Here is a 72,089-nt window from a genome sequence, read left to right on the forward strand (position 1 = left end):
CCACTGCACTGCCCTAAACCCTGAAACACCAGCCACAGCACGACCGCCAGCACTGCCCGAACACAACTGCACTGCCCTAAACGCTGAAACATCAGCCCCAGCATGACCCCCTACACTGCCCGAACACCACTGCTCTGCCCAAAACCCTGAAAAACCAGCTCCAGCACGACCCCTACACTGCCCGAACTCCACTGCACTGCCCTAAACCCTGAAAGACTACCCCAGCAAGACACCCTACACTGCCAGAACACCACTGCACTGCCCTAAACCCTTAAACACCACCCCCAGTAAGACCCCCTACACTGCCCGAACACCACTGCCCTAAACCCTGAAACACCACCCCCATCAAGACCCCCTACACTTCCCGAAAACCACTGCACTGCCCTAAACCCTGAAACACCAGCCCCAGCTCGACCCCATACACTGCCTGAACACCACTGCTCTGCCCAAAACCCTGAAACACCAGCCCCAGCACGACCCCCTACACTGCCCGAACACCACTGCACTGCCATAAACCGTGAAACACCAGCCCCACCATGAACCCCTACACTGCCTGAACACCACTGCTCTGCCCAAAACCCTGAAACACCAGCCCCAGCATGAACTCCTACACTGCCCAAACACCACTGCACTGCCCTAAACCCTAAAACACCAGCCCCAGTATGAGCCCCTTCACTGCCCGCACACCACTGCACTGCCCTAAACCCTGAAAGACTACCCAGGCAAGACCCCCTACACTGCGTGAACACCACTGCACTGCCCTAAACCCTGTAACACCACCCCCAACACGACACCCTACACTGCCTGAACACCACTGCACTGCCCTAAACCCTGAAACACCACTACCAGCACGACCCCCTATACTGCCCGAAAACCACTGCACTGCCCTAAACCCTGAAACACCACCCCCAGTAAGACCCCCTACACTGCCCAATCACCACTGCCCTAACCATGAAACACCACCCCCAGCAAGACCCCCTACACTGTCCGAACACTACTGCACTGCCCTAAACCCTGAAACACCAGACCCAGCATGTCCCCATACATTGCTCGAAGACCACTGCCCTAAAATCGGAAACACCACTCCCAGCGAGGCCCCCTACAGTGCCCGAACCCCACTGCACTGCCCTGCACCTTAAAACACCAGCCCCAGCACGACCCCCTACATTGCCCGAACACCACTACACTGCCCTAAACCCTGAAACACCAGCCTGGGCACGACCCCCTACACTGCCCGAACACCACTGCACTGCCCTAATCCCTGTAACACCACCCCCAGCATAACATCCTACACTGCCCGAACACCACTGCACTGCCCTAAACCCTGAAACACCACTCCCAGCACGACCCGCTATACTTCCCGACCACCACTGCACTGCCCTAAAGCCTGAAACACCACCCCAGCATGACCCCCTATACTGCTCGAACATCACTACACTGCCCTACACCCTGAAACACCACCCCCAGCACGACCCCTACACTGCCCGAACAGCACTGCACTGCCCTACACCCTGAAAGACTACCCCAGCAAGACACCCTACACTGCCAGAACACCACTGCACTGCCCTAAACCCTGAAACACCATCCGCAGCAAGATCCCCTACACTGCCTGAACACCACTGCCCTAAACCCAGAAACACCACCCCGAGCAAGACCCCCTACACTGCCCGAGCACCACTGCACTGCCCTAAACCCTGAAAGACTACCCCCAGTAAGACCCCCTACACTGCATGAACACCACTGCCCTAACCATGAAACACCACCCCCAGCAAGACCCCCTACACTGTCCGAACACTACTGCACTGCCCTAAACCCTGAAACACCAGCCCCAGCAAAACCCCCTACACTGCCCAAACACCACTGCACTGCACTGCACTAATTCCTGAAACACCACTCCCAGCACGACCCCCTACACTGCCCGAACACCAGTGCAGTGCCCTAAACCCTGAAACACCTCCCCCAGCACGACCCCTACACTGCCCGAACATAAGTGCACTGCCCTAAACACTGATACACCAGCCCCAGCACGACCCCCTACCCTGCCTGAACACCACTGCACTGCCCTAAACCCTGAATCACCAGACCCAGCATGACCCTCTACACTGCCCGACCACCACTGCACTGCCCTAAACCCTGAAACTCCACCCGCAGCACGACCCCTACACTGCCCGAACACCACTGCACTGCCCTAAACCCTGAAAGACTACCCCAGCAAGACACCCTACACTGCCAGAACACCACTGCACTGCCCTAAACCCTGAAACACCACCCGCAGCAAGACCCCTAAACTGCCCGAACACCACTGCCCTAAACCCTGAAACACCACCCCCAGCAAGACCCCCTACACTGCCTGAGCACCACTGCACTGCCCTAAACCCTTAAAGACTACCCCAGCAATACCCCCAACACTGCCCAAACACCACTACATTGCCCTAAACCCTGTAACACCACCCCCAGCACGACCCCCTACACTGCCTGAACACCACTACACTGCCCTAAACCCTGAACACCAGTCCCAGCATGACTCCCTACACTGCCCGAACACCACTGCACTGCCCTAAAACCTGAAACACCAGCCCCAGCAAGAACCCGTACAGTGCCCGAACACCCCTGCTCTGCCCAAAACCCTGAAACACCAGCCCCAGCATGACCCCCTACACTGCCTGAAAACCACTGCACTGCCGTAAACCCTGAAACACCAGCTCCAGCACGAAACCCTACACTGCCCAAACACCACTGCACTGCCCTAAACCCTTAAACACCAGCCCCAGCACAAACCCCAACACTGCCCGAACACCACTGCACTGCCCTAAACCCTGAAACATCAGCCCAAGCATGACCCCTACATTGCCCGAACACCACAACACTGCCCTAAACCCTGAAACACCAGCCCCAGCATGAAACCCTACACTACCCGAACAGCACTGCACTGCGCTAAACCCTGAAACACCAGCCCCAGCACGAAACCCTACACTGCCCGAACACTACTGCACTGCCCTATACCCTGAAACACTACCCCATCACAACCCCTACATTGCCCGAACACCACAACACTGCCCTAAACCCTGAAACACCACCCTCAGCATGTCCCCCTACACTGCCCAAACACAACTGTACTGCCCTAAACCCTGAAACACCACCAGAGCATGACCCCCTACACTGCCCAAATACCACTGCACTGCCCTAAACCCTGAAACACCACCCCCAGTATGACCCCCTACACTGCCTGAACACAACTACACTGCCCTAAACCCTGAAACACCAGCTCCAGCACGACCCCCTACACTACCCGAACACCACCGCACTGCCCTAAACCCTGAAAACTACCCCAGCAAGACCCCCTACACTGCCCGAACACCACTGCACTGCCCTAATCCCTGTAACACCACCCCCAGCATGACATCCTACACTGCCCAAACACCACTGCACTGCCCTAAACCCTGAAACACCACTCCCAGCACGACCCGCTATACTTCCCGACCACCACTGTACTGCCCTAAAGCCTGAAACACCACCCCCAGCACGACCCCCTATACTGCTCGAACATCACTACACTGCCCTACACCCTGAAACAACACCCCCAGCACGACCCCTACACTGCCCGAACAGCACTGCACTGCCCTACACCCTGAAAGACTACCCCAGCAAGACACCCTACACTGCCAGAACACCACTGCACTGCCCTAAACCCTGAAACACCATCCGCAGCAAGATCCCCTACACTGCCCGAACACCACTGCCCTAAACCCAGAAACACCACCCCCAGCAAGACCCCCTACACTGCCCGAGCACCACTGCACTGCCCTAAACCCTGAAAGACTACCCCAGCACGACCCCCAACACTGCCCGAACACCACTACACTGCCCTAAACCCTGTAACACCACCCCCAGCACGACCCCCTACACTGCCTGAACACCACTACACTGCCCTAAACCCAGAAACACCAGTCCCAGCACGACCCCCTACACTGCCCGAACACCACTGCACTGCCCTAAAACCTGAAACACCAGCCCCAGCAAGAACCCGTACAGTGCCCGAACACCACTGCTCTGGCCAAAACCCTGAAACACCAGCCCCAGCATGACCCCCTACACTGCCTGAAAACCACTGCACTGCCCTAAACACTGAAACACCACCCCCAGTACGACCCCCTACACTGCCCGAACACCACTACACTGTCCTAAACCCTGAAACACCAGCTCCAGCATGACCCCCTACACTACCCGAACACCACTGCACTGCCCTAAACCCTGAAAACTACCCCAGCAAGACCCCCTACACTGCCCGAACACCACTGCACTGCCCTAAACCCTGTAACACCACCCTCAGCACACCACCCTACACTGCCTGAACACGACTGCACTGCCCTAAACCCTGAAACCCCAGCAGAGCATGACCCCCTACACTGCCCAAATACCACTGCACTGCCCTAAACCCTGAAACACCACCCCCAGTACGACCCGCTACACTGCCCGAACACCACTACACTGCCCTAAAACCTGAAACACCAGCTCCAGCACGACCCCCTACACTACCCGAACACCACTGCACTGCCCTAAACCCTGAAAACTACCCCAGCAGGACCCCCTACACTGCCCGAACACCAATGCACTGCCCTAAACCCTGTAACACCACCCCCAGCACGACACCCTACACTGCCTGAGCACCACTGCACTGCCCTAAACCCTGAAACACCACTCCTAGCACGACCCGCTATACTGCCCGAACACCACTGCACTGCCCTAAACCCTGAAACACCACCCCCAGAAAGACCCCCTACACTGCCCGAACATCACTGCACTGCCCTAAACCCTGAAACACCAGACCCAGCATGACCCCCTACACTGCACGAAGACCACTGTCCTAAAATCAGAAACACCACTCCCAGCGAGACCCCCTACACTGCCCGAACCCCACTGCACTGCCCTGAACCTTGAAACACCAACCCCAGCACGACCCCCAACAGTGCCCAAACACCACTGCTCTGCCCAAAATCCTAAACACCAGCCCCAGCACGACCCCCTACACTGCCCGAACACCACTGCACTGCCCTAAACACTGAAAGACCAGCTCCAGAAGGACCCCATACACTGCCCGAACACGACTACACTGCTCTAAACCCTGAAACACCAGACCCAGCATGACCCCCTACACTGCCCGAACCCCACCGCACTGCCCTAAACCCTGAAAACTACCCCAGCAAGACCCCCTACACTGCCCGAACACCACTGCACTGCCCTAATCCCTCTAACACCACCCCCAGCATGACATCCTACACTGCCCAAACACCACTGCACTGCCCTAAACCCTGAAACACCACTCCCAGCACGACCCGCTATACTTCCCGACCACCACTGTACTGCCCTAAAGCCTGAAACACCACCCCCAGCACGACCCCCTATACTGCTCGAACATCACTACACTGCCCTACACCCTGAAACAACACCCCCAGAACGACCCCTACACTGCCCGAACAGCACTGCACTGCCCTACACCCTGAAAGACTACCCCAGCAAGACACCCTACACTGCCAGAACACCACTGCACTGCCCTAAACCCTGAAACACCATCCGCAGCAAGATCCCCTACACTGCCCGAACACCACTGCCCTAAACCCAGAAACACCACCCCCAGCAAGACCCCCTACACTGCCCGAGCACCACTGCACTGCCCTAAACCCTGAAAGACTACCCCAGCACGACCCCCAACACTGCCCGAACACCACTACACTGCCCTAAACCCTGTAACACCACCCCCAGCACGACCCCCTACACTGCCTGAACACCACTACACTGCCCTAAACCCAGAAACACTAGTCCCAGCACGACCCCCTACACTGCCCGAACACCACTGCACTGCCCTAAAACCTGAAACACCAGCCCCAGCAAGAACCCGTACAGTGCCCGAACACCACTGCTCTGGCCAAAACCCTGAAACACCAGCCCCAGCATGACCCCCTACACTGCCTGAAAACCACTGCACTGCCCTAAACACTGAAACACCACCCCCAGTACGACCCCCTACACTGCCCGAACACCACTACACTGTCCTAAACCCTGAAACACCAGCTCCAGCATGACCCCCTACACTACCCGAACACCACTGCACTGCCCTAAACCCTGAAAACTACCCCAGCAAGACCCCCTACACTGCCCGAACACCACTGCACTGCCCTAAACCCTGTAACACCACCCTCAGCACACCACCCTACACTGCCTGAACACGACTGCACTGCCCTAAACCCTAAAACCCCAGCAGAGCATGACCCCCTACACTGCCCAAATACCACTGCACTGCCCTAAACGCTGAAACACCACCCCCAGTACGACCCGCTACACTGCCCGAACACCACTACACTGCCCTAAAACCTGAAACACCAGCTCCAGCACGACCCCCTACACTACCCGAACACCACTGCACTGCCCTAAACCCTGAAAACTACCCCAGCAGGACCCCCTACACTGCCCGAACACCAATGCACTGCCCTAAACACTGAAACACCAGCTCCAGAAGGACCCCATACACTGCCCGAACACGACTACACTGCTCTAAACCCTGAAACACCAGACCCAGCATGACCCCCTACACTGCCCGAACCCCACTGCACTGCCCTGAACCTTGAAACACCAACCCCAGCACGACCCCCAACAGTGCCCAAACACCACTGCTCTGCCCAAAATCCTAAACACCAGCCCCAGCACGACCCCCTACACTGCCCGAACACCACTGCACTGCCCTAAACACTGAAACACCAGCTCCAGCAGGACCCCATACACTGCCCGAACACCACTGCACTGCCCTAAACCCTGAAAGACTACCCCAGCAAGACCCCCTACACTGCCCGAACATAAGTGCACTGCCCTAAACTCTGATACACCAGCCCCAGCATGACCCCCTACACTGCCCGAACACCACTGCACTGCCCTAAACCCTGAAACACCAGACCCAGCATGACCCCCTACACTACCCGACCACCACTGCACTGCCCTAAACCCTGAAACACCACCCCCAGCACGACCCCTACACTGCCCGAACACCACTGCACTGCCCTAAACCCTGAAAGACTACCCCAGCAAGACACCCTACACTGTCAGAACACCACTGCACTGCCCTAAACCCTGAAAAACCACCCGCAGAAAGACCCCCTAACCTGCCCGAACACCACTGCTCTAAACCCTGAAACACCACCCCCAGCAAAACCCTCTACAATGCCCGAGCACCACTGCACTGCCCTAAACCCTGAAAGACTACCCCAGCAAGACCCCCAACACTTCCCGAACACCACTACACTGCCCTAAACCCTGTAACACCACCCCCAGCATGACCCCCTACACTGCCTGAACACCACTACACTGCCCTAAACCCTGAAACACCAGTCCCAGCACGACCCCCTACACTGCCCGAACACCACTGCACTGCCCAAAACCCTGAAACACCAGCCCCAGCAAGAACCCGTACAGTGCCCGAACACCACTGCACTGCCCTAAACCCTGAAACACCAGCCCCAGCACGAAACCCTACACTGCCCGAACACCACTGCACTGCCCTAAACCCTAAAACACCAGCCCCAGTATGAACCCCTTCACTGCCTGAACACCACTGCACTGCCCTAAACCCTGAAACACCACTACCAGCACGACCCCCTATACTGCCCGAACACCACTGCACAGCCCTAAACCCTGAAACACCACCCCCAGTAAGACCCCCTACACTGCCCGAACACCACTGCCCTAACCATGAAACACCACCCCCAGCAAGACCCCCTACACTGACCGAACACTACTGCACTGCCCTAAACCCTGAAACACCAGACCCAGCATGTCCCCCTACAGTGCCCGAACCCCACTGCACTGCCCTGAACCTTAAAACACCAGCCCCAGCACGACCCCCTACATTGCCCGAACACCACTACACTGCCATAAACCCTGAAACACCAGACTGGGCACGACCCCCTACACTGCCCGAACACCACTGCACTGCCCTAAACCATGAAACACCACCCCCAGTAGGACCCGCTACACTGCCCGAACACCACTGCCCTAAACCCTGAAACACCACCCCCATCAAGACCCCCTACAATTCCCAAACACCAATGCACTGCCCTAAACCCTGAAACGCCAGCCTCAGTAAGACCCCCTACAATGCCCGAACACCACTGCCCTAAACCCTGAAACACCACCCCCATCAAGACCCCCTACACTTTCCGAACACCACTGCACTAACCTAAACCCTGAAACACCAGCCCCAGCACGACCCCCTACACTACCGGAACACCACTGCTCTTCCGAAAACCCTGAAACACCAGCCCCAGCATGACCCCCTACACTGCCCGAACACCACTGCACTGCCTGCCCTAAACCGTGAAACACCAGCCCCAGCAACACCCCCTACACTGCCCGAACACCACTGCACTACCCTAAACCCTGAAACACCGCCCCCAGTAAGACCCCCTACACTGCCCGAACACCACTGCCCTAAACCCTGAAACACCACCCCCAGCAAGACCCCCTACAATTCCCAAATACCACTGCACTGCCCTAAACCCTGAAACACCAGCCCAGCACGACCCCCTACACTGCCCGAACACCACTGATCTGCCCAACACCCTGAAACTCCAGCCCCAGCACGACCCCCTACACTGCCCGAACACCACTGCACTGCCCTAAACCATGAAAACCAGCCCCGGCATGAACCCCTACACTGCCCGAACACCACTGCTCTGCCCTAAACCCTGAAACACCAGCTCAAGCATGACCCGCTACACAGCCCGAACACCACTGCTCTGCCCTAAACCCTGAAACACCAGCCCCGGCACGACCCCCTACACTGCCCGAACACCACTGCACTGCTCTAAACCCTGAAACACCTGCCCCAGCAAGACCCCCTACACTGCCCGAACACCACTGCACTGCCCTAAACCCTGAAACACCAGCACCAGCACAACCCCCTACACTGCCCGAACACCACTGCACTGCCCTAAACCCTGAAACACCAGCCACAGCACGACCCCCAGCACTGCCCGAACACAACTGCACTGCCCTAAACGCTGAAACACCAGCCCCAGCATGACCCCCTACACTGCCCGAACACCACTGCTCTGCCCAAAACCCTGAAAAACCAGCTCCAGCACGACCCCTACACTGCCCGAACTCCACTGCACTGCTCTAAACCCTGAAAGACTACCCCAGCAAGACACCCTACACTGCCAGAACACCACTGCACTGCCCTAAACCCTTAAACACCACCCCCAGTAAGACCCCCTACACTGCCCGAACACCACTGCCCTAAACCCTGAAACACCACCCCCATCAAGACCCCCTACACTTCCTGAAAACCACTGCACTGCCCTAAACCCTGAAACACCAGCCCCAGCTCGACCCCATACACTGCCCGAACACCACTGCTCTGCCCAAAACCCTGAAACACCAGCCCCAGCACGACCCCCTACACTGCCCGAACACCACTGCACTGCCATAAACCGTGAAACACCAGCCCCACCATGAACCCCTACACTGCCTGAACACCACTGCTCTGCCCAAAACCCTGAAACACCAGCCCCAGCATGAACTCCTACACTGCCCAAACACCACTGCACTGCCCTAAACCCTAAAACACCAGCCCCAGAATGAGCCCCTTCACTGCCCGCACACCACTGCACTGCCCTAAACCCTGAAAGACTACCCAGGCAAGACCCCCTACACTGCGTGAACACCACTGCACTGCCCTAAACCCTGTAACACCACCCCCAACACGACACCCTACACTGCCTGAACACCACTGTACTGCCCTAAACCCTGAAACACCACTACCAGCACGACCCCCTATACTGCCCGAAAACCACTGCACTGCCCTAAACCCTGAAACACCACCCCCAGTAAGACCCCCTACACTGCCCAATCACCACTGCCCTAACCATGAAACACCACCCCCAGCAAGACCCCCTACACTGTCCGAACACTACTGCACTGCCCTAAACCCTGAAACACCAGACCCAGCATGTCCCCCTACATTGCTCGAAGACCACTGCCCTAAAATCGGAAACACCACTCCCAGCGAGGCCCCCTACAGTGCCCGAACCCCACTGCACTGCCCTGCACCTTAAAACACCAGCCACAGCACGACCCCCTACATTGCCCGAACACCACTACACTGCCCTAAACCCTGAAACACCAGCCTGGGCACGACCCCCTACACTGCCCGAACACCACTGCACTGCCCTAATCCCTGTAACACCACCCCCAGCATGACATCCTACACTGCCCGAACACCACTGCACTGCCCTAAACCCTGAAACACCACTCCCAGCACGACCCGCTATACTTCCCGACCACCACTGCACTGCCCTAAAGCCTGAAACACCACCCCAGCACGACCCCCTATACTGCTCGAACATCACTACACTGCCCTACACCCTGAAACACCACCCCCAGCACGACCCCTACACTGCCCGAACAGCACTGCACTGCCCTACACCCTGAAAGACTACCCCAGCAAGACACCCTACACTGCCAGAACACCACTGCACTGCCCTAAACCCTGAAACACCATCCGCAGCAAGATCCCCTACACTGCCTGAACACCACTGCCCTAAACCCAGAAACACCACTCCGAGCAAGACCCCCTACACTGCCCGAGCACCACTGCAGTGCCCTAAACCCTGAAAGACTACCCCCAGTAAGACCCCCTACACTGCATGAACACCACTGCCCTAACCATGAAACACCACCCCCAGCAAGACCCCCTACACTGTCCGAACACTACTGCACTGCCCTAAACCCTGAAACACCAGCCCCAGCAAAACCCCCTACACTGCCCAAACACCACTGCACTGCACTAATTCCTGAAATACCACTCCCAGCACGACCCCCTACACTGCCCGAACACCAGTGCAGTGCCCTAAACCCTGAAACACCACCCCCAGCACGACCCCCTACACTGCCCAAACATAAGTGCACTGCCCTAAACACTGATACACCAGCCCCAGCACGACCCCCTACACTGCCTGAACACCACTGCACTGCCCTAAACCCTGAATCACCAGACCCAGCATGACCCTCTACACTGCCCGACCACCACTGCACTGCCCTAAACCCTGAAACTCCACCCGCAGCACGACCCCTACACTGCCCGAACACCACTGCACTGCCCTAAACCCTGAAAGACTACCCCAGCAAGACACCCTACACTGCCAGAACACCACTGCACTGCCCTAAACCCTGAAACACCACCCGCAGCAAGACCCCTAAACTGCCCGAACACCACTGCCCTAAACCCTGAAACACCACCCCCAGCAAGACCCCCTACACTGCCTGAGCACCACTGCACTGCCCTAAACCCTTAAAGACTACCCCAGCAATACCCCCAACACTGCCCGAACACCACTACATTGCCCTAAACCCTGTAACACCACCCCCAGCACGACCCCCTACACTGCCTGAACACCACTACACTGCCCTAAACCCTGAACACCAGTCCCAGCATGACTCCCTACACTGCCCGAACACCACTGCACTGCCCTAAAACCTGAAACACCAGCCCCAGCAAGAACCCGTACAGTGCCCGAACACCCCTGCTCTGCCCAAAACCCTGAAACACCAGCCCCAGCATGACCCCCTACACTGCCTGAAAACCACTGCACTGCCGTAAACCCTGAAACACCAGCCCCAGCACGAAACCCTACACTGCCCAAACACCACTGCACTGCCCTAAACCCTTAAACACCAGCCCCAGCACAAACCCCAACACTGCCCGAACACCACTGCACTGCCCTAAACCCTGAAACATCAGCCCAAGCATGACCCCTACATTGCCCGAACACCACAACACTGCCCTAAACCCTGAAACACCAGCCCCAGCATGAAACCCTACACTACCCGAACAGCACTGCACTGCGCTAAACCCTGAAACACCAGCCCCAGCACGAAACCCTACACTGCCCGAACACTACTGCACTGCCCTATACCCTGAAACACTACCCCATCACAACCCCTACATTGCCCGAACACCACAACACTGCCCTAAACCCTGAAACACCACCCTCAGCATGTCCCCCTACACTGCCCAAACACAACTGTACTGCCCTAAACCCTGAAACACCACCAGAGCATGACCCCCTACACTGCCCAAATACCACTGCACTGCCCTAAACCCTGAAACACCACCCCCAGTATGACCCCCTACACTGCCCAAACACCACTGCACTGCCCTAAACCCTGAAACACCACTCCCAGCACGACCCGCTATACTTCCCGACCACCACTGTACTGCCCTAAAGCCTGAAACACCACCCCCAGCACGACCCCCTATACTGCTCGAACATCACTACACTGCCCTACACCCTGAAACAACACCCCCAGCATGACCCCTACACTGCCCGAACAGCACTGCACTGCCCTACACCTTGAAAGACTACCCCAGCAATACACCCTACACTGCCAGAACACCACTGCACTGCCCTAAACCCTGAAACACCATCCGCAGCAAGATCCCCTACACTGCCCGAACACCACTGCCCTAAACCCAGAAACACCACCCCCAGCAAGACCCCCTACACTGCCCGAGCACCACTGCACTGCCCTAAACCCTGAAAGACTACCCCAGCACGACCCCCAACACTGCCCGAACACCACTACACTGCCCTAAACCCTGTAATACCACCCCCAGCTTGACCCCCTACACTGCCTGAACACCACTACACTGCCCTAAACCCAGAAACACCAGTCCCAGCACGACCCCCTACACTGCCTGAAAACCACTGCACTGCCCTAAACACTGAAACACCACCCCCAGTACGACCCCCTACACTGCCCGAACACCACTACACTGTCCTAAACCCTGAAACACCAGCTCCAGCATGACCCCCTACACTACCCGAACACCACTGCACTGCCCTAAACCCTGAAAACTACCCCAGCAAGACCCCCTACACTGACCGAACACCACTGCACTGCCCTAAACCCTGTAACACCACCCTCAGCACACCACCCTACACTGCCTGAACACGACTGCACTGCCCTAAACCCTGAAACCCCAGCAGAGCATGACCCCCTACACTGCCCAAATACCACTGCACTGCCCTAAACCCTGAAACACCACCCCCAGTATGACCCGCTACACTGCCCGAACACCACTACACTGCCCTAAAACCTGAAACACCAGCTCCAGCACGACCCCCTACACTACCCGAACACCACTGCACTGCCCTAAACCCTGAAAACTACCCCAGCAGGACCCCCTACACTGCCCGAACACCAATGCACTGCCCTAAACCCTGTAACACCACCCCCAGCACGACACCCTACACTGCCTGAGCACCACTGCACTGCCCTAAACCCTGAAACACCACTCCTAGCACGACCCGCTATACTGCCCGAACACCGCTGCACTGCCCTAAACCCTGAAACACCACCCCCAGAAAGACCCCCTACACTGCCCGAACATCACTGCACTGCCCTAAACCCTGAAACACCAGACCCAGCATGACCCCCTACACTGCACGAAGACCACTGTCCTAAAATCAGAAACACCACTCCCAGCGAGACCCCCTACACTGCCCGAACCCCACTGCACTGCCCTGAACCTTGAAACACCAACCCCAGCACGACCCCCAACAGTGCCCAAACACCACTGCTCTGCCCAAAATCCTAAACACCAGCCCCAGCATGACCCCCTACACTGCCCGAACACCACTGCACTGCCCTAAACACTGAAACACCAGCTCCAGAAGGACCCCATACACTGCCCGAACACGACTACACTGCTCTAAACCCTGAAACACCAGACCCAGCATGACCCCCTACACTGCCCGAACCCCACTGCACTGCCCTGAACCTTGAAACACCAACCCCAGCACGACCCCCAACAGTGCCCAAACACCACTGCTCTGCCCAAAATCCTAAACACCAGCCCCAGCACGACCCCCTACACTGCCCGAACACCACTGCACTGCCCTAAACACTGAAACACCAGCTCCAGCAGGACCCCATACACTGCCCGAACACCACTGCACTGCCCTAAACCCTGAAAGACTACCCCAGCAAGACCCCCTACACTGCCCGAACATAAGTGCACTGCCCTAAACTCTGATACACCAGCCCCAGCACGACCCCCTACACTGCCCGAACACCACTGCACTGCCCTAAACCCTGAAACACCAGACCCAGCATGACCCCCTACACTACCCGACCACCACTGCACTGCCCTAAACCCTGAAACACCACCCCCAGCACGACCCCTACACTGCCCGAACACCACTGCACTGCCCTAAACCCTGAAAGACTACCCCAGCAAGACACCCTACACTGTCAGAACACCACTGCACTGCCCTAAACCCTGAAAAACCACCCGCAGAAAGACCCCCTAACCTGCCCGAACACCACTGCTCTAAACCCTGAAACACCACCCCCAGCAAAACCCCCTACAATGCCCGAGCACCACTGCACTGCCCTAAACCCTGAAAGACTACCCCAGCAAGACCCCCAACACTTCCCGAACACCACTACACTGCCCTAAACCCTGTAACACCACCCCCAGCACGACCCCCTACACTGCCTGAACACCACTACACTGCCCTAAACCCTGAAACACCAGTCCCAGCACGACCCCCTACACTGCCCGAACACCACTGCACTGCCCAAAACCCTGAAACACCAGCCCCAGCAAGAACCCGTACAGTGCCCGAACACCACTGCACTGCCCTAAACCCTGAAACACCAGCCCCAGCACGAAACCCTACACTGCCCGAACACCACTGCACTGCCCTAAACCCTAAAACACCAGCCCCAGTATGAACCCCTTCACTGCCTGAACACCAGTGCACTGCCCTAAACCCTGAAACACCACTACCAGCACGACCCCCTATACTGCCCGAACACCACTGCACAGCCCTAAACCCTGAAACACCACCCCCAGTAAGACCCCCTACACTGCCCGAACACCACTGCCCTAACCATGAAACACCACCCCCAGCAAGACCCCCTACACTGACCGAACACTACTGCACTGCCCTAAACCCTGAAACACCAGACCCAGCATGTCCCCCTACAGTGCCCGAACCCCACTGCACTGCCCTGAACCTTAAAACACCAGCCCCAGCACGACCCCCTACATTGCCCGAACACCACTACACTGCCATAAACCCTGAAACACCAGCCTGGGCACGACCCCCTACACTGCCCGAACACCACTGCACTGCCCTAAACCATGAAACACCACCCCCAGTAGGACCCGCTACACTGCCCGAACACCACTGCCCTAAACCCTGAAACACCACCCCCATCAAGACCCCCTACAATTCCCAAACACCAATGCACTGCCCTAAACCCTGAAACGCCAGCCTCAGTAAGACCCCCTACAATGCCCGAACACCACTGCCCTAAACCCTGAAACACCACCCCCATCAAGACCCCATACACTTTCCGAACACCACTGCACTAACCTAAACCCTGAAACACCAGCCCCAGCACGACCCCCTACACTACCGGAACACCACTGCTCTTCCGAAAACCCTGAAACACCAGCCCCAGCATGACCCCCTACACTGCCCGAACACCACTGCACTGCCTGCCCTAAACCGTGAAACACCAGCCCCAGCAACACCCCCTACACTGCCCGAACACCACTGCACTACCCTAAACCCTGAAACACCGCCCCCAGTAAGACCCCCTACACTGCCCGAACACCACTGCCCTAAACCCTGAAACACCACCCCCAGCAAGACCCCCTACAATTCCCAAATACCACTGCACTGCCCTAAACCCTGAAACACCAGCCCAGCACGACCCCCTACACTGCCCGAACACCACTGATCTGCCCAACACCCTGAAACTCCAGCCCCAGCACGACGCCCTACACTGCCCGAACACCACTGCACTGCCCTAAACCATGAAAACCAGCCCCGGCATGAACCCCTACACTGCCTGAACACCACTGCTCTGCCCAAAACCCTGAAACACCAGCCCCCGCATGAACCCCTATACTGCCCGAACACCACTGCACTGCCCTAAACCCTAAATCACCAGCCCCAGCACGAACCGCTTCACTGCCCGAACACCACTGTTCTGCCCTAAACCCTGAAATACCAGCCCAAGTACGACCCGCTACACTGCCCGAACACCACTGCACTACCCTAAACCCTGAAACACCAGCCCCAGCAAGACCCCTACTCTGCCCGAACACCACTGCACTGCCCTAAACCATGAAACACCACACCCAGTAGGACCCGCTACACTGCCCGAACACCACTGCCCTAAACCCTGAAACACCACCCCCATCAAGACCCCCTACAATTCCCAAACACCAATGCACTGCCCTAAACCCTGAAACGCCAGCCTCAGTAAGACCCCCTACAATGCCCGAACACCACTGCCCTAAACCCTGAAACACCACCCCCATCAAGACCCCCTACACTTTCCGAACACCACTGCACTAACCTAAACCCTGAAACACCAGCCCCAGCACGACCCCCTACACTACCGGAACACCACTGCTCTTCCGAAAACCCTGAAACACCAGCCCCAGCATGACCCCCTACACTGCCCGAACACCACTGCACTGCCTGCCCTAAACCGTGTAACACCAGCCCCAGCAACACCCCCTACACTGCCCGAACACCACTGCACTACCCTAAACCCTGAAACACCGCCCCCAGTAAGACCCCCTACACTGCCCGAACACCACTGCCCTAAACCCTGAAACACCACCCCCAGCAAGACCCCCTACAATTCCCAAATACCACTGCACTGCCCTAAACCCTGAAACACCAGCCCAGCACGACCCCCTACACTGCCCGAACACCACTGATCTGCCCAACACCCTGAAACTCCAGCCCCAGCACGACGCCCTACACTGCCCGAACACCACTGCACTGCCCTAAACCATGAAAACCAGCCCCGGCATGAACCCCTACACTGCCTGAACACCACTGCTCTGCCCAAAACCCTGAAACACCAGCCCCCGCATGAACCCCTATACTGCCCGAACACCACTGCACTGCCCTAAACCCTAAATCACCAGCCCCAGCACGAACCGCTTCACTGCCCGAACACCACTGTTCTGCCCTAAACCCTGAAATACCAGCCCAAGTACGACCCGCTACACTGCCCGAACACCACTGCACTACCCTAAACCCTGAAACACCAGCCCCAGCAAGACCCCCTACACTGCCCAAACACCACTGCACTGCCCTAAACCCTGAAACACCAGCCCCAGCAAGACCCCCTACACTTCCCGAACACCACTGCACTGCACTAAACCCTGAAACACCACCCCCAGCATGACCCCCTATACTGCTCGAACATCCCTACACTGCCCTAAACACTGAAACACCACCCGCAGCAAGACTCTCTACACTGCCCGAACAACACTGCCCTAAACCCTGAAAAACCACCCCCAGCAAGACCTCCTACACTGCCCGAGCACCACTGCACTGCCCTAAACCCTGAAAGACTACCCCAGCAAGAACCCCTACACTGCCCGAACACCACTACACTGCCCTAAACCCTGTAACACCACCCCCAGCACGACCCCCTACACTGCCTGAACACCACTGCACTGCCCTAAAGCCTGAAACACCAGTCCCAGCACAACCCCCTATGCTGCCGAAGACCACTGCACTGCCCTAAACCCTGAAACACCAGCCCCAGCAAGAACCCTTTCAGTGCCCGAACACCACTGTTCTGCCCAAAACCCTGAAACACCAGCCCCAGCACAACCCCCTACATTGCCTGAAAACCACTGCACTGCCCTAAACCCTGAAACACCAGCCCAGGCAGGAACACATTCACTGCCCGAACACCACTGCACTGCCCTAAACCTTGAAAAAAAAGCCCCAGCACGAAACCCTACACTGCCCGAACACCACTGCACTGTCCTAAACCCTGAAACACCAGCCCAGGCACGACCCCCTACACTGCCCGAACACCACTGCACTGCCCTAAACCCTGAAACACCACCCCCAGTAAGACCCCCTACACTGCCCGAACACCACTGCCCTAAACCCTGAAACACCACCCCCATCAAGACCCCCTACACTTCCCGAACACCACTGCACTGCCCTAAACCCTTAAACACCAGCCCCACTAAGACCCCCTACACTGCCCGAACACCACTGCCCTAAACCCTGAAACACCACCCCATCAAGACCCCCTACAATTCCCGAACACCACTGCACTACCCTAAACCCTGAAACACCAGCCCAGCACGACCCCCTACACTGCCCGAACACCACTGCTCTGCCCAACACCCTGAAACTCCAGCCCCAGCATGACCCCCTACACTGCCCGAACACCACTGCACTGCCCTAAACCATGAAACACCAGCCCCAGCATGAACCCCTACACTGCCTGAACACCACTGCTCTGCCCAAAACCCTGAAACACCAGCCCCAGCATGAACCCCTACACTGCCCAAACAACACTGCACTGCCCTAAACCCTAAATCACCAGCCCCAGCACGAACCCCTTCACTGCCCGAACACCACTGTTCTGCCCTAAACCTTGAAACACCAGCCCAAGTACGACCCGCTACACTGCCCGAACACCACTGCACTACCCTAAACCCTGAAACACCAGCCCCAGCACGACCCCTACACTGCCCGAACACCACTGCACTGCCCTAAACCACCAGCCCCAGCAAGACCCCCTACACTGCCCAAACACCACTGCACTGCCCTAAACCCTGAAACACCACTACCAGCACGACCCCCTATACTGCCCGGAAACCACTGCACTGCCCTAAACCCTGAAACACCACCCCCAGTAAGACCCCCTACACTGCCCGAACACCACTTCCCTAACCATGAAACACCACCCCCAGCAAGACCCCCTACACTGTCTGAACACTACTGCACTGCCCTAAACCCTGAAACACCAGACCCAGCATGTCCCCCTACACTGCTCGAAGACCACTGCCCTAAAATCAGAAACACCACTCCCAGCGAGGCCCCCTACAGTGCCCGAACCCCACTGCACTGCCCTGCACCTTAAAACACCAGCCCCAGCATGACCTCCTGCATTGCCCGAACACCACTACACTGCCCTAAACCCTGAAACACCAGCCTGGGCACGACCCCCTACACTGCCCGAACACCACTGCACTGCCCTAAACCCTGAAACACCACCCCCAGTAAGACCCGCTACACTGCCCAAACACCACTGCCCTAAACCCTGAAACACCACCCCCATCAAGACCCCCTACACTTCCCGAACACCAATGCACTGCCCTAAACCCTGAAACGCCAGCCTCAGTAAGACCCCCTACACTGCCCGAACACCACTGCCCTAAACCCTGAAACACCACCCCCATCCAGACCCCCTAAACTTCCCGAACACCACTGCACTGCCCTAAACCCTGAAACACCAGCCCCAGCATGACCCCCTACACTGCCCGAACACCACTGCTCTTCCCAAAACCCTGAATCACCAGCCCCAGCATGACCCCCTACACTGCCCAAACACCAATGCACTGCCAGCCCTAAACCGTGAAACACCAGCCCCAGCAACACACCCTACACTGCCCGAATACCACTGCACTACCCTAAACCCTGAAACACCACCCCCAGTAAGACCCCCTACACTGCCCGAACACCACTGTCCTAAACCCTGAAACACCACCCCCATCAAGACCCCCTACAATTCCCGAACACCACTGCACTGCCCTAAACCCTGAAACACCAGCCCAGGACGACCCCCTACACTGCCCGAACACCACTGCTCTGCCCAACACCCTGAAACTCCAGCCCCAGCACGACCCCCTACACTGCCCGAACACCACTGCACTGCCCTAAACCATGAAACACCAGACCCAGCATGAACCCCTAAACTGCCTGAACACCAATGCTCTACCAAAACCCTGAAACACCAGCCCCAGCATGAACCCCTACACTGCCCGAACACCACTGCACTGCCCTAAACCCTAAATCACCAGCCCCAGCATGACCCCCTACACTGCCCGAACACCACTGCTCTGCCCAAAACCCTGAAAAACCAGCTCCAGCACGACCCCTACACTGCCCGAACTCCACTGCACTGCCCTAAACCCTGAAAGACTACCCCAGCAAGACACCCTACACTGCCAGAACACCACTGCACTGCCCTAAACCCTTAAACACCACCCCCAGTAAGACCCCCTACACTGCCCGAACACCACTGCCCTAAACCCTGAAACACCACCCCCATCAAGACCCCCTACACTTCCCGAAAACCACTGCACTGCCCTAAACCCTGAAACACCAGCCCCAGCTCGACCCCATACACTGCCCGAACACCACTGCTCTGCCCAAAACCCTGAAACACCAGCCCCAGCACGACCCCCTACACAGCCCGAACACCACTGCACTGCCATAAACCGTGAAACACCAGCCCCACCATGAACCCCTACACTGCCTGAACACCACTGCTCTGCCCAAAACCCTGAAACACCAGCCCCAGCATGAACTCCTACACTGCCCAAACACCACTGCACTGCTCTAAACCCTAAAACACCAGCCCCAGTATGAGCCCCTTCACTGCCCGCACACCACTGCACTGCCCTAAACCCTGAAAGACTACCCAGGCAAGACCCCCTACACTGCGTGAACACCACTGCACTGCCCTAAACCCTGTAACACCACCCCCAACACGACACCCTACACTGCCTGAACACCACTGCACGGCCCTAAACCCTGAAACACCACTACCAGCACGACCCCCTATACTGCCCGAAAACCACTGCACTGCCCTAAACCCTGAAACACCACCCCCAGTAAGACCCCCTACACTGCCCAATCACCACTGCCCTAACCATGAAACACCACCCCCAGCAAGACCCCCTACACTGTCCGAACACTACTGCTCTGCCCTAAACCCTGAAACACCAGACCCAGCATGTCCCCCTACATTGCTCGAAGACCACTGCCCTAAAATCGGAAACACCACTCCCAGCGAGGCCCCCTACAGTGCCCGAACCCCACTGCACTGCCCTGCACCTTAAAACACCAGCCACAGCACGACCCCCTACATTGCCCGAACACCACTACACTGCCCTAAACCCTGAAACACCAGCCTGGGCACGACCCCCTACACTGCCTGAACACCACTGCACTGCCCTAATCCCTGTAACACCACCCCCAGCATGACATCCTACACTGCCCGAACACCACTGCACTGCCCTAAACCCTGAAACAGCACTCCCAGCACGACCCGCTATACTTCCCGACCACCACTGCACTGCCCTAAAGCCTGAACCACCACCCCAGCACGACCCCCTATACTGCTCGAACATCACTACACTGCCCTACACCCTGAAACACCACCCCCAGCACGACCCCTACACTGCCCGAACAGCACTGCACTGCCCTAGACCCTGAAAGACTACCCCAGCAAGACACCCTACACTGCCAGAACACCACTGCACTGCCCTAAACCCTGAAACACCATCCGCAGCAAGATCCCCTACACTGCCTGAACACCACTGCCCTAAACCCAGAAACACCACCCGAGCAAGACCCCATACACTGCCCGAGCACCACTGCACTGCCCTAAACCCTGAAAGACTACCCCCAGTAAGACCCCCTACACTGCATGAACACCACTGCCCTAACCATGAAACACCACCCCCAGCAAGACCCCCTACACTGTCCGAACACTACTGCACTGCCCTAAACCCTGAAACACCAGCCCCAGCAAAACCCCCTACACTGCCCAAACACCACTGCACTGCACTAATTCCTGAAACACCACTCCCAGCACGACCCCCTACACTGCCCGAACACCAGTGCAGTGCCCTAAACCCTGAAACACCACCCCCAGCACGACCCCCTACACTGCCCGAACATAAGTGCACTGCCCTAAACACTGATACACCAGCCCCAGCACGACCCCCTACACTGCCTGAACACCACTGCACTGCCCTAAACCCTGAATCACCAGACCCAGCATGACCCTCTACACTGCCCGACCACCACTGCACTGCCCTAAACCCTGAAACTCCACCCGCAGCACGACCCCTACACTGCCCGAACACCACTGCACTGCCCTAAACCCTGAAAGACTACCCCAGCAAGACACCCTACACTGCCAGAACACCACTGCACTGCCCTAAACCCTGAAACACCACCCGCAGCAAGACCCCTAAACTGCCCGAACACCACTGCCCTAAACCCTGAAACACCACCCCCAGCAAGACCCCCTACACTGCCTGAGCACCACTGCACTGCCCTAAACCCTTAAAGACTACCCCAGCAATACCCCCAACACTGCCCGAACACCACTACATTGCCCTAAACCCTGTAACACCACCCCCAGCACGACCCCCTACACAGCCTGAACACCACTACACTGCCCTAAACCCTGAACACCAGTCCCAACATGACTCCCTACACTGCCCGAACACCACTGCACTGCCCTAAAACCTGAAACACCAGCCCCAGCAAGAACCCGTACAGTGCCCGAACACCCCTGCTCTGCCCAAAACCCTGAAACACCAGCCCCAGCATGACCCCCTACAATGCCTGAAAACCACTGCACTGCCGTAAACCCTGAAACACCAGCCCCAGCACGAAACCCTACACTGCCCAAACACCACTGCACTGCCCTAAACCCTTAAACACCAGCCCCAGCACAAACCCCAACTCTGCCCGAACACCACTGCACTGCCCTAAACCCTGAAACATCAGCCCAAGCATGACCCCTACATTGCCCGAACACCACAACACTGCCCTAAACCCTGAAACACCAGCCCCAGCATGAAACCCTACACTACCCGAACAGCACTGCACTGCGCTAAACCCTGAAACACCAGCCCCAGCACGAAACCCTACACTGCCCGAACACTACTGCACTGCCCTATACCCTGAAACACTACCCCATCACAACCCCTACATTGCCCGAACACCACAACACTGCCCTAAACCCTGAAACACCACCCTCAGCATGTCCCCCTACACTGCCCAAACACAACTGTACTGCCCTAAACCCTGAAACACCACCAGAGCATGACCCCCTACACTGCCCAAATGCCACTGCACTGCCCTAAACCCTGAAACACCACCCCCAGTATGACCCCCTACACTGCCTGAACACAACTACACTGCCCTAAACCCTGAAACACCAGCTCCAGCACGACCCCCTACACTACCCGAACACCACCGCACTGCCCTAAACCCTGAAAACTACCCCAGCAAGACCCCCTACACTGCCCGAACACCACTGCACTGCCTTAATCCCTGTAACACCACCCCCAGCATGACATCCTACACTGCCCAAACACCACTGCACTGCCCTAAACCCTGAAACACCACTCCCAGCACGACCCGCTATACTTCCCGACCACCACTGTACTGCCCTAAAGCCTGAAACACCACCCCCAGCACGACCCCCTATACTGCTCGAACATCACTACACTGCCCTACACCCTGAAACAACACCCCCAGCACGACCCCTACACTGCCCGAACAGCACTGCACTGCCCTACACCCTGAAAGACTACCCCAGCAATACACCCTACACTGCCAGAACACCACTGCACTGCCCTAAACCCTGAAACACCATCCGCAGCAAGATCCCCTACACTGCCCGAACACCACTGCCCTAAACCCAGAAACACCACCCCCAGCAAGACCCCCTACACTGCCCGAGCACCACTGCACTGCCCTAAACCCTGAAAGACTACCCCAGCACGACCCCCAACACTGCCCGAACACCACTACACTGCCCTAAACCCTGTAACACCACCCCCAGCACGACCCCCTACACTGCCTGAACACCACTACACTGCCCTAAACCCAGAAACACCAGTCCCAGCATGACCCCCTACACTGCCCGAACACCACTGCACTGCCCTAAAACCTGAAACACCAGCCCCAGCAAGAACCCGTACAGTGCCCGAACACCACTGCTCTGGCCAAAACCCTGAAACACCAGCCCCAGCATGACCCCCTACACTGCCTGAAAACCACTGCACTGCCCTAAACACTGAAACACCACCCCAAGTACGACCCCCTACACTGCCCGAACACCACTACACTGTCCTAAACCCTGAAACACCAGCTCCAGCATGACCCCCTACACTACCCGAACACCACTGCACTGCCCTAAACCCTGAAAACTACCCCAGCAAGACCCCCTACACTGCCCGAACACCACTGCACTGCCCTAAACCCTATAACACCACCCTCAGCACACCACCCTACACTGCCTGAACACAACTGCACTGCCCTAAACCCTGAAACCCCAGCAGAGCATGACCCCCTACACTGCCCAAATACCACTGCACTGCCCTAAACCCTGAAACACCACCCCCAGTACGACCCGCTACACTGCCCGAACACCACTACACTGCCCTAAAACCTGAAACACCAGCTCCAGCACGACCCCCTACACTACCCGAACACCACTGCACTGCCCTAAACCCTGAAAACTACCCCAGCAGGACCCCCTACACTGCCCGAACACCAATGCACTGCCCTAAACCCTGTAACACCACCCCCAGCACGACACCCTACACTGCCTGAGCACCACTGCACTGCCCTAAACCCTGAAACACCACTCCTAGCACGACCCGCTATACTGCCCGAACACCACTGCACTGCCCTAAACCCTGAAAAACCACCCCCAGAAAGACCCCCTACACTGCCCGAACATCACTGCACTGCCCTAAACCCTGAAACACCAGACCCAGCATGACCCCCTACACTGCACGAAGACCACTGTCCTAAAATCAGAAACACCACTCCCAGCGAGACCCCCTACACTGCCCGAACCCCACTGCACTGCCCTGAACCTTGAAACACCAACCCCAGCACGACCCCCAACAGTGCCCAAACATCACTGCTCTGCCCAAAATCCTAAACACCAGCCCCAGCACGACCCCCTACACTGCCCGAACACCACTGCACTGCCCTAAACACTGAAACACCAGCTCCAGAAGGACCCCATACACTGCCCGAACACGACTACACTGCTCTAAACCCTGAAACACCAGACCCAGCATGACCCCCTACACTGCCCGAACCCCACTGCACTGCCCTGAACCTTGAAACACCAACCCCAGCACGACCCCCAACAGTGCCCAAACACCACTGCTCTGCCCAAAATCCTAAACACCAGCCCCAGCACGACCCCCTACACTGCCCGAACACCACTGCAATGCTCTAAACACTGAAACACCAGCTCCAGCAGGACCCCATACACTGCCCGAACACCACTGCACTGCCCTAAACCCTGAAAGACTACCCCAGCAAGACCCCCTACACTGCCCGAACATAAGTGCACTGCCCTAAACTCTGATACACCAGCCCCAGCACAACCCCCTACACTGCCCGAACACCACTGCACTGCCCTAAACCCTGAAACACCAGACCCAGCATGACCCCCTACACTACCCGACCACCACTGCACTGCCCTAAACCCTGAAACACCACCCCCAGCACGACCCCTACACTGCCCGAACACCACTGCACTGCCCTAAACCCTGAAAGACTACCCCAGCAAGACACCCTACACTGTCAGAACACCACTGCACTGCCCTAAACCCTGAAAAACCACCCGCAGAAAGACCCCCTAACCTGCCCGAACACCACTGCTCTAAACCCTGAAACACCACCCCCAGCAAAACCCCCTACAATGCCCGAGCACCACTGCACTGCCCTAAACCCTGAAAGACTACCCCAGCAAGACCCCCAACACTTCCCGAACACCACTACACTGCCCTAAACCCTGTAACACCACCCCCAGCACAACCCCCTACACTGCCTGAACACCACTACACTGCCCTAAACCCTGAAACACCAGTCCCAGCACGACCCCCTACACTGCCCGAACACCACTGCACTGCCCAAAACCCTGAAACACCAGCCCCAGCAAGAACCCGTACAGTGCCCGAACACCACTGCACTGCCCTAAACCCTGAAACACCAGCCCCAGCACGAAACCCTACACTGCCCGAACACCACTGCACTGCCCTAAACCCTAAAACACCAGCCCCAGTATGAACCCCTTCACTGCCTGAACACCACTGCACTGCCCTAAACCCTGAAACACCACTACCAGCACGACCCCCTATACTGCACGAACACCACTGCACAGCCCTAAACCCTGAAACACCACCCCCAGTAAGACCCCCTACACTGCCCGAACACCACTGCCCTAACCATGAAACACCACCCCCAGCAAGACCCCCTACACTGACCGAACACTACTGCACTGCCCTAAACCCTGAAACACCAGACCCAGCATGTCCCCCTACAGTGCCCGAACCCCACTGCACTGCCCTGAACCTTAAAACTCCAGCCCCAGCACGACCCCCTACATTCCCAAACACCACTACACTGCCATAAACCCTGAAACACCAGCCTGGGCACGACCCCCTACACTGCCCGAACACCACTGCACTGCCCTAAACCATGAAACACCACCCCCAGTAGGACCCGCTACACTGCCCGAACACCACTGCCCTAAACCCTGAAACACCACCCCCATCAAGACCCCCTACAATTCCCAAACACCAATGCACTGCCCTAAACCCTGAAACGCCAGCCTCAGTAAGACCCCCTACAATGCCCGAACACCACTGCCCTAAACCCTGAAACACCACCCCCATCAAGACCCCCTACACTTTCCGAACACCACTGCACTAACCTAAACCCTGAAACACCAGCCCCAGCACGACCCCCTACACTACCGGAACACCACTGCTCTTCCGAAAACCCTGAAACACCAGCCCCAGCATGACCCCCTACACTGCCCGAACACCACTGCACTGCCTGCCCTAAACCGTGAAACACCAGCCCCAGCAACAGCCCCTACACTGCCCGAACACCACTGCACTACCCTAAAACCTGAAACACCGCCCCCAGTAAGACCCCCTACACTGCCCGAACACCACTGCCCTAAACCCTGAAACACCACCCCCAGCAAGACCCCCTACAATTCCCAAATACCACTGCACTGCCCTAAACCCTGAAACACCAGCCCAGCACGACCCCCTACACTGCCCGAACACCACTGATCTGCCCAACACCCTGAAACTCCAGCCCCAGCACGACCCCCTACACTGCCCGAACACCACTGCACTGCCCTAAACCATGAAAACCAGCCCCGGCATGAACCCCTACACTGCCTGAACACCACTGCTCTGCCCAAAACCCTGAAACACCAGCCCCCGCATGAACCCCTATACTGCCCGAACACCACTGCACTGCCCTAAACCCTAAATCACCAGCCCCAGCACGAACCGCTTCACTGCCCGAACACCACTGTTCTGCCCTAAACCCTGAAATACCAGCCCAAGTACGACCCGCTACACTGCCCGAACACCACTGCACTACCCTAAACCCTGAAACACCAGCCCCAGCAAGACCCCCTACACTGCCCAAACACCACTGCACTGCCCTAAACCCTGAAACACCAGCCCCAGCAAGACCCCCTACACTTCCCGAACACCACTGCACTGCACTAAACCCTGAAACACCACCCCCAGCATGACCCCCTATACTGCTCGAACATCCCTACACTGCCCTAAACACTGAAACACCACCCGCAGCAAGACCCTCTACACTGCCCGAACACCACTGCCCTAAACCCTGAAACACCAGCCCCAGCAAGACCTCCTACACTGCCCGAGCACCACTGCACTGCCCTAAACCCTGAAAGACTACCCCAGCAAGAACCCCTACACTGCCCGAACACCACTACACTGCCCTAAACCCTGTAACACCACCCCCAGCACGACCCCCTACACTGCCTGAACACCACTGCACTGCCCTAAAGCCTGAAACACCAGTCCCAGCACAACCCCCTATGCTGCCGAAGACCACTGCACTGCCCTAAACCCTGAAACACCAGCCCCAGCAAGAACCCTTTCAGTGCCCGAACACCACTGTTCTGCCCAAAACCCTGAAACACCAGCCCCAGCACAACCCCCTACATTGCCTGAAAACCACTGCACTGCCCTAAACCCTGAAACACCAGCCCAGGCAGGCACACATTCACTGCCCGAACACCACTGCACTGCCCTAAACCTTGAAAAAAAAGCCCCAGCACGAAACCCTACACTGCCCGAACACCACTGCACTGTCCTAAACCCTGAAACACCAGCCCGGGCACGACCCCCTACACTGCCCGAACACCACTGCACTGCCCTAAACCCTGAAACACCACCCCCAGTAAGACCCCCTACACTGCCCGAACACCACTGCCCTAAACCCTGAAACACCACCCCCATCAAGACCCCCTACACTTCCCGAACACCACTGCACTGCCCTAAACCCTTAAACACCAGCCCCACTAAGACCCCCTACACTGCCCGAACACCACTGCCCTAAACCCTGAAACACCACCCCCATCAAGACCCCCTACAATTCCCGAACACCACTGCACTACCCTAAACCCTGAAACACCAGCCCAGCACGACCCCCTACACTGCCCGAACACCACTGCTCTGCCCAACACCCTGAAACTCAAGCCCCAGCATGACCCCCTACACTGCCCGAACACCACTGCACTGCCCTAAACCATGAAACACCAGCCCCAGCATGAACCCCTACACTGCCTGAACACCACTGCTCTGCCCAAAACCCTGAAACACCAGCCCCAGCATGAACCCCTACACTGCCCAAACAACACTGCACTGCCCTAAACCCTAAATCACCAGCCCCAGCACGAACCCCTTCACTGCCCGAACACCACTGTTCTGCCCTAAACCTTGAAACACCAGCCCAAGTACGACCCCTACACTGCCCGAACACCACTGCACTGCCCTAAACCACCAGCCCCAGCAAGACCCCCTACACTGCCCAAACACCACTGCACTGCCCTAAACCCTGAAACACCACTACCAGCACGACCCCCTATACTGCCCGGAAACCACTGCACTGCCCTAAACCCTGAAACACCACCCCCAGTAAGACCCCCTACACTGCCCGAACACCTCTTCCCTAACCATGAAACACCACCCCCAACAAGACCCCCTACACTGTCTGAACACTACTGCACTGCCCTAAACCCTGAAACACCAGACCCAGCATGTCCCCCTACACTGCTCGAAGACCACTGCCCTAAAATCAGAAACACCACTCCCAGCGAGGCCCCCTACAGTGCCCGAACCCCACTGCACTGCCCTGCACCTTAAAACACCAGCCCCAGCATGACCTCCTGCATTGCCCGAACACCACTACACTGCCCTAAACCCTGAAACACCAGCCTGGGCACGACCCCCTACACTGCCCGAACACCACTGCACTGCCCTAAACCCTGAAACACCACCCCCAGTAAGACCCGCTACACTGCCCAAACACCACTGCCCTAAACCCTGAAACACCACCCCCATCAAGACCCCCTACACTTCCCGAACACCAATGCACTGCCCTAAACCCTGAAACGCCAGCCTCAGTAAGACCCCCTACACTGCCCGAACACCACTGCCCTAAACCCTGAAACACCACCCCCATCCAGACCCCCTAAACTTCCCGAACACCACTGCACTGCCCTAAACCCTGAAACACCAGCCCCAGCACGACCCCCTACACTGCCCGAACACCACTGCTCTTCCCAAAACCCTGAATCACCAGCCCCAGCATGACCCCCTACACTGCCCAAACACCAATGCACTGCCAGCCCTAAACCGTGAAACACCAGCCCCAGCAACACACCCTACACTGCCCGAATACCACTGCACTACCCTAAACCCTGAAACACCACCCCCAGTAAGACCCCCTACACTGCCCGAACACCACTGTCCTAAACCCTGAAACACCACCCCCATCAAGACCCCCTACAATTCCCGAACACCACTGCACTGCCCTAAACCCTGAAACACCAGCCCAGGACGACCCCCTACACTGCCCGAACACCACTGCTCTGCCCAACACCCTGAAACTCCAGCCCCAGCACGACCCCCTACACTGCCCGAACACCACTGCACTGCCCTAAACCATGAAACACCAGCCCCAGCATGAACCCCTAAACTGCCTGAACACCAATGCTCTACCAAAACCCTGAAACACCAGACCCAGCATGAACCCCTACAGTGCCCGAACACCACTGCACTGCCCTAAACCCTAAATCACCAGCCCCAGCATGAACCCCTTCACTGCCCGAACACCACTGTTCTGCCCTAAACCTTGAAACACCAGCCCAAGTACGACCCGCTACACTGCCCGAACATCACTGCACTACCCTAAACCCTGAAACACCAGCCCCAGCATGACCCCTACACTGCCCAAACACCACTGCGCTGCCCTAAACCCTGAAACACCAGCCCCAGCAAGACCCCCTACACTGCCCGAACACCAGTGCAGTGCCCTAAACCCTGAAACACCACCCCAGCATGACCCCCTACACTGCCCGAACATCAGTGCACTGCCCTAAACTCTGATACACCACCCCCATCACAACCCCCTACACTGCCTGAACACAACTGCACTGCCCTAAACCCTGAAACACCACCCCCAGCACGACCCCCTATACTGCTTGAACATCCCTACAATGCCCTAAACCCTGAAACTCCACCCCCAGCACAACCCCCTACACTGCCCGAACACCACTGCACTGCCCTAAACCCTGAAAGACTACACCAGCAAGACCCCCTACACTGCCAGAACACCACTGCTCTGCCCTAAACCTTGAAATACCACATGCAGCAAGACCCTCTACACTGCCCGAACACCACTGCCCTAAACCCTGAAACACCACCCCCAGCAAGACCCCCTACACTACCCGAGCACCACTGCACTGCCCTACACCCTGAAAGACCACCCCAGCAAGACCCCCTACACTGCCCGAACACCACTACACTGCCCTAAACCCTGTAACACCACCCCCAGCATGACCCCCTACACTGCCTGAACACCACTGCACTGCCCTAAAGCCTAAAACACCAGTCCCAGCACAACCCCCTACACTGCCGAAGACCACTGCACTGCCCTAAACCGTGAAACACCAGCCCCAGCAAGAACCCTTTCAGTGCCCGAACACCACTGTTCTGCCCAAAACCCTGAAACACCAGCCCCAGCACAACCCCCTACACTGCCTGAAAACCACTGCACTGCCCTAAACCCTGAAACACCAGCCCCAGCAGGAACACATTCACTGCCCAAACACGACTGCACTGCCCTAAACCATGAAAAACCAGCCCCAGCAAGACCCCCTACACTGCCCAAACACCACTGCACTGCCCTAAACCCTGAAACACCAGCCCCAGCAAGACCCCCTACACTGCCCGAACACCACTGCCCTAAACCCTGAAACACCACCCTCATCAAGACCCCCTACAATTCCCGAACACCACTGCACTGCCCTAAACCCTGAAACACCAGCCCAGCACGACCCCATACACTGCCCGAACACCACTGCTCTGCCCAAAACCCTGAAACACCAGCCCCAGCACGACCCCCTACACTGCCCGAACACCACTGCACTGCCATAAACCGTGAAACACCAGCCCCACCATGAACCCCTACACTGCCTGAACACCACTGCTCTGCCCAAAACCCTGAAACACCAGCGCCAGCATGAATTCCTACACTGCCCAAACACCACTGCACTGCCCTAAACCCTAAAACACCAGCCCCAGTATGAACCCCTTCACTGCCCGCACATCACTGCACTGCCCTAAACCCTGAAAGACTACCCGGGCAAGACCCCCTACACTGCCTGAACACCACTGCACTGCCCTAAACCCTGTAACACCACCCCCAACACACACCCTACACTGCCTGAACACCACTGCACTGCCCTAAACCCTGAAACACCACTACCAGCACGACCCCCTATGCTGCCCGAACACCACTGCACAGCCCTAAACCCTGAAACACCACCCCCAGTAAGACCCCCTACACTGCCCGAACACCACTGCCCTAACCATGAAACACCACCCCCAGCAAGACCCCCTACACTGACCGAACACTACTGCACTGCCCTAAACCCTGAAACACCAGACCCAGCATGTCCCCCTACAGTGCCCGAAACCCACTGCACTGACCTGAACCTTAAAACACCAGCCCCAGCACGACCCCCTACATTGCCCGAACACCACTACACTGCCATAAACCCTGAAACACCAGCCTGGGCACAACCCCCTACACTGCCCGAACACCACTGCACTGCCCTAAACCATGAAACACCACCCCCAGTAAGACCCGCTACACTGCCCGAACACCACTGCCCTAAACCCTGAAACACCACCCCATCAAGACCCCCTACACTTCCCAAACACCAATGCACTGCCCTAAACCCTGAAACACCAGCCTCAGTAAGACCCCCTACACTGCCCGAACACCACTGCCCTAAACCCTGAAACACCACCCCCATCAAGACCCCCTACACTTTCCGAACACCACTGCACTAACCTAAACCCTGAAACACCAGCCCCAGCACGACCCCCTACACTACCCGAACTCCACTGCTCTTCCGAAAACCCTGAAACACCAGCCCCAGCATGACCCCCTACACTGCCCGAACACCACTGCACTGCCTGCCCTAAACCGTGAAACACCAGCCCCAGCAACACCCCCTACGCTGCCCGAACACCACAGCACTACCCTAAACCCTGAAACACCGCCCCAGTAAGACCCCCTACACTGCCCGAACACCACTGCCCCAAACCCTGAAACACCACCCCCATCAAGACCCCCTACAATTCCCAAACACCACTGCACTGCCCTAAACCCTGAAACACCAGCCCAGCACGATCCCCTACACTGCCCGAACACCACTGAACTGCCCAACACCCTGAAACTCCAGCCCCAGCACGACCCCCTGCACTTCCCGAGCACCACTGCACTGCCCTAAACCATGAAAACCAGCCCCAGCATGAACCCCTACACTGCCTGTACATCACTGCTCTGCCCAAAACCCTGAAACACCAGCCCCCGCATGAACCCCTACACTGCCCGAACACCACTGCACTGCCCTAAACCCTAAATCACCAGCCCCAGCACGAACCGCTTCACTGCCCGAACACCACTGTTCTGCCCTAAACCCTGAAACACCAGCCCAAGTACGACCCGCTACACTGCCCGAACACCACTGCACTACCCTAAACCCTGAAACACCAGCCCCAGCAAGACCCCCTACACTGCCCAAACACCACTGCACTGCCCTAACCGTGAAACACCAGCCCCAGCAAGACCCCCTACACTTCCCGAACACCACTGCACTGCACTAAACCCTGAAACACCACCCCCAGCACGACCCCCTACACTGCCCGAACATCAGTGCACTGCCCTTAACTCTGATACACCACCCCCATCACGACCCCCTACACTGCTCGAACACAACTGCACTGCCCTAAACCCTGAAACACCACCCCCAGCATGACCCCCTATACTGCTCGAACATCCCTACACTGCCCTAAACCCTGAAACACCACCCGCAGCAAGACCCTCTACACTGCTCGAATACCGCTGCCCTAAACCCTGAAACACCACCCCCAGCAAGACCTCCTACACTGCCCGAGCACCACTGCACTGCCCTAAACCCTGAAAGACTACCCCAGCAAGAACCCCTACACTGCCCGAACACCACTACACTGCCCTAAACCCTGTAACACCACCCCCTGCACGACCCCCTACACTGCCTGAACACCACTGCACTGCCCTAAAGCCTGAAACACCAGTCCCAGCACAACCCCCTATGCTGCCGAAGACCACTGCACTGCCCTAAACCCTGAAACACCAGCCCCAGCAAGAACCCTTTCAGTGCCCGAACACCACTTTTCTGCCCAAAACCCTGAAACACCAGCCCCAGCACAACCCCCTACATTGCCTGAAAACCACTGCACTGCCCTAAACCCTGAAACACCAGCCCAGGCAGGAGCACATTCACTGCCCGAACACCACTGCACTGCCCCAAACCTTGAAAAACCAGCCCCAGCACGAAACCCTACACTGCCCGAACACCACTGCACTGTCCTAAACCCTGAAACACCAGCCCGGGCACGACCCCCTACACTGCCCGAACACCACTGCACTGCCCTAAACCCTGAAACACCAGCCCCAGTAAGACCCCCTACACTGCCCGAACACCACTGCCCTAAACCCTGAAACACCACCCCCATCAAGACCCCCTACAATTCCCGAACACCACTGCACTGCCCTAAACCCTGAAACACCAGCCCAGCATGACCCCCTACACTGCCCGAACACCACTGCTCTGCCCAACACCCTGAAACTCCAGCCCCAGCATGACCCCCTACACTACCCGAACACCACTGCACTGGCCTAAACCATGAAACACCAGCCCCAGCATGAACCCCTACACTACCTGAACACCACTGCTCTGCCCTAAATCCTGAAACACCAGCCCCAGCATGAACCCCTACACTGCCCGAACACCACTGCACTGCCCTAAACCCTAAATCACCAGTCCCAGCACGAACCCCTTCACTGCCCGAACACCACTCTTCTGCCCTAAAACTTGAAACACCAGCCCAAGTACGACCCGCTACACTGCCCGAACACCACTGCACTACCCTAAACCCTGAAACACCAGCCCCAGCACGACCCCTACACTGCCCGAACACCACTGCACTGCCCTAAACCACCAGCCCCAGCACGAACCCCTACACTGCCCAAACACCACTGCACTGCCCTAAACCCTGAAACACCAGCCCCAGCAAGACCCCCTACACTGCCCGAACACCACTGCACTGCACTAAACCCTGAAACACCACCCCCAGCATGACCCTCTACACTGCCCGAACACCAGTGCAGTGCCCTAAACCCTGAAACACCACCCCCAGCACGACCCCCTACACTGACCGAACATCAGTGCACTGCCCTAAACTCTGATACACCACCCCATCACGACCCCCTGCACTGCCCGAACACAACTGCACTGCCCTAAACACTGAAACACCACCCCCAGCACGACCCCCTATACTGCTCGAACATCCCTACACTGCCCTAAACTCTGAAACTCCACCCCCAGCACGACCCCCTACACTGCCCGAACACCACTGCACTGCCCTAAACCCTGAAAGACTACCCCAGCAAGACCCCCTACACTGCCAGAACACCACTGCTCTGCCCTAAACCCTGAAATACCACCGCAGCAAGACCTTCTACACTGCCCGAACACCACTGCCCTAAACCCTGAAACACCACCCCCAGCAAGACCCCCTACACTGCCCGAGCACCACTGCACTGCCCTAAACCCTGAAAGACCACCCCAGCAAGACCCCCTACACTGCCCGAACACCACTACACTGCCCTAAACCCTGTAACACCACCCCCAGCACGACCCCCTACACTGCCTGAACACCACTGCACTGCCCTAAAGCCTGAAACACCAGTCCCAGCACAACCCCCTACACTGCCGAAGACCACTGCACTGCCCTAAACCCTGAAACACCAGCCCCAGCAAGAACCCTTTCAGTGCCCGTACACCACTGTTCTGCCCAAAACCCTGAAACACCAGCCCCAGCAGGAACACATTCACTGCCCGAACACCACTGCACTGCCCTAAACCATGAAAAACCTGCCCCAGCACGAAACCCTACACTACCCGAACACCACTGCACTGCCCTAAACCGTGAAACACCAGCCCCAGCAACACCCCCTACACTGCCCGAACACCACTGCACTACCCTAAACCCTGAAACACCACCCCCATCAAGACCCCCTACAATTCCCGAACACCACTGCACTGCCCTAAACCCTGAAACACCAGCCCAGCACGACCCCATACACTGCCCGAACACCACTGTTCTGCCCAAAACCCTGAAACACCAGCCCCAGCACAACCCCCTACACTGCCTGAAAACCACTGCACTGCCCTAAACCCTGAAACACCAGCCCCAGCAGGAACACATTCACTGCCCGAACACCACTGCACTGCCCTAAACCATGAAAAACCAGCCCCAGCAAGACCCCCTACACTGCCCAAACACCACTGCACTGCCCTAAACCCTGAAACACCAGCCCCAGCAAGACCCCCTACACTGCCCGAACACCACTGCCCTAAACCCTGAAACACCACCCCCATCAAGACCCCCTACAATTCCCGAACACCACTGCACTGCCCTAAACCCTGAAACACCAGCCCAGCACGACCCCATACACTGCCCGAACACCACTGCTCTGCCCAAAACCCTGAAACACCAGCCCCAGCACGACCCCCTACACTGCCCGAACACCACTGCACTGCCATAAACCGTGAAACACCAGCCCCACCATGAACCCCTACACTGCCTGAACACCACTGCTCTGCCCTAAACCCTGAAACACCAGCCCCAGCATGAATTCCTACACTGCCCAAACACCACTGCACTGCCCTAAACCCTAAAACACCAGCCCCAGTATGAACCCCTACACTGCCTGAACACCACTGCACTGCCCTAAACCCTGTAACACCACCCCCAACACACACCCTACACTGCCTGAACACCACTGCACTGCCCTAAACCCTGAAACACCACTACCAGCACGACCCCCTATACTTCCCGAACCCCACTGCACTGCCCTGAACCTTAAAACACCAGCCCCAGCACGACCCCCTACATTGCCCGAACACCACTACACTGCCATAAACCCTGAAACACCAGCCTGGGCACGACCCCCTACACTGCCCGAACACCACTGCACTGCCCTAAACCATGAAACACCACCCCTAGTAAGACCCGCTACACTGCCCGAACACCACTGCCCTAAACCATGAAACACCACCCCCATCAAGACCCCCTACACTTCCCAAACACCAATGCACTGCCCTAAACCCTGAAACGCCAGCCTCAGTAAGACCCCCTATACTGCCCGAACACCACTGCCCTAAACCCTGAAACACCACCCCCATCAAGACCCCCTACACTTTCCGAACACCACTACACTAACCTAAACCCTGAAACACCAGCCCCAGCACGACCCCCTACACTACCCAAACACCACTGCTCTTCCGAAAACCCTGAAACACCAGCCCCAGCATGACCCCCTACACTGCCCGAACACCACTGCACTGCCTGCCCTAAACCGTGAAACACCACCCCCAGCAACACCCCCTACACTGCCCGAACACCACTGCACTACCCTAAACCCTGAAACACCGCCCCCAGTAAGACCCCCTACACTGCCCGAACACCACTGCCCTAAACCCTGAAACACCACCCCCATCAAGACCCCCTACAATTCCCAAACACCACTGCACTGCCCTAAACCCTGAAACACCAGCCCAGCACGACCCCCTACACTGCCCGAACACCACTGATCTGCCCAACACCCTGAAACTCCAGCCCCAGCACGACCCCCTACACTGCCCGAACACCACTGCACTGCCCAAAACCATGAAACACCAGCCCCCGCATGAACCCCTACACTGCCTGAACACCACTGCACTGCCCTAAACCCTAAATCACCAGCCCCAGCACGAACCGCTTCACTGCCCGAACACCACTGTTCTGCCCTAAACCCTGAAACACCAGCCCAAGTACGACCCGCTACACTGCCCGAACACCACTGCACTACCCTAAACCCTGAAACACCAGCCCCAGCAAGACCCCCTACACTGCCCAAACACCACTGCACTGCCCTAAACCCTGAAACACCACCCCCAGCAAGACCCCCTAAACTGCCCGAACATCAGTGCACTGCCCTTAACTCTGATACACCGCCCCCATCACAACCCCCTACACTGCTCGAACACAACTGCACTGCCCTAAACCCTGAAACACCACCCCCAGCATGACCCCCTATACTGCTCGAACATCCCTACACTGCCCTAAACCCTGAAACACCACCCGCAGCAAGACCCTCTACACTGCTCGAACACCACTGCCCTAAACCCTGAAACACCTCCCCCTGCAAGACCCCCTACACTGCCTGAACACCACTGCTCTGCCCAAAACCCTGAAACACCAGCCCCAGCATGAACTCCTACACTGCCCAAACACCACTGCACTGACCTAAACCCTAAAACACCAGCCCCAGTACGAACCCCTTCACTGCCTGCACACCACTGCACTGCCCTAAACCCTGAAAGACTACCCGGGCAAGACCCCCTACACTGCCTGAACACCACTGCACTGCCCTAAACCCTGTAACACCACCCCCAACACGACACCCTACACTGCCTGAACACCACTGCACTGCCCTAAACCCTGAAACACCACTACCAGCACGACCCCCTATACTGCTCGAACACCACTGCACAGCCCTAAACCCTGAAACACCACCCCCAGTAAGACCCCCTACACTGCCCGAACACCACTGCCCTAACCATGAAACACCACCCCAGCAAGACACCCTACACTGTCCGAACACTACTGCACTGCCCTAAACCCTGAAACACCAGACTCAGCATGTCCCCCTACAGTGCCCGAACCCCACTGCAATGCCCTGAACCTTAAAACACCAGCCCCAGCATGACCCCCTACATTGCCCGAACACCACTACACTGCCCTAAACCCTGAAACACCAGCTTGGGCACGACCCCCTACACTGCCCGAACACCACTGCACTGCCCTAAACCATGAAACACCACCCCCAGTAAGACCGCCTACACTGCCCGAACACCACTGCCCTAAACCCTGAAACACCACCCCATCAAGATCCCCTACACTTCCCGAACACCAATGCACTGCCCTAAACCCTGAAACGCCAGCCTCAGTAAGAACCCCCTACACTGCCCGAACACCACTGCCCTAAACCCTGAAACACCACCCCCATCAAGACCCCCTACACTTCCCGAACACCACTGCACTGCCCTAAACCCTGAAACACCAGCCCCAGCACGACCCCCTACACTACCCGAACACCACTGCTCTTCCCAAAACCCTGAAACACCAGCCCCAGCACGACCCCCTACACTGCCCGAACATCACTGCACTGCCTGCCCTAAACCGTGAAACACCAGCCCCAGCAACACCCCCTACACTGCCCGAACACCACTGCACTGCCCTAAACCCTGAAACACCAGACCAGCACGACCCCCTACACTGCCCGAACAACACTGCTCTGCCCAACACCCTGAAACTCCAGCCCCAGCACGACCCCCTACACTGCCCAAACACCACTGCACTGCCCTAAACCATGAAACACCAGCACCAGCATGAACCCCTACACTGCCTGATCACCACTGCTCTGCCCAAAACCCTTAAACACCAGCCCCAGCATGAACCCCTACACTGCCCGAACACCACTGCACTGCCCTAAACCCTAAATCACCAGCCCCAGCACGAACCGCTTCACTGCCCGAACACCACTGTTCTGCCCTAAACCCTGAAACACCATCCCAAGTACGACCCGCTACACTGCCCAAACACCACTGCACTGCCCTAAACCCTGAAACACCAGCCCCAGCAAGACCCCCTACACTTCCCGAACACCACTGCACTGCACTAAACCCTGAAACACCACCCCCAGCACGACCCCCTACTCTACCCGAACAGCAGTGCAGTGCCCTAAACCCTGAAACACCACCCCCAGCACGACCTCCTATACTGCTCGAACATCCCTACACTGCCCTAAACCCTGAAATTCCACCCCAGCACGACCCCCTACACTGCCCGAACACCACTGCACTGCCCTAAACCCTGAAAGACTACCCCAGCAAGACAACTACACTGCCAGAACACCACTGCACTGTCCTAAACCCTGAAACACCAGCCTGCGCACGACCCCCTACACTGCCTGAACACCACTGCACTGCCCTAAACCCTGAAACACCACCCCCAGTAAGACCCCCTACACTGCCTGAACACCACTGCCCTAAACCCTGAAACACCACCCCCATCAAGACCCCCTACACTTCCCGAACACCACTGCACTGCCCTAAACCCTGAAACACCAGCCCCAGTAAGACCCCCTACACTGCCCGAACACCACTGCCCTAAACCCTGAAACACCACCAGAGCATGACCCCCTACACTGCCCAAATACCAATGCACTGCCCTAAACCCTGAAACACCACCCCCAGTACGACCCCCTATACTGCCCGAACACCACTACACTGCCCTAAACCCTGAAACTCCAGCTCCAGCACGACCCCTACACTACCCGAACACCACTGCACTGCCCTAAACCCTGAAAACTACCCCAGCAAGACCCCCTACACTGCCCGAACACCACTGCACTGTCCTAAACCCTGTAACACCACCCCCAGCACGACACCCTACACTGCCTGAACACCACTGCACTGCCCTAAACCCTGAAACACCACTCCCAGCACGACCCGCTATACTGCCCGAACACCACTGGGCTGCCCTAAACCCTGAAACACCACCCCCAGCAAGACTCCCTACACTGCCCGAACACCACTGCACTGCCCTAAACCCTGAAACACCAGACCAAGCATGACCCCCTACACTGCCCGAAGACCACTGCCCTAAAATCAGAAACACAGCTCCCAGCGAGACCCCCTACACTGCCCGAACCCCACTGCACTGCCCTGAACCTTGAAATACCACTCCAAGCACGACCCGCTATACTGCCCGAACACCACTGGACTGCCCTAAACCCTGAAACACCACCAATGCAAGACCCCCTACACTGCCCAAACACCACTGCTCTGCCCAAAATCCTGAAACACCAGCCCCAGCACGACCTCCTACACTGCCTGAACACCACTGCACTGCCCTAAACCCTGAAACCCCAGCTCCAGCAGGACCCCATCCACTGCCCGAACACCACTGCACTGCCCTAAATCCTGAAACACCAGACCCAGCATGAACCCCTACACAGCACGAACACCACTGCACTGCCCTAAACCCTGAAACACCAGCCCCAGCACGAACCCCTACACTGCCCGAACACCACTTCACTGCTCTAAACCCTGAAACACCAGCCTAAACACGACCACCTACACTTCCCGAACACCACTGCACTGCCGTAAACCCTTAAACACCAGCCCAAGCACACACCCCTACACTGCCCGAACACAACTGCACTGCCCTAAACCCTGAAACACCACCCCAGCATGACCCCCCACACTGCCCGGATACTACTAAACTGCCTGAAACACCACCCCCAGCATGACCCCCTACACTGCCCGAACACCACTACACTGCCCTAAACCCTGAAACATTAGCCCGGGCACGACCCCCTATTTTGCCGGAACACCACTTCCTTGCCCTCAATCCTGAAACACCACCCACTGTAAGACCCCCTACACTGCCCAAACACCACTGTCTTAAACCCTGAAACACCACCCCCATCAAGACCCCCTACACTTCCCGAACAGCACTGCACTGTCCTAAACCCGGAAACACCAGCCCCAGTAGGACCCCCTACACTGCCCGAACACCACTGCCCTAAACCCTGAAACACCACCCCCATCAAGACCCCCTACACTTCCCGAACACCACTGCACTGCCCTAAACCCTGAAACACCAGCCCCAGCACGACCCCCTACACTGCCTGAACACCACTGCTCTTCTCAAAACCATGGAACACCAGCCCCAGCACGACCCCCTACACTGCCCGAACACCACTGCACTGCCCTAAACCGTGAAACACCAGCCCCAGCAACACCACCTACACTTCCCGAACACCACTGCACTACCCTAAACCCTTAAACACCACCCCCAGTAAGACCCCCAACACTGCCCGAACACCACTGCCCTAAACCCTGAAACACCACCCCCATCAAGACCCCCTACACTTCCCAAAAACCACTGCACTGCCCTAAACCCTGAAACACCAGCCCCAGCACGACCCAATACACTGCCCGAACACCACTGCTCTGCCCAAAACCCTGAAACACCAGCCCCAGCACGAACCCCTACACTGCCTGAACACCACTGCTCTGCCCAAAACCCTGAAACACCAGACCCAGCATGAACTCCTACACTGCCCAAACACCACTGCAATGCCCTAAACCCTGTAACACCACCCCCAACACGACCCCCTATACTGCCCGAACACCACTGCACTGCCTTAAACCCTGAAACACCACCCCCATTAAGACCCCCTACACTGCCCGAACACCACTGCCCTAACCATGAAACACCACCCCCAGCAAGACCCCCTACACTGTCCGAACACTGCTACACTGCCCTAAACCCTGAAACACCAGACCCAGCATGTCCCCCTACACTGCTCGAAGACCACTGCCCTAAAATCAGAAACACCACTCCCAGCGAGGCCCCCTACAGTGCCCGAACCCCACTGCACTGCCCTAAACCTTAAAACACCATCCCCAGCACGACCCCCTACATTGCCCGAACACCACTACACTGCCTTAAGCCTGAAACACCAGCCCAGGCACGAACCCCTTCACTGCCCATACACCACTGCGCTGCCCTAAAGCCTGAAACACCACCCCTAGTAAGACCCCCTATACTTCCTGAACACCAATGCACTGCCCTAAACCCTGAAACGCCAGCCTCAGTAAGACCCCCTACACTGCCCGAACACCACTGCCCTAAACCCTGAAACACCACCCCTATCAAGACCCCTTACACTTCCCGAACACCACTGCACTGCCCTAAACCCTGAAACACCAGCCCCAGCACGACCCCCTACACTGCCCGAACACCACTGCTCTTCCCAAAACCCTGAAACACCAGCCCCAGTATGACCCCCTACACTGCCCGAACACCAATGCACTGCCTGCCCTAAACCGTGAAACACCAGCCCCAGCAACACCCCCTACACTGCCCGAACACCACTGCACTACCCTAAACCCTAAAACACCACCCCCAGTAAGACCCCGTACACTGCCCGAACACCACTGCCCTAAACCCTGAAACACAACCCCCATCAGGACCCCCTACAATTCCCGAACACCACTGCACTGCCCTAAACCCTGAAACACCAGCCCAGCACGACCACCTACACTGTCCGAACACCACTGCTCTGCACAACACCCTGAAACTCCAGCCCCAGCACGACCCACTACACTGTCCGAACACCACTGCACTGCCCAAAACACTGAAACACCAGCCCCAGCATGAACCCCTACACTGCCCGAACACCACTGCACTGCCCTAAACCCTAAATCACCAGCTCCAGCACGAACCCCTTCACTGCCCGAACACCACTGTTCTGCCCTAAACCTTGAAACACCAGCCCAAGTACGACCTGGTACACTGCCCGAACACCACTGCACTACCTTAAAACCTGAAACACCAGCCCCAGCACGACCCCTACACTGCCCGAACACCACTGCACTGACCTAAACCCTGAAACACCAGCACCAGCAAGACCCCCTACACTGCCCGAACACCACTGCACTGCACTAAACCCTGAAACACCACCCCCAGCACGACCCCCTACACTGCCCGAACACCAGTGCAGTCCCCTAAACCCTGAAACACCACCCCCAGCACGACCCCCTACACTGCCCGAGCATAACTGCACTGCCCTAAACCCTGAAACACCATCCCCAGCACGACCCCCTATACTGCTCGAACACCACTGCTCTTCCCAAAACCCTGAAACACCAGCCCCAGTATGACCCCCTACACTGCCCGAACACCAATGCACTGCCTGCCCTAAACCGTGAAACACCAGCCCCAGCAACACCCCCTACACTTCCCGAACACCACTGCACTGCCCTAAACCCTGAAACACCAGCCCCAGCACGACCCCCTACACTGCCCGAACACCTCTGCTCTTCCCAAAACCCTGAAACACCAGCCCCAGTATGGCCCCCTACACTGCCCGAACACCAATGCACTGCCTGCCCTAAACCGTGAAACACCAGCCCCAGCAACACCCCCTACACTGCCCGAACACCACTGCACTACCCTAAACCCTAAAACACCACCCCCAGTAAGACCCCGTACACTGCCCGAACACCACTGCCCTAAACCCTGAAACACAACCCCCATCAGGACCCCCTACAATTCCCGAACACCACTGCACTGCCCTAAACCCTGAAACACCAGCCCAGCACGACCACCTACACTGTCCGAACACCACTGCTCTGCACAACACCCTGAAACTCCAGCCCCAGCACGACCCACTACACTGTCCGAACACCACTGCACTGCCCAAAACCCTGAAACACCAGCCCCAGCATGAACCCCTACACTGCCCGAACACCACTGCACTGCCCTAAACCCTAAATCACCAGCTCCAGCACGAACCCCTTCACTGCCCGAACACCACTGTTCTGCCCTAAACCTTGAAACACCAGCCCAAGTACGACCTGGTACACTGCCCGAACACCACTGCACTACCTTAAAACCTGAAACACCAGCCCCAGCACGACCCCTACACTGCCCGAACACCACTGCACTGATCTAAACCCTGAAACACCAGCACCAGCAAGACCCCCTACACTGCCCGAACACCACTGCACTGCACTAAACCCTGAAACACCACCCCCAGCACGACCCCCTACACTGCCCGAACACCAGTGCAGTCCCCTAAACCCTGAAACACCACCCCCAGCACGACCCCCTACACTGCCCGAGCATAACTGCACTGCCCTAAACCCTGAAACACCACCCCCAGCACGACCCCCTATACTGCTCGAACATCCCTACACTGCCCTAAACCCTGAAACTCCACCCCCAGCACAACCCCCTACACTGCCCGAACACCACTGCACTGCCCTAAACCCTGAAAGACTATCCCAGCAAGACCCCCTACACTGCCAGAACACCACTGCTCTGCCCTAAACCCTGAAACACCACCCGCAGCAAGACCCTCTACACTGCCCGAACACGACTGCCCTAAACCCTGAAAGACTACCCCAGCAAGACCCCCTACACTGCCCGAACACCACTACACTGCCCTAAACCCTGTAACACCACCCCCAGCACGACCCCCTACACTGCCTGAACACCACTGCACTGCCCTAAAGCCTGAAACACCAGTCCCAGCCCAACCCCCTACACTGCCGAAGACCACTGCACTGCCCTAAACCCTGAAACACCAGCCCCAGCAAGAACCCTTTCAGTGCCCGAACACCACGTTTCTGCCCAAAACCCTGAAACCCCAACCCCAGCACAACCCCCTACACTGCCTGAAAACCACTGCACTGCCCTAAACCCTGAAACACCAGCCCCAGCAGGAACACATTCACTGCCCGAACACCACTGCACTGCCCTAAACTCTGAAACACCAGCCCCAGCACGGAACCCTACACTGCCCAAACACCACTGCACTGTCCTAAACCCTGAAACACCAGCCCAGGCACGACCCCCTACACTGCCCGAACACCACTGCACTGCCCTAAACCCTGAAACACCACCCCCAGTAAGACCCCCTACACTGCCCGAACACCACTGCCCTAAACCCTGAAACTCCACCCCATCAAGACCCCCTACACTTCCCGAACACCACTACACTGCCCTAAACCCTGAAACACCAGCCCCAGTAATACCCCCTATACTGTCCGAACACCACTGCCCTAAACCCTGAAACACCACCAGAGCATGACCCCCTACACTGCCCAAATACCACTGCTCTGCCCTAAACCCTGAAACCCCACCCCCAATACGAGCCCCTACACTGCCCGAACACCACTTCACTGCTCTAAACCCTGAAACACCAGCCCAAACATGACCACCTACACTTCCCGAACACCACTGCACTGCCGTAAACCCTTAAACACCGGCCCAAGCACAAACCCCTACACTGCCCGAACACAACTGCACTGCCCTAAACCCTGAAACACCACCCCAGCACGACCCCCCACACTGCCCGGACACAACTAAACTGCCCTAAACCCTGAAACACCACCCCGAGCATGACCCCCTACACTGCCCAAACACCACTGCCTTGCCCTCAATCCTGAAACACCACCCCCAGTAAGACCACCTACACTGCCCGAACACCACTGCCTTAAACCCTGAAACACCACCCCCATCAAGACCCCCTACACTTCCCGAACACCACTGCACTGTCCTAAACCTGGAAACACCAGCCCCAGTAAGATCCCCTACACTGCCCGAACACCAGTGCCCTAAACCCTGAAACACCACCCCCATCAAGACCCCCTACACTTCCCAAACACCACTGCTCTTCCCAAAACCCTGAAACACCAGCCCCTGCACGACCCCCTACACTGCCCGAACACCACTGCACTGCCCTAAACCGTGAAACACCAGCCCCAGAAACCCCCCCTACACTGCCCGAACACCACTGCCCTAAACCCTGAAACACCAGCCCGAGCACGACCCCATACACTGCCCGAACACCACTGCTCTGCCCAAAACCCTGAAAAACCAGCCCCAGGACGACCCCCTACACTGCCCGAACACCACTGCACTGCCATAAACCGTGAAACACCAGCCCCACCATGAACCCCTACACTGCCTGAACACCACTGCTCTGCCCAAAACCCCGAAACACCAGCCCCAGCATGAACTCCTACACAGCCCAAACACCACTGCACTGCCCTAAACCCTAAAACACCAGCCCCAGTACGAACCACTTTACTGCTCACACACCACTGCACTACCCTAAACCCTGAAATACTACCCGGGCAAGTCCCTCTACACTGCCTGAACACCACTGCACTGCCCTAAACCCTGTAACACCACCCCCAACACGACACCCTACACTGCCTGAACACCACTGCACTGCCCTAAACCCTGAAACACCACTACCAGCACGACCCCCTATACTGCCCGAACACCACTGCACTGCCCTAAACCCTGAAACACCACCCCCAGTAAGACCCCCTACACTGCCCGAACACCACTGCCCTAACCATGAAACACCACCCCCAGCAAGACCCCCTACACTGTCGAACACTACTGCACTGCCCTAAACCCTGAAACACCAGACCCAGCATGTCCCCCAACACTGCTCGAAGACCACTGCCCTAAAATCAGAAACACCACTCCCAGCGAGGCCCCCTACAGTGCCCAAACCCCACTGCACTGCCCTGAACCTTAAAACACCAGCCCCAGCACGACACCCTACATTGCCCGAACACCACTACACTGCCCTAAACCCTGAAACACCAGCCTGGGCACAACCCCCTACACTGCCCGAACACCACTGCACTGCCCTAAACCCTGAAACACCACCCCCAGTAAGACCCCCTACACTGCCCGAACACCACTGCCCTAAACCCTGAATCACCACCCCATCAAGACCCCCTACACTTCCCGAACACCAATGCACTGCCCTAAACCCTGAAACGCCAGCCTCAGTAAGACCCCCTACACTGCCCGAACACCACTGCCCTAAACCCTGAAACACCACCCCCATCAATACCCCCTACACTTCCCGAACACCACTGCACTGCCCTAAACCCTGAAAACCCAGCCCCAGCACGACCCCCTACACTGCCCGAACACCACTGCTCTTCCCAAAACCCTGAAACACCAGCCCCAGCATGACCCCCTACACTGCCCGAACACCAATGCACTGCCTGCCCTAAACCGTGAAGCACCAGCCCCAGCAACACCCCCTACACTGCCCGAACACCACTGCACTACCCTAAACCCTGAAAAACCGCCCCCAGTAAGACCCCCTACACTGCCCGAACACCACTGCCCTAAACCCTGACACACCACCCCCATCAAGACCCCCTACAATTCCCGAAAACAAATTGCACTGCCCTAAACACTGAAACACCAGCTCAGCACGACCCCCTACACTGCCCGAACACCACTGCTCTACCCAACACCCTGAAACTCCTGCCCCAGCACAACCCCCTACACTGCCCGAACACCTCTGCACTGCCCTAAACCATGAAACACCAGCCCCAGCATGAACCCCTACACTGCCTGAACACCACTGCTCTGCCCAAAAGCCTGAAACACCAGCCCCAGCATGAACCCCTACCCTGCCCGAACACCACTGCACTGCCCTAAACCCTAAATCACCAGCCCAAGTACGACCCGCTACACTGCCCGAACACCACTGCACTACCCTAAACCCTGAAACACCAGCCCCAGCAAGACCCCCTACACTGCCCGAGCACCACTGCACTGCACTAAACCCTGAAACACCACCCCCAGCATGACCCCCTACACTGCCGAACACCAGTGCAATGCCCTAAACCCTGAAACACCACCCCCAACACGACCCCCTACACTGCCCGAACATCAGCGCTCTGCCCTAAACTCTAATACACCACCCCAGCACGATTCCCTACACTGCCCAAACACCACTGCACTGCCCTAAACACTGAAAGACTACCCCAGCAGGACCCCCTACACAGCCAGAACACCACTGCTCTGCCCTAAACCCTGAAACACCACCCGCAGCAAGACCCTCTACACTGCCCGAACACCGCTGCCCTAAACCCTGAAACACTACCTCCAGCAAAACCCCCTACACTGCCCGAGCACCACTGCACTGCCCTAAACCCTGAAAGACTACCCTAGCAAGACCCTCTACACTGCCCGAACACCACTACACTGCCCTAAACCCTGTAACACCACCCCCAGCACGACCCCCTACACTGCCGAACACCAGTGCAATGCCCTAAACCCTGAAACACCACCCCCAACACGACCCCCTACACTGCCCGAACATCAGCGCTCTGCCCTAAACTCTGATACACCACCCCAGCACGATTCCCTACACTGCCCAAACACCACTGCACTGCCCTAAACACTGAAAGACTACCCCAGCAAGACCCCCTACACAGCCAGAACACCACTGCTCTGCCCTAAACCCTGAAACACCACCCGCAGCAAGACCCTCTACACTGCCCGAACACCGCTGCCCTAAACCCTGAAACACTACCCCCAGCAAGACCCCCTACACTGCCCGAGCACCACTACACTGCCCTAAACCCTGAAAGACTACCCTAGCAAGACCCTCTACACTGCCCGAACACCACTACACTGCCCTAAACCCTGTAACACCACCCCCAGCACGACCCCCTACACTGCCTGAACACCACTGCACTGCCCTAAAGCCTGAAACACCAGTCCCAGCACAACCCCCTACACTGCCGAAGACCACTACACTGCCCTAAACCCAGAAACACCAGCCCCAGCAAGAACCCTTTCAGTGCCCGAACACCACTGTTCTGCCCAAAACCCTGAAACACCAGCCCCAGCACAACCCTCTACACTGCCTGAAAACCACTGCACTGCCCTAAACCCTGAAACACCAGCCCCAGCAGGAACACATTCACTGCCCGAACACCACTGCACTGCCCTAAACCCTGAAAAACCAGCCCCAGCACGAAACCCTACACTGCCCGAACACCACTGCACTGCCCTAAACTGTGAAACACCAGCCCCAGCAACACCCCCTTTACTGCCCGAACACCACTGCACTACCCTAAACCCTTAAACACCACCCCCAGTAAGACCCCCTACACTGCCCGAACACCACTGCCCTAAACCCTGAAACACCACCCCATCAAGACCCCCTACACTTCCCGAAAACCACTGCACTGCCCTAAACCCTGAAACACCAGCCCCAGCACGACCCCATACACTGCCCGAACACCACTGCTCTGCCCAAAACCCTGAAACACCAGCCCCAGCACGACCCCCTACACTGCCCGAACACCACTGCACTGCCATAAACCGTGAAACACCAGCCCCACCATGAACCCCTACACTGCCTGAACACCACTGCTCTGCCCAAAACCCTGAAACACCAGCCCCACCATGATATCCTACACTGCCCAAACACCACTGCACTGCCCTAAACCCTAAAACACCAGCCCCAGTACGAACCCCTTCACTGCCCGCACACCACTGCACTGCCATAAACCCTGAAAGACTACCTGGGCAAGACCCCCTACACTGCCTGAACACCACTGCACTGCCCTAAACCCTGTAACACCAACCCCAACACGACACCCTACACTGCCTGAACACCACTGCTCTGCCCTAAACCCTGAAACACCACTACCAGCATGACCCCCTCAACTGCCCGAACACAACTGCACTGCCCTAAACCCTGAAACACCACCCCCAGTAAGACCCCCTACACTGCCCGAACACCACTGCCCTAACCATGAAACACCATCCCCAGCAAGACCCCCTACACTGTCCGAACACTACTGCCCTGCCCTAAACCCTGAAACACCAGACCCAGCATGTCCCCCTACACTGCTCGAAGACCACTGCCCTAAAATCAGAAACACCACTCCCAGCGAGGCCCCCTACAGTGCCCGAACCCCACTGCACTGCCCTGAACCTTAAAACACCAGCCCCAGCACGACCCCCTACACTGCCCGAACACACCTGCACTGCCCTAAACCCTGAAACACCACCCCCAGCAAGACCCCCTACACTGCCCGAGCACCACTGCACTGCCCTAAACCCTGAAAGACTACCCCAGCAAGACCCCCTACACTGCCCAAACACCACTACACTGCCCTAAACCCTGTCACACCACCCCAGCACGACCTCCTACACTGCCTGAACACCACTGCACTGCCCTAAAGCCTGAAACACCAGTCCCAGCACAACCCCCTACACTGCCGAAGATCACTGCACTGCCCTAAACCCTGAAACACCAGCCCCAGCAAGAACCCTTTCAGTGCCCAAACACCACTGTTCTGCCCAAAACCCTGAAACACAAGCCCCAGCACAACCCTCTACACTGCCTGAAAACCACTGCACTGCCCTAAACCCTGAAACACCAGCCCCAGCAGGAACACATTCACTGCCCGAACACCACTGCACTGCCCTAAACCCTGCAAAACCATCCCAGCACGAAACCCTACACTGTCCGAACACCACTACACTGCCCTAAACTGTGAAACACCAGCCCCAGCAACACCCCCTTCACTGCCCGAACACCACTGCACTACCCTAAACCCTGAAACACCAGCCCCAGCACGACCCCCTACACTGCCCGAACACCACTGCACTGCCATAAACCGTGAAACACCAGCCCCACCATGAACCCCTACACTGCCTGAACATCACTGCTCTGCCCAAAACCCTGAAACACCAGCCTCACCATGATATCCTACACTGCCCAAACACCACTGCACTGCCCTAAACCCTAATTCACCAGCCCCAGTACGAACCCCTACACTGCCTGAACACCACTGCACTGCCCTACACCCTGAAACACCACTACCAGCACGACCCCCTATACTGCGCGAACACCACTGCACTGCCCTAAACCCTGAAACACCACCCCCAGTAAGACCCCCTACACTGCCCAAACACCACTGCACTGCCCTAAACCCTAAAACACCAGCCCCAGTACGAACCCCTTCACTGCCCGCACACCACTGCACTGCCATAAACCCTGAAAGACTACCTGGGCAAGACCCCCTACACTGCCTGAACACCACTGCACTGCCCTACACCCTGAAACACCACTACCAGCACGACCCCCTATACTGCGCGAACACCAGTGCACTGCCCAAAACCCTGAAACACCAGCCCCACCATGATATCCTACACTGCCCAAACACCACTGCACTGCCCTAAACCCTAAAACACCAGCCCCAGTACGAACCCCTTCACTGCCCGCACACCACTGCACTGCCATAAACCCTGAAAGACTACCTGGGCAAGACCCCCTACACTGCCTGAACACCACTGCACTGCCCTAAACCCTGTAACACCAACCCCAACACGACACCCTACACTGCCTGAACACCACTGCTCTGCCCTAAACCCTGAAACACCACTACCAGCACGACCCCCTCAACTGCCCGAACACAACTGCACTGCCCTAAACCCTGAAACACCACCCCCAGTAAGACCCCCTACACTGCCCGAACACCACTGCCCTAACCATGAAACACCATCCCCAGCAAGACCCCCTACACTGTCCGAACACTACTGCCCTGCCCTAAACCCTGAAACACCAGACCCAGCATGTCCCCCTACACTGCTCGAAGACCACTGCCCTAAAATCAGAAACACCACTCCCAGCGAGGCCCCCTACAGTGCCCGAACCCCACTGCACTGCCCTGAACCTTAAAACACCAGCCCCAGCACGACCCCCTACACTGCCCGAACACCACTGCACTGCCCTAAACCCTGAAACACCACCCCCAGCAAGACCCCCTACACTGCCCGAGCACCACTGCACTGCTCTAAACCCTGAAAGACTACCCCAGCAAGACCCCCTACACTGCCCAAACACCACTACACTGCCCTAAACCCTGTCACACCACCCCAGCACGACCTCCTACACTGCCTGAACACCACTGCACTGCCCTAAAGCCTGAAACACCAGTCCCAGCACAACCCCCTACACTGCCGAAGATCACTGCACTGCCCTAAACCCTGAAACACCAGCCCCAGCAAGAACCCTTTCAGTGCCCAAACACCACTGTTCTGCCCAAAACCCTGAAACACCAGCCCCAGCACAACCCTCTACACTGCCTGAAAACCACTGCACTGCCCTAAACCCTGAAACACCAGCCCCAGCAGGAACACATTCACTGCCCGAACACCACTGCACTGCCCTAAACCCTGCAAAACCATCCCAGCACGAAACCCTACACTGTCCGAACACCACTGCACTGCCCTAAACTGTGAAACACCAGCCCCAGCAACACCCCCTTCACTGCCCGAACACCACTGCACTACCCTAAACCCTGAAACACCAGCCCCAGCACGACCCCCTACACTGCCCGAACACCACTGCACTGCCATAAACCGTGAAACACCAGCCCCACCATGAACCCCTACACTGCCTGAACATCACTGCTCTGCCCAAAACCCTGAAACACCAGCCTCACCATGATATCCTACACTGCCCAAACACCACTGCACTGCCCTAAACCCTAATTCACCAGCCCCAGTACGAACCCCTACACTGCCTGAACACCACTGCACTGCCCTACACCCTGAAACACCACTACCAGCACGACCCCCTATACTGCGCGAACACCACTGCACTGCCCTAAACCCTGAAACACCACCCCCAGTAAGACCCCCTACACTGCCCGAACACCACTGCCCTAACCATGAAACACCACCCCCAGCAAGACCCCCTAGACTGTCCGAACACTACTGCATTGCCCTAAACCCTGAAACACCAGACCCAGCATGTCCCCCTACACTGCTCGAAGACCACTGCCCTAAAATCAGAAACTCCACTCCCAGCGAGGCCCCCTACAGTGCCCGAACCCCACTGCACTGCCCTGAACCTTAAAACACCAGCCCCAGTACGACCCCCTACATTGCCCGAACACCACTGCACTGCTCTAAACCCTGAAACACCAGCCTGGGCATGACCCCCTACACTGCCCGAACACCACTGCACTGCCCTAAACCCTGAAACACCACCCTCAGTAAGACCCCCTACACTGCCCGAACACCACTGCCCTAAACCCTGAAACACCACCCCCATCAAGACCCCCTACACTTACCAAACACCAATGCACTGCCCTAAACCCTGAAACGCCAGCCTCAGTAAGACCCCCTACACTGTCCGAACACCACTGCCCTAACCCTGAAACACCACCCCCATCAAGACCCCCTACACTTCCCGAACACCACTGCACTGCCCTAAACCCTGAAACACCAGCCCCAGCACGACCCCCTACACTGCCCGAACACCACTGCACTGCCCTAAATCCTAATTCACCAAACCCAGCACGAACCCCTTCACTGCCCGAACACCACTGTTCTGCCCTAAACCTTAAAACACCAGCTCAAGTACGACCCGCTACACTGCCCAAACACCACTGCACTACCCTAAACCCTGAAACACCAGCCCCAGCAAGACCCCCTACACTGCCCGAACACAACTGCACTGCACTAAATCCTGAAACACCACCCCCAGCACGACCCCCTTCACTGCCCGAACACCAGTGCAGTGCCCTAAACCCTGAAACACCACCCCCAGCACGACCCCCTACACTGCCCGAACATCAGTGCACTGCCCTAAACTCTGATATACCACCCTCATCACGACCCCCTACACTGCCCGAACATCAGCGCTCTGCTCTAAACTCTGATACACCACCCCAGCACGATTCCCTACACTGCCCAAACACCACTGCACTGCCCTAAACACTGAAAGACTACCCCAGCAGGACCCCCTACACAGCCAGAACACCACTGCTCTGCCCTAAACCCTGAAACACCACCCGCAGCAAGACCCTCTACACTGCCCGAACACCGCTGCCCTAAACCCTGAAACACTACCCCCAGCAAAACCCCCTACACTGCCCGAGCACCACTGCACTGCCCTAAACCCTGAAAGACTACCCTAGCAAGACCCTCTACACTGCCCGAACACCACTACACTGCCCTAAACCCTGTAACACCACCCCCAGCACGACCCCCTACGCTGCCGAACACCAGTGCAATGCCCTAAACCCTGAAACACCACCCCCAACACGACCCCCTACACTGCCCGAACATCAGCGCTCTGCCCTAAACTCTGATACACCACCCCAGCACGATTCCCTACACTGCCCAAACACCACTGCACTGCCCTAAACACTGAAAGACTACCCCAGCAAGACCCCCTACACAGCCAGAACACCACTGCTCTGCCCTAAACCCTGAAACACCACCGGCAGCAAGACCCTCTACACTGCCCGAACACCGCTGCCCTAAACCCTGAAACACTACCCCCAGCAAGACCCCCTACACTGCCCGAGCACCACTGCACTGCCCTAAACCCTGAAAGACTACCCTAGCAAGACCCTCTACACTGCCCGAACACCACTACACTGCCCTAAACCCTGTAACACCACCCCCAGCACGACCCCCTACACTGCCTGAACACCACTGCACTGCCCTAAAGCCTGAAACACCAGTCCCAGCACAACCCCCTACACTGCCGAAGACCACTACACTGCCCTAAACCCAGAAACACCAGCCCCAGCAAGAACCCTTTCAGTGCCCGAACACCACTGTTCTGCCCAAAACCCTGAAACACCAGCCCCAGCACAACCCTCTACACTGCCTGAAAACCACTGCACTGCCCTAAACCCTGAAACACCAGCCCCAGCAGGAACACATTCACTGCCCGAACACCACTGCACTGCCCTAAACCCTGAAAAACCAGCCCCAGCACGAAACCCTACACTGCCCGAACACCACTGCACTGCCCTAAACTGTGAAACACCAGCCCCAGCAACACCCCCTTCACTGCCCGAACACCACTGCACTACCCTAAACCCTTAAACACCACCCCCAGTAAGACCCCCTACACTGCCCGAACACCACTGCCCTAAACCCTGAAACACCACCCCATCAAGACCCCCTACACTTCCCGAAAACCACTGCACTGCCCTAAACCCTGAAACACCAGCCCCAGCACGACCCCATACACTGCCCGAACACCACTGCTCTGCCCAAAACCCTGAAACACCAGCCCCAGCACGACCCCCTACACTGCCCGAACACCACTGCACTGCCATAAACCGTGAAACACCAGCCCTACCATGAACCCCTACACTGCCTGAACACCACTGCTCTGCCCAAAACCCTGAAACACCAGCCCCACCATGATATCCTACACTGCCCAAACACCACTGCACTGCCCTAAACCCTAAAACACCAGCCCCAGTACGAACCCCTTCACTGCTCGCACACCACTGCACTGCCATAAACCCTGAAAGACTACCTGGGCAAGACCCCCTACACTGCCTGAACACCACTGCACTGCCCTAAACCCTGTAACACCAGCCCCAACACGACACCCTACACTGCCTGAACACCACTGCTCTGCCCTAAACCCTGAAACACCACTACCAGCACGACCCCCTCAACTGCCCGAACACAACTGCACTGCCCTAAACCCTGAAACACCACCCCCAGTAAGACCCCCTACACTGCCCGAACACCACTGCCCTAACCATGAAACACCACCCCCAGCAAGACCCCCTACACTGTCCGAACACTACTGCCCTGCCCTAAACCCTGAAACACCAGACCCAGCATGTCCCCCTACACTGCTCGAAGACCACTGCCCTAAAATCAGAAACACCACTCCCAGCGAGGCCCCCTACAGTGCCCGAACCCCACTGCACTGCCCTGAACCTTAAAACACCAGCCCCAGCACGACCCCCTACACTGCCCGAACACCACTGAACTGCCCTAAACCCTGAAACACCACCCCCAGCAAGACCCCCTACACTGCCCGAGCACCACTGCACTGCCCTAAACCCTGAAAGACTACCCCAGCAAGACCCCCTACACTGCCCAAACACCACTACACTGCCCTAAACCCTGTCACACCACCCCAGCACGACCTCCTACACTGCCTGAACACCACTGCACTGCCCTAAAGCCTGAAACACCAGTCCCAGCACAACCCCCTACACTGCCGAAGATCACTGCACTGCCCTAAACCCTGAAACACCAGCCCCAGCAAGAACCCTTTCAGTGCCCAAACACCACTGTTCTGCCCAAAACCCTGAAACACCAGCCCCAGCACAACCCTCTACACTGCCTGAAAACCACTGCACTGCCCTAAACCCTGAAACACCAGCCCCAGCAGGAACACATTCACTGCCCGAACACCACTGCACTGCCCTAAACCCTGCAAAACCATCCCCAGCACGAAACCCTACACTGTCCGAACACCACTGCACTGCCCTAAACTGTGAAACACCAGCCCCAGCAACACCCCCTTCACTGCCCGAACACCACTGCACTACCCTAAACCCTGAAACACCAGCCCCAGCACGACCCCCTACACTGCCCGAACACCACTGCATTGCCATAAACCGTGAAACACCAGCCCCACCATGAACCCCTACACTGCCTGAACATCACTGCTCTGCCCAAAACCCTGAAACACCAGCCTCACCATGATATCCTACACTGCCCAAACACCACTGCACTGCCCTAAACCCTAATTCACCAGCCCCAGTACGAACCCCTACACTGCCTGAACACCACTGCACTGCCCTACACCCTGAAACACCACTACCAGCACGACCCCCTATACTGCGCGAACACCACTGCACTGCCCTAAACCCTGAAACACCACCCCCAGTAAGACCCCCTACACTGCCCGAACACTACTGCCCTAACCATGAAACATCACCCCCAGCAAGACCCCCTAGACTGTCCGAACACTACTGCATTGCCCTAAACCCTGAAACACCAGACCCAGCATGTCCCCCTACACTGCTCGAAGACCACTGCCCTAAAATCAGAAACTCCACTCCCAGCGAGGCCCTCTACAGTGCCCGAACCCCACTGCACTGCCCTGAACCTTAAAACACCAGCCCCAGTACGACCCCCTACATTGCCCGAACACCACTGCACTGCCCTAAACCCTGAAACACCAGCCTGGGCATGACCCCCTACACTGCCCGAACACCACTGCACTGCCCTAAACCCTGAAACGCCAGCCTCATTAAGACCCCCTACACTTACCGAACACCAATGCACTGCCCTAAACCCTGAAACGCCAGCCTCATTAAGACCCCCTACACTGCCCGAACACCACTGCCCTAACCCTGAAACACCACCCCCATCAAGACCCCCTACACTTCCCGAACACCACTGCACTGCCCTAAACCCTGAAACACCAGCCCCAGCACGACCCCCTACACTGCCCGAACACCACTGCACTGCCCTAAATCCTAAATCACCAGCCCCAGCACGAACCCCTTCACTGCCCGAACACCACTGTTCTGCCCTAAACCTTAAAACACCAGCTCAAGTACGACCCGCTACACTGCCCGAACACCACTGCACTACCCTAAACCCTGAAACACCAGCCCCAGCAAGACCCCCTACACTGCCCGAACACCACTGCACTGCACTAAACCCTGAAACACCACCCCCAGCACGACCCCCTACACTGCCCGAACACCAGTGCAGTGCCCTAAACCCTGAAACACCACCCCCAGCACGACCCCCTACACTGCCCGAACATCAGTGCACTGCCCTAAACTCTGATATACCACCCTCATCATGACCCCCTACACTGCCCGAACACAACTGCACTGCCCTAAACCCTGAAACACCACCCCCAGCACGACCCCCTATACTGCTCGAACATCCCTAAACTGCCCTAAACCCTGAAACTCTACCCCCAGCTTGACCCTCTACACTGCCCGAACACCACTGCACTGCCATAAACCCTGAAAGACTACCCCAGCAAGACCCCCTACACTGCCAGAACACCACTGCTCTGCCCTAAACCCTGAAACACCACCCGCAGCAAGACCCTCTACACTGCCCGAACACCACTGCCCTAAACCCTGAAACACCACCCCCAGCAAGACCCCCTACACTGCCCGAGCACCACTGCACTGCCCTAAACCCTGAAAGACTACCCCAGCAAGACCCCCTACACTGCCTGAACACTACTACACTGCCCTAAACCCTGTAACACCACCCCCAGCACGACCCCCTACACTGCCTGAACACCACTGCACTGCCCTAAAGCCTGAAACACGAGTCCCAGCACAACCCCCTACACTGCCGAAGACCACTGCACTGCCCTAAACCCTGAAACACCAGCCCCAGCAAGAACCCTTTCAGTGCCCGAACACCACTGTTCTGCCCAAAACCCTGAAACACCAGCCCCAGCATGACCCCCTACACAGCCCGAACACCACTGCTCTGCCCTAAACCCTGAAACACCAGCCCCAGCACGAACCCCTACAATGCCTGAACACCACTGCTCTGCCCAAAACCCTGAAACACCAGACCCAGCATGAACTCCTACACTGCCCAAACACCACTGCAATGCCCTAAACCCTGTAACACCACCCCCAACACGGCCCCCTATACTGCCCGAACACCACTGCACTGCCTTAAACCCTGAAACACCACCCCCATTAAGACCCCCTACACTGCCCGAACACCACTGCCCTAACCATGAAACACCACCCCCAGCAAGACCCCCTACACTGTCCGAACACTGCTACACTGCCCTAAACCCTGAAACACCAGACCCAGCATGTCCCCCTACACTGCTCGGAGACCACTGCCCTAAAATCAGAAACACCACTCCCAGCGAGGCCCCCTACAGTGCCCGAACCCCACTGCACTGCCCTAAACCTTAAAACACCATCCCCAGCACGACCCCCTACATTGCCCGAACACCACTACACTGCCCTAAAGCCTGAAACACCAGCCCAGGCACGAACCCCTTCACTGCCCGAACACCACTGCACTGCCCTAAAGCCTGAAACACCACCCCCAGTAAGACCCCCTATACTTCCTGAACACCAATGCACTGCCCTAAACCCTGAAACGCCAGCCTCAGTAAGACCCCCTACACTGCCCGAACACCACTGCCCTAAACCCTGAAACACCACCCCTATCAAGACCCCTTACACTTCCCGAACACCACTGCACTGCCCTAAACCCTGAAACACCAGCCCCAGCACGACCCCCTACACTGCCCAAACACCACTGCTCTTCCCAAAACCCTGAAACACCAGCCCCAGTATGACCCCCTACACTGCCCGAACACCAATGCACTGCCTGCCCTAAACCGTGAAACACCAGCCCCAGCAACACCCCCTACACTGCCCGAACACCACTGCACTACCCTAAACCCTAAAACACCACAACCAGTAAGACCCCCTACACTGCCCGAACACCACTGCCCTAAACCCTGAAACACAACCCCCATCAGGACCCCCTACAATTCCCGAACACCACTGCACTGCCCTAAACCCTGAAACACCAGCCCAGCACGACCACCTACACTGTCCGAACACCACTGCTCTGCACAACACCCTGAAACTCCAGCCCCAGCACGACCCACTACACTGTCCGAACACCACTGCACTGCCAAAAACCCTGAAACACCAGCCCCAGCATGAACCCCTACACTGCCCGAACACCACTGCACTGCCCTAAACCCTAAATCACCAGCTCCAGCACGAACCCCTTCACTGCCCGAACACCACTGTTCTGCCCTAAACCTTGAAACACCAGCCCAAATACGACCTGGTACACTGCCCGAAAACCACTGCACTACCTTAAAACCTGAAACACCAGCCCCAGCACGACCCCTACACTGCCCGAACACCACTGCACTGACCTAAACCCTGAAACACCAGCACCAGCAAGACCCCCTACACTGCCCGAACACCACTGCACTGCACTAAACCCTGAAACACCACCCCCAGCACGACCCCTACACTGCCCGAACACCAGTGCAGTCCCCTAAACCCTGAAACACCACCCCCAGCACAACCCCCTACACTGCCCGAACACCACTGCACTGCCCTAAACCCTGAAAGACTATCCCAGCAAGACCCCCTACACTGCCAGAACACCACTGCTCTGCCCTAAACCCTGAAACACCACCCGCAGCAAGACCCCCTACACTGCCCGAACACCACTACACTGCCCTAAACCCTGTAACACCACCCCCAGCACGACCCCCTACACTGCCTGAACACCACTGCACTGCCCTAAAGCCTGAAACACCAGTCCCAGCCCAACCCCCTACACTGCCGAAGACCACTGCACTGCCTTAACCCTGAAACACCAGCCCCAGCAAGAACCCTTTCAGTGCCCGAACACCACTGTTCTGCCCAAAACCCTGAAACCCCAACCCCAGCACAACCCCCTACACTGCCTGAAAACCACTGCACTGCCCTAAACCCTGAAACACCAGCCCCAGCAGGAACACATTCACTGCCCGAACACCACTGCACTGCCCTAAACTCTGAAACACCAGCCCCAGCACGGAACCCTACACTGCCCAAACACCACTGCACTGTCCTAAACCCTGAAACACCAGCACAGGCACGACCCCCTACACTGCCCGAACACCACTGCACTGCCCTAAACCCTGAAACACCAGCCCCAGTAAGACCCCCTATACTGTCCGAACACCACTGCCCTAAACCCTGAAACACCACCAGAGCATGACCCCCTACACTGCCCAAATACCACTGCTCTGCCCTAAACCCTGAAACCCCACCCCCAATACGAGCCCCTACACTGCCCGAACACCACTTCACTGCTCTAAACCCTGAAACACCAGCCCAAACATGACCACCTACACTTCCCGAACACCACTGCACTGCCGTAAACCCTTAAACACCGGCCCAAGCACAAACCCCTACACTGCCCGAACACAACTGCACTGCCCTAAACCCTGAAACACTACCCCAGCACGACCCCCCACACTGCCCGGACACAACTAAACTGCCCTAAACCCTGAAACACCACCCCGAGCATGACCCCCTACACTGCCCAAACACCACTGCCTTGCCCTCAATCCTGAAACACCACCCCCAGTAAGACCACCTACACTGCCCGAACACCACTGCCTTAAACCCTGAAACACCACCCCCATCAAGACCCCCTACACTTCCCGAACACCACTGCACTGTCCTAAACCTGGAAACACCAGCCCCAGTAAGATCCCCTACACTGCCCGAACACCAGTGCCCTAAACCCTGAAACACCACCCCCATCAAGACCCCCTACACTTCCCAAACACCACTGCTCTTCCTAAAACCCTGAAACACCAGCCCCTGCACGACCCCCTACACTGCCCGAACACCACTGCTCTGCACAACACCCTGAAACTCCAGCCCCAGCACGACCCACTACACTGTCCGAACACCACTGCACTGCCCAAAACCCTGAAACACCAGCCCCAGCATGAACCCCTACACTTCCCAAACACCACTGCTCTTCCTAAAACCCTGAAACACCAGCCCCTGCACGACCCCCTACACTGCCCGAACACCACTGCACTGCCCTAAACCGTGAAACACCAGCCCCAGAAACCCCCCCTACACTGCCCGAACACCACTGCCCTAAACCCTGAAACACCAGCCCGAGCACGACCCCATACACTGCCCGAACACCACTGCTCTGCCCAAAACCCTGAAAAACCAGCCCCAGGACGACCCCCTACACTGCCCGAACACCACTGCACTGCCATAAACCGTGAAACACCAGCCCCACCATGAACCCCTACACTGCCTGAACACCACTGCTCTGCCCAAAACCCCGAAACACCAGCCCCAGCATGAACTCCTACACAGCCCAAACACCACTGCACTGCCCTAAACCCTAAAACACCAGCCCCAGTACGAACCACTTCACTGCTCACACACCACTGCACTACCCTAAACCCTGAAATACTACCCGGGCAAGTCCCTCTACACTGCCTGAACACCACTGCACTGCACTGCCCTAAACCCTGTAACACCACCCCCAACACGACACCCTACACTGCCTGAACACCACTGCACTGCCCTAAACCCTGAAACACCACTACCAGCACGACCCCCTATACTGCCCGAACACCACTGCACTGCCCTAAACCCTGAAACACCACCCCCAGTAAGACCCCCTACACTGCCCGAACACCACTGCCCTAACCATGAAACACCACCCCCAGCAAGACCCCCTACACTGTCAAACACTACTGCACTGCCCTAAACCCTGAAACACCAGACCCAGCATGTCCCCCAACACTGCTCGAAGACCACTGCCCTAAAATCAGAAACACCACTCCCAGCGAGGCCCCCTACAGTGCCCAAACCCCACTGCACTGCCCTGAACCTTAAAACACCAGCCCCAGCACGACACCCTACATTGCCCGAACACCACTACACTGCCCTAAACCCTGAAACACCAGCCTGGGCACAACCCCCTACACTGCCCGAACACCACTGCACTGCCCTAAACCCTGAAACACCACCCCCAGTAAGACCCCCTACACTGCCCGAACACCACTGCCCTAAACCCTGAATCACCACCCCATCAAGACCCCCTACACTTCCCGAACACCAATGCACTGCCCTAAACCCTGAAACGCCAGCCTCAGTAAGACCCCCTACACTGCCCGAACACCACTGCCCTAAACCCTGAAACACCACCCCCATCAATACCCCCTACACTTCCCGAACACCACTGCACTGCCCTAAACCCTGAAACACCAGCCCCAGCACGACCCCCTACACTGCCCGAACACCACTGCTCTTCCCAAAACCCTGAAACACCAGCCCCAGCATGACCCCCTACACTGCCCGAACACCAATGCACTGCCTGCCCTAAACCGTGAAACACCAGCCCCAGCAACACCCCCTACACTGCCCGAACACCACTGCACTACCCTAAACCCTGAAAAACCGCCCCCAGTAAGACCCCCTACACTGCCCGAACACCACTGCCCTAAACCCTGACACACCACCCCCATCAAGACCCCCTACAATTCCCGAAAACAAACTGCACTGCCCTAAACACTGAAACACCAGCTCAGCACGACCCCCTACACTGCCCGAACACCACTGCTCTACCCAACACCCTGAAACTCCTGCCCCAGCACAACCCCCTACACTGCCCGAACACCTCTGCACTGCCCTAAACCATGAAACACCAGCCCCAGCATGAACCCCTACACTGCCTGAACACCACTGCTCTGCCCAAAAGCCTGAAACACCAGCCCCAGCATGAACCCCTACCCTGCCCGAACACCACTGCACTGCCCTAAACCCTAATTCACCAGCCCAAGTACGACCCGCTACACTGCCCGAACACCACTGCACTACCCTAAACCCTGAAACACCAGCCCCAGCAAGACCCCCTACACTGCCCGAACACCACTGCACTGCACTAAACCCTGAAACACCACCCCCAGCATGACCCCCTACACTGCCGAACACCAGTGCAATGCCCTAAACCCTGAAACACCACCCCCAACACGACCCCCTACACTGCCCGAACATCAGCGCTCTGCCCTAAACTCTGATACACCACCCCAGCACGATTCCCTACACTGCCCAAACACCACCGCACTGCCCTAAACACTGAAAGACTACCCCAGCAGGACCCCCTACACAGCCAGAACACCACTGCTCTGCCCTAAACCCTGAAACACCACCCGCAGCAAGACCCTCTACACTGCCCGAACACCGCTGCCCTAAACCCTGAAACACTACCCCCAGCAAAACCCCCTACACTGCCCGAGCACCACTGCACTGCCCTAAACCCTGAAAGACTACCCTAGCAAGACCCTCTACACTGCCCGAACACCACTACACTGCCCTAAACCCTGTAACACCACCCCCAGCACGACCCCCTACACTGCCGAACACCAGTGCAATGCCCTAAACCCTGAAACACCACCCCCAACACGACCCCCTACACTGCCCAAACATCAGCGCTCTGCCCTAAACTCTGATACACCACCCCAGCACGATTCCCTACACTGCCCAAACACCACTGCACTGCCCTAAACTCTGAAAGACTACCCCAGCAAGACCCCCTACACAGCCAGAACACCACTGCTCTGCCCTAAACCCTGAAACACCACCCGCAGCAAGACCCTCTACACTGCCCGAACACCGCTGCCCTAAACCCTGAAACACTACCCCCAGCAAGACCCCCTACACTGCCCGAGCACCACTGCACTGCCCTAAACCCTGAAAGACTACCCTAGCAAGACCCTCTACACTGCCCGAACACCACTACACTGCCCTAAACCCTGTAACACCACCCCCAGCACGACCCCCTACACTGCCTGAACACCACTGCACTGCCCTAAAGCCTGAAACACCAGTCCCAGCACAACCCCCTACACTGCCGAAGACCACTACACTGCCCTAAACCCAGAAACACCAGCCCCAGCAAGAACCCTTTCAGTGCCCGAACACCACTGTTCTGCCCAAAACCCTGAAACACCAGCCCCAGCACAACCCTCTACACTGCCTGAAAACCACTGCACTGCCCTAAACCCTGAAACACCAGCCCCAGCAGGAACACATTCACTGCCCGAACACCACTGCACTGCCCTAAACCCTGAAAAACCAGCCCCAGCACGAAACCCTACACTCCCCGAACACCACTGCACTGCCCTAAACTGTGAAACACCAGCCCCAGCAACACCCCCTTCACTGCCCGAACACCACTGCACTACCCTAAACCCTTAAACACCACCCCCAGTAAGTCCCCCTACACTGCCCGAACACCACTGCCCTAAACCCTGAAACACCACCCCATCAAGACCCCCTACACTTCCCGAAAACCACTGCACTGCCCTAAACCCTGAAACACCAGCCCCAGCACGACCCCATACACTGCCCGAACACCACTGCTCTGCCCAAAACCCTGAAACACCAGCCCCAGCACGACCCCCTACTCTGCCCGAACACCACTGCACTGCCATTAACCGTGAAACACCAGCCCCACCATGAACCCCTACACTGCCTGAACACCACTGCTCTGCCCAAAACCCTGAAACACCAGCCCCACCATGATATCCTACACTGCCCAAACACCACTGCACTGCCCTAAACCCTAAAACACCAGCCCCAGTACGAACCCCTTCACTGCCCGCACACCACTGCACTGCCATAAACCCTGAAAGACTACCTGGGCAAGACCCCCTACACTGCCTGAACACCACTGCACTGCCCTAAACCCTGTAACACCAACCCCAACACGACACCCTACACTGCCTGAACACCACTGCTCTGCCCTAAACCCTGAAACACCACTACCAGCACGACCCCCTCAACTGCCCGAACACAACTGCACTGCCCTAAACCCTGAAACACCACCCCCAGTAAGACCCCCTACACTGCCCGAACACCACTGCCCTAACCATGAAACACCACCCCCAGCAAGACCCCCTACACTGTCCGAACACTACTGCCCTGCCCTAAACCCTGAAACACCAGACCCAGCATGTCCCCCTACACTGCTCGAAGACCACTGCCCTAAAATCAGAAACACCACTCCCAGCGAGGCCCCCTACAGTGCCCGAACCCCACTGCACTGCCCTGAACCTTAAAACACCAGCCCCAGCACGACCCCCTACACTGCCCGAACACCACTGCACTGCCCTAAACCCTGAAACACCACCCCCAGCAAGACCCCCTACACTGCCCGAGCACCACTGCACTGCCCTAAACCCTGAAAGACTACCCCAGCAAGACCCCCTACACTGCCCAAACACCACTACACTGCCCTAAACCCTGTCACACCACCCCAGCACGACCTCCTACACTGCCTGAACACCACTGCACTGCCCTAAAGCCTGAAACACCAGTCCCAGCACAACCCCCTACACTGCCGAAGATCACTGCACTGCCCTAAACCCTGAAACACCAGCCCCAGCAAGAACCCTTTCAGTGCCCAAACACCACTGTTCTGCCCAAAACCCTGAAACACCAGCCCCAGCACAACCCTCTACACTGCCTGAAAACCACTGCACTGCCCTAAACCCTGAAACACCAGCCCCAGCAGGAACACATTCACTGCCCGAACACCACTGCACTGCCCTAAACCCTGCAAAACCATCCCCAGCACGAAACCCTACACTGTCCGAACACCACTGCACTGCCCTAAACTGTGAAACACCAGCCCCAGCAACACCCCCTTCACTGCCCGAACACCACTGCACTACCCTAAACCCTGAAACACCAGCCCCAGCACGACCCCCTACACTGCCCGAACACCACTGCACTGCCATAAACCGTGAAACACCAGCCCCACCATGAACCCCTACACTGCCTGAACATCACTGCTCTGCCCAAAACCCTGAAACACCAGCCTCACCATGATATCCTACACTGCCCAAACACCACTGCACTGCCCTAAACCCTAATTCACCAGCCCCAGTACGAACCCCTACACTGCCTGAACACCACTGCACTGCCCTACACCCTGAAACACCACTACCAGCACGACCCCCTATACTGCGCGAACACCACTGCACTGCCCTAAACCCTGAAACACCACCCCCAGTAAGACCCCCTACACTGCCCGAACACCACTGCCCTAACCATGAAACACCACCCCCAGCAAGACCCCCTAGACTGTCCGAACACTACTGCATTGCCCTAAACCCTGAAACACCAGACCCAGCATGTCCTCCTACACTGCTCGAAGACCACTGCCCTAAAATCAGAAACTCCACTCCCAGCGAGGCCCCCTACAGTGCCCGAACCCCACTGCACTGCCCTGAACCTTAAAACACCAGCCCCAGTACGACCCCCTACATTGCCCGAACACCACTGCACTGCCCTAAACCCTGAAACACCAGCCTGGGCATGACCCCCTACACTGCCCGAACACCACTGCACTGCCCTAAACCCTGAAACACCACCCTCAGTAAGACCCCCTACACTGCCCGAACACCACTGCCCTAAACCCTGAAACACCACCCCCATCAATACCCCCTACACTTACCGAACACCAATGCACTGCCCTAAACCCTGAAACTCCAGCCTCAGTAAGACCCCCTACACTGCCCAAACACCACTGCACTGCCCTACACCCTGAAACACCACTACCAGCACGACCCCCTATACTGCGCGAACACCACTGCACTGCCCTAAACCCTGAAACACCACCCCCAGTAAGACCCTCTACACTGCCCTAACACCACTGCCCTAACCATGAAACACAACCCCCAGCAAGACCCCTAGACTGTCCGAACACTACTGCATTGCCCTAAACCCTGAAACACCAGACCCAGCATGTCCCCCTACACTGCTCGAAGACCACTGCCCTAAAATCAGAAACTCCACTCCCAGCGAGGCCCCCTACAGTGCCCGAACCCCACTGCACTGCCCTGAACCTTAAAACACCAGCCCCAGTACGACCCCCTACATTGCCCGAACACCACTGCACTGCCCTAAACCCTGAAACACCAGCCTGGGCATGACCCCCTACACTGCCCGAACACCACTGCACTGCCCTAAACCCTGAAACACCACCCTCAGTAAGACCCCCTACACTGCCCGAACACCACTGCCCTAAACCCTGAAACACCACCCCCATCAAGACCCCCTACACTTACCGAACACCAATGCACTGCCCTAAACCCTGAAACGCCAGCCTCAGTAAGACCCCCTACACTGCCCGAACACCACTGCCCTAACCCTGAAACACCACCCCCATCAAGACCCCCTACACTTCTCGAACACCACTGCACTGCCCTAAACCCTGAAACACCAGCCCCAGCACGACCCCCTACACTGCCCGAACACCACTGCACTGCCCTAAATCCTAAATCACCAGCCCCAGCACGAACCCCTTCACTGCCCGAACACCACTGTTCTGCCCTAAACCTTAAAACACCAGCTCAATTACGACCCGCTACACTGCCCGAACACCACTGCACTACCCTAAACCCTGAAACACCAGCCCCAGCAAGACCCCCTACACTGCCCGAACACCACTGCACTGCACTAAAAACTGAAACACCACCCCCAGCACGACCCCCTACACTGCCCGAACACCAGTGCAGTGCCCTAAACCCTGAAACACCACCCCCAGCACGACCCCCTACACTGCCCGAACATCAGTGCACTGCCCTAAACTCTGATATACCACCCTCATCACGACCCCCTACACTGCCCGAACACAACTGCACTGCCCTAAACCCTGAAACACCACCCCCAGCACGACCCCCTATACTGCTCGAACATCCCTACACTGCCCTAAACCCTGAAACTCTACCCCCAGCTTGACCCTCTACACTGCCCGAACACCACTGCACTGCCCTAAACCCTGAAAGACTACCCCAGCAAGACCCCCTACACTGCCAGAACACCACTGCTCTGCCCTAAACCCTGAAACACCACCCGCAGCAAGACCCTCTACACTGCCCGAACACCACTGCCCTAAACCCTGAAACACCACCCCCAGCAAGACCCCCTACACTGCCCGAGCACCACTGCACTGCCCTAAACCCTGAAAGACTACCCCAGCAAGACCCCCTACACTGCCTGAACACTACTACACTGCCCTAAACCCTGTAACACCACCCCCAGCACGACCCCCTACACTGCCTGAACACCACTGCACTGCCCTAAAGCCTGAAACACGAGTCCCAGCACAACCCCCTACATTGCCGAAGACCACTGCACTGCCCTAAACCCTGAAACACCAGCCCCAGCAAGAACCCTTTCAGTGCCCGAACACCACTGTTCTGCCCAAAACCCTGAAACACCAGCCCCAGCATGACCCCCTACACTGCCTGAAAATCACTGCTCTGCCCTAAAACCTGAAACACCAGCCCCAGCAGGAACACATTCACTGCCCGAACACCACTGCACTGCCCTAAACCCTGAAAAACCAGCCCCAGCACGAAACCCTACACTGCCTGAACACCACTGCACTGCCCTAAACCGTGAAACACCAGCCCCAGCATGAACCCCTACACTGCCTGAACACCACTGCTCTGCCCAAAACCCTGAAACACCAGCCCCAGCATGAACCCCAACACTGCCCGAACACCACTGCACTGCCCTAAACCCTAAAACACCAGCCCCAGCATGAACCCCTTCACTGCCCGAAACACCACTGCTCTGCCCTAAACCCTGAAACAACAGCCCAAGTAGGACCCGCTACACTGCCCGAACACCACTGCACTGCCCTAAACCCTGAAACACCAGCCCCAGCACAACCCCCCACACTGCCCGAACATCACTGCACTGCCCTAAACTCTGAAAGACTACCCCAGCAAGACACCCTACACTGCCCGAACACCACTGCACTGCCCTAAACCCTAAAAAACAAGCCCCAGCATGAACCCCTTCACTGCCCGAAACACCACTGCTCTGCCCTAAACCCTGAAACAACAGCCCAAGTAGGACCCGCTACACTGCCCGAACACCACTGCACTGCCCTAAACCCTGAAACACCAGCCCCAGCACAACCCCCCACACTGCCCGAACATCACTGCAATTCCCTAAACCCTGAAAGACTACCCCAGAAAGACCCCCTACACTGCCCGAACACCACTACACTGCCCTAAACTCTGTAACACCACCCCCAGCATGACCCCCTACACTGCCTGAACACCACTGCATTGCCCTAAACCCTGAAACACCAGTCCCAGCACGACCCCCTACACTGTCCGAACACCACTGCACTGCCCTAAACCCTGAAACACCAGCTCCAGCAAGAACCCGTAGAGAGCCTGAACACCACTGCTCTGCCCAAAACCCTGAAACACCAGCCCTAGCACAACCCCCTACACTGCCTGAAAACCACTGCACTGCCCTAAACCCTGAAACACCAGCCCCAGCAGGATCCCATACACTGCCCGACCACCACTGCACTGCCCTAAACCCTGAAACACCAGCCCCAGCATGAAACCCTAAACTGCCCGAACACCACTGCACTGCCCTAAACCCTGAGACACCAGCCCCAGCACAACCCCCTACACTGCCCGAACACCACTGCACTGCCCTAAACCCTGAAACACCATCCCAAGCATGACCCCCTACACTGCCCGACCAGCACTGCACTACGGTAAACCCTGAAACACCAGCCCCAGCACGAAGCGCTACACTGCCCGAACACCACTGCACTGCCCTAAACCCTGAAACACCACCCCATCACGCCCCTACATTGTCCGAACGACACAACACTGCCCTAAACCCTGAAACACCACCCCCAGCATGAACCCCTACACTGCTGTAACTCCACTGCACTGCCCTAAACCCTGGAACACCACCCCCAGCACGACGCCCTACACTGCCCAAACACAACTGCACTGCCCTAAACCCTAAAACTCCACCCCAGCACGACCCCCTACACTGCCCGAATACCACTGCACTGCCCTAAACCCTGAAACACCACCCCCAGTACGAACCCCTACACTGCCCGAACACCACTACACTGCCCTAAACCCTGAAACACCAGCTCCAGCACGACCCCCTTCACTGCCCGAACACCACTGCACTGCCCTAAACCCTGAAAACTACCCCAGCAAGGCCCCCTACACTGCCCGAACATCACTGCATTGCCCTAAACCCTGAAACACCACCCCCAGTGTTAGACCTGGCACCTTGGCGTGAGTTTCCCTTCCACTTTTTGCTGATGTGCCTCATGTGTTTTGTTGGTGTTGGCTGCTCAGAGCACTGTGTCACTGCCAATCAGTGCCACAGTGCAAGTGCTCCCTTTTGTAAAATGTATACATTGATTGGTGTCTGTAGGAGAGTAGGGTCTGCTATCCTATGGTCACCCCAAATTTTTGCTTTTTGCTTCACTGGTTTTTGACATATTGAGGCTGTGGGCCTGCCAATCAGACCCCCAGCCTGCTGTTCTCTCTACTAAATTAAAACTATGCACCCTAGGTGCATAACCAATTGGAAGTGGATCACCCTGTCAGCCCCTGTACCAGTGTACACTAGGTACCCAGGGCATTGGTGTACCCAAGGCCTGCCAGGGGCTGCAGCATGTATTATGCCACCCCAGGCTTGGCCTAACAATCTGACACAACTGGCTGATCACTCAGCTGGGGTAAGTTGGTGTAATCACCTCTTACTTAGGTGTAGTATACCTATACCTAACCTTAAATGGGACACCTGGTAACCTATAAGTCACTCCTATGGCAGGCCTTAACAATCCTGAAGGCAGAGTGCTTGGTTCCATGTGAGATGGTGCTCTGGCATGAGCTGAGCCTGTCTGCAGTGGTCGGAACAACTTCCTTCTACTGTTTCCAGATATCGTCATACCATATACTCTTAAGTGCATTATGAACCTCGCGGTTAAATGCTATCTTTGGTTTGGCTTTATCAAAACATGTCGAGTAAGGTGTCATACGAATTGGAATACTAACCCCTCGCCAATTCTGGCGACGGGGTTAGCATTCCACCCTTCTAGAGGGACACGACATGTACAGTACCTGAAACCCGGGTAAAATCAGACATAGCCTCAGCTCCACAAAATGGATGCTGCCACCACAGACACAAGTCTGCCCTCCTGCTGCTGGGAGTCCTTCCAGCTTGGGAGGTGTGGACAAAGGGTTTCCTGCCAGGGGAGGTGCATGCACCACCCCAGACAGGATTTTGTGTATTGGTCAGGTAGGGCTTGAAAGAAACCAGACATGCCTGTGGCTCACAAGGAGCCTCGGTGCATATGCCAGTTCAAACCGGTCCTGGGGCACACCAGTCCCGGGCCTGGGGCGAGCTGGACAAAGGATTGGGGGTGTAACCACCCCCCTTCCTGGTCCCACCCTTAGGGAGGGACCTAGCAGGTAGTCCGGCCCCTAGAATCCGCTTAAAGGTAGGAGCTGTGTCCTAAGACTTCAGACATCCTGGAATCAACTTGAAACTAAGAAGAAGACGGGAACTTCGACATTCTGCTGCACAGAAGACTGAAGAAAATCTCCCCTGTGGTCAGGGAGTGACCACCTTGCTAACGCAAGCACCATCCAGCGAATCACCGTCTGCTTTGCCGCCGCCTCCCGCCGGAGCCCGAGCCCAGAGACTGACAAGACCTGGACCTCCAGACCTCTCACCGCCCGATCCACAGTCCCTGCAAAGAGGAGACCCGTGGAGGCACCGAGACACGTGGAGCCAGCCATCTTGGAACGACTACGACAAGCTGACCAGTGCAACAACCGAGGCTCCCTCCAAGTTGTGCTTTGGGTCCTGAGAAGCCCAACCCTCGAGCAGCA

Source organism: Triturus cristatus, chromosome 1_1 (genome assembly GCF_964204655.1).
Source record: "Triturus cristatus chromosome 1_1, aTriCri1.1, whole genome shotgun sequence".
In the NCBI taxonomy this organism is placed as follows: Eukaryota; Metazoa; Chordata; class Amphibia; order Caudata; family Salamandridae; genus Triturus; species Triturus cristatus.